The 71,041-nt window shown below is 40.4% G+C and overlaps 6 protein-coding genes and 1 long non-coding RNA gene across 8 annotated transcripts in view; 5 read left to right on the forward strand and 2 right to left on the reverse strand.

Moving 5' to 3' along the window:
• The first annotated feature begins 21,391 nt into the window (after window positions 1-21,391).
• Window positions 21,392-26,686, forward strand: LOC134884172 (regulator of G-protein signaling 20). Of its 2 annotated transcripts, none has more exons than XM_063912870.1 (5): window positions 21,392-21,563; window positions 22,489-22,649; window positions 24,554-24,637; window positions 24,721-24,955; window positions 25,775-26,686. In XM_063912870.1, exons 1-5 carry the CDS (start codon window positions 21,462-21,464, stop codon window positions 25,961-25,963), a joined length of 771 nt encoding a protein of 256 aa, XP_063768940.1. In that variant the 5' UTR covers window positions 21,392-21,461; the 3' UTR covers window positions 25,964-26,686. The 2 variants fall into 2 exon arrangements, with proteins under 2 accessions (XP_063768940.1, XP_063768942.1); XM_063912872.1 differs by lacking the exon at window positions 21,392-21,563 and adding an exon at window positions 22,086-22,139.
• On the reverse strand, window positions 26,094-29,901 carry lypla1 (lysophospholipase 1). The gene is made up of 9 exons (XM_063912873.1): window positions 29,542-29,901; window positions 29,348-29,379; window positions 29,178-29,243; window positions 28,971-29,018; window positions 28,821-28,891; window positions 28,652-28,725; window positions 27,912-28,013; window positions 27,538-27,714; window positions 26,094-27,457 (listed from the first exon to the last, which is right to left on the reverse strand). Exons 1-9 carry the CDS (start codon window positions 29,608-29,610, stop codon window positions 27,398-27,400), a joined length of 699 nt encoding a protein of 232 aa, XP_063768943.1. The 5' UTR covers window positions 29,611-29,901; the 3' UTR covers window positions 26,094-27,397.
• A 435-nt stretch (window positions 29,902-30,336) lies between these two features.
• mrpl15 (mitochondrial ribosomal protein L15) lies at window positions 30,337-32,593 on the forward strand. Its single transcript, XM_063912211.1, has 5 exons — window positions 30,337-30,529; window positions 30,701-30,858; window positions 31,188-31,353; window positions 31,907-32,030; window positions 32,123-32,593. The coding sequence occupies exons 1-5, from the start codon at window positions 30,425-30,427 to the stop codon at window positions 32,458-32,460; spliced, it is 891 nt and encodes a 296-aa protein (XP_063768281.1). The 5' UTR covers window positions 30,337-30,424; the 3' UTR covers window positions 32,461-32,593.
• A 5,973-nt stretch (window positions 32,594-38,566) lies between these two features.
• sox32 (SRY-box transcription factor 32) lies at window positions 38,567-39,822 on the forward strand. Its single transcript, XM_063873905.1, has 2 exons — window positions 38,567-38,873; window positions 39,146-39,822. The coding sequence occupies exons 1-2, from the start codon at window positions 38,567-38,569 to the stop codon at window positions 39,820-39,822; spliced, it is 984 nt and encodes a 327-aa protein (XP_063729975.1).
• Window positions 39,823-40,803: 981 nt separating this feature from the next.
• Window positions 40,804-42,066, reverse strand: LOC134883899 (uncharacterized). The gene is made up of 3 exons (XR_010168351.1): window positions 41,947-42,066; window positions 41,155-41,254; window positions 40,804-41,002 (listed from the first exon to the last, which is right to left on the reverse strand). It is a non-coding gene; the product is annotated as an uncharacterized LOC134883899 (long non-coding RNA).
• A 14,227-nt stretch (window positions 42,067-56,293) lies between these two features.
• On the forward strand, window positions 56,294-58,347 carry sox17 (SRY-box transcription factor 17). The gene is made up of 2 exons (XM_063912223.1): window positions 56,294-56,751; window positions 57,111-58,347. Exons 1-2 carry the CDS (start codon window positions 56,454-56,456, stop codon window positions 57,992-57,994), a joined length of 1,182 nt encoding a protein of 393 aa, XP_063768293.1. The 5' UTR covers window positions 56,294-56,453; the 3' UTR covers window positions 57,995-58,347.
• A 12,653-nt stretch (window positions 58,348-71,000) lies between these two features.
• The window catches only part of LOC134858129 (oxygen-regulated protein 1), an 8,176-nt gene continuing 8,135 nt past the window's right edge, over window positions 71,001-71,041 (forward strand). Inside the window, exon 1 of the mRNA XM_063874034.1 lies at window positions 71,001-71,041. This exon is cut by the window's right edge and continues 27 nt beyond it. The gene's annotated coding sequence lies outside the window, so the exon portion shown is untranslated.

Consider the following 71,041-nt stretch of genomic DNA (forward strand, 5'->3'; position numbering starts at 1 on the left):
ATATAACCAGAGCTGTCAAACACGTTCAAATTCCTTCACTAACTTTAATCTTGGTTCATAATGAAAAGGGGTCAGTTTACTTTTCATACACCTTTAGGGAAATATGCCCAAATTCCATACTTGTGCACCCCTTTGCTGTTCCCACTGCTCCAACACACATAATAAATGACAGGTCAGACGTGCATGCAGCTCAGATGTATCGTAATATATTTAGAATGCATGCTTGCATCAGAGCAGCTCCCTCCCTCGTCTGCAGCAGGGTGCACACACTCACTTACACCAGACAGATGGAGGTATGTGGTCTGCTGGGCGGGGAGTGAATCACTTTCTCAGTTTCCATGACATCCATAGGCAGTACTCTGACCGGAGTGAGCTGTGAACTTTAGAAATGATTGAAACAATTCCCAATTCCAATCTAAAATAACTTTTAGGGAGCTGTAAGAAGAAATAGTCCAGTAGCTGCAGTCTATCTGAGCTAACTAAGATTCATAACTCAAAACTAATATTAAAATGAGATTAGAAGGGATTATTATTGCTACGCTTACTAATTACTGCTTTATAATGTGCCTGCTTAATAATGAACGCTTTATTACACAGGCTTTAAAAGCATATGTGTTTCTTGGCGATGGATCGTAGTTCATCACAAAATGAATCACCCCGTCAGAGAAATCAACGGCATAAATCCCCCCGATGCCGAGCTGTGAGGCTGCAGGCTGTTTTTCCAATCTGCACTCAATAACAGAGGCCACGGCCGGAGTGGCACTGATTTGACTTTACATTTTATTATAAAGGCACTGAGGCTAATGCTGCTGTGCATTACAGCCACGACATCGAGCTATCAGCCTGAAAAGCTTTTGTGTTTCCACGGTATGAATACGGTTTAATTGACTTCCCCGCTGATGCACTGAAGCTTTGGCCGCATTATCAGGAACACTGAAATAATAACAGCTTGAGCCATTGTGCGGCTGAAGACGCTAATGGACTCATCTTATTATATCAGTAAGGAAATTAATCAGGTTTTTCCAAAATTTCCAGAGATTTTTAACAATTTGGAAAAAGACAGATTGTTGCCGGGATAAAAGACCTTTAAAATGATCCCTAGTCATTTTTTGTAAACTACATTATTTTAGTTTTCAGTGAAATGTTTCAACAGTTGGATGGATTCCCAACGACATTTAGAAAAGATATCCATGGTGCTAGGAGATCATTTTTTACATAATCTCAAAATTGGAGCTATTCTTCAGCTTGGATACCGTACCATAGAACTACAGGGAATTATTTTACACACAAACTGTTTGTCCTCTGGGTGTGCTACCATCAATACATCAAGTTAAAAGCACATAATGAGGCAAAGCTAATGGGCCTTTTCCCCATACGGATCATTTAAGTTTACTCCTGAACATTACCGTTTCAAAGTGTAACTCCAGTCATTCTTTTCTAATCCATTAGCTGCTTCTAGGAAAATAGACAGGCAAATAAGGATACATATATAAGGCGGAGGGGGATGTTAAAGGCAATGGAAGTGCATTTCTATTAAGTCCGGTCAGTAGCACCTAAATTATCAGAACATAAAGACAGGGAGTTCTCACTCGGTGTGTAGCTATGGATTCATACTCTGTTGTACAACCACTAGAAACAGGGCAGAGCTCATTTGTTTCATATGGAAAGAAACATGCGATCTATCTGGTTTGAAATGCAGTATAAATGATTATTTTAAAGGGGCCCTATGATGCCTTTTGGGCTTTCCATTTCCTGTAGTGTGTTTATAGGGTTTTATGCATGTAAATGGTCTGCAAAGGCTAAAATCCCAAAGTTTCCTCCAGAGGGAGTTTGTCTTCCACACACTTCCCCCCACGGACTGAAACACCTCCATTGGACTACTTAGTTTACTTCTGTAACATAATGACATCACAACGTGACACTCACACTTCTATTGGCTAGCGCTCCAATACATTGAACGTTACAGCCTAAGGGGTCGGGAATTTCTAAGTGGTTGACCAACAGAGCCGGCCAGCTAACCAATCAGAGCAGACTGGGCTCTGGTTTCAGACAGAGGGTGAAAAGAGGCGCTGCAGCACAGGCAGTATGAGAAACATAAAGAGCTTTTTGAACCTTAAAGCATGGAGACATGTCAAAATATGAACAGGAAAATTAGCACAATAGGGCTCCTTTAGCCGGGATCAGCACATGGACATGTTTAAGTCAGAAACCAATTAAAAAAGGACCCCCAGCTACAGCTTAATGAGTTGTTCAAATAGCCCGCACAGTGTGGTGCTGTTAAGTTTGACCATGAACCCCAAATTGGTTTGATCCTCAAAGCTGTGCAAATGGCAGGCTCATTAATACACTGCAATGATGTATGCAGCTGCTCAGCAGGAACGATACAATTAAAAATACAACATTAACTAGTAGTCACAGGCATGTGTTCATGTCTGTAACCAATAAACGTATTTAAAAAGTTTCTATATGCATGTTTTTCTGTTTCCCAAATGATCCCTGAAGCGACATCCGTCCTCATTAGCTTTAGGATGAGTTTGCACTGGGACACATCAGCAGGGCTGTACAACCTGCTGTCTTTTTAAACACCGTCAGAACAAAACCCAATTTGAGCCCAATTTCTGTCATGTGTAAACCTCCTACATCCTCATAATCCTGTATCTGTGCTCTGTATATGATATTGATAAATCAGACTGACTGCTTCCCACTGTAAGATATATAAAGGACAATATAATGTGAAGTGCACATCTACAGAGTGACTTTCTCCCGAGCTCACGGCTTGTCCGTCCAAGTGAACCAGTAAAGACACTTAAAAGTCATAGGTGTGCCGTTTGACTGAGAAACTGACAATTAGAAGCTCAATATTTATTTTTCCATTGTTCACTCTGGTCTGCTTTGTGCAGTATATGATGGTTTATATCGAAGGTGTGTTTCTGAGCAAAGTGCTGGATAAAGGATGCATTTGAATGAGCATGAGATTACACAACAGGTATTGGACAGAGAATAGAAAAACTGTGTTTAAAATGGATGTCATGGGGGATGATGGTTTTAAGGAAACTTGCAGAAACAAGAAACAGCAGCGCTGCGCTGTTAAATTATTCATGCCGCGTACCGAATGCTGCGAATGTATGGGAAAGTGGGAAAGAATGATGGATATGTTGGAATGGCAAGATCCAATATTAACCTGGCATGGATATTCGATGCATGCATTACAATAGGAGTGACAGGATTTCATTGAATTTGCTTCTACTTTCGATGCTAAACCCAAAACACATTCATCACTACTCAGACTGTATTCGTCACACAGGAATCAGTGTATAGAGAAAAAATCATGGAGGATATTCACATCCATGTTTAAACTGAGAGGGAGGTCACATGGTCAACATATACAATATATTTATTACGTGTCAATGTAAAGCAAACTGCTGCGGAAGACTGCAAGATTTGGTTTAAAGTAAAAGAGTAAGACCTTGAGTTGGCTCTGATTCTGAGAACATTAATGCCTTTTTAAAAGTTTAAAGAAAGTCTTTTTTAATTCATATATTGCACCAAGTAGAGCCAGACTGATTTTACATGAAGAAATACTTATTTGTGTTTCAATATTTGTACATTTAGAGGTTAAACTAGTTGATCAAAGATGTTTTACTCTGCAAGAATAAGAGATTTTCAGGGCGCTGCATGAAGTTAAATATATAATAATTCACAACTTTTAACAATCATAATTCCACTACCTGATTATCCTTCTGTTCTGGATCTCTAATGCCCCTGATTACCTGAGGGATTAAAGAGAAGCAGCAGCAGAACAATGTGACGGCTCCAGAGCTTAAGAGCAGCTCACCGCAGCCCCACAATAACTGATCTCAGGAGGGGAGGAGGAGTGTGAAAGATCCTTCCCCTGTGAAATCTTCTTTGAAGTTACAACAAAAGGAAGAGGTGGAGGCCTGCGGGGAATGCCCACACAGTCCCACACAATCTTTTACTCTACTTGTTATCTGAGAGTACAGAGAAGGTGAGACTGTGACTTTTTCTTCTTCACCAAACAATAACCTGGTCACTGTGTGACTTCATGACCCCTGTAACTTTTTCAACTAGTTTTGTTCCTGACCGTAAGCCTTGAAGGTCCCCTACTATACTTTTTTTCAACAATATAAAGTATTATAGGTCTCAGATATATATCCAGATGCCATATACCCCTCTGTTTCAGCCCTGTTCCAAAAGTGCTGATTCTGTGTCTGTAGCTTTTAATGCTGATGAGCTGCTGCTGGCCACGCCCCTCTAGGAGATGACACAAAGGTGCTGTAGGAGGAGATTCAGGTGATAAAGTGGGCGGGTGTTACCTTGGTTGGTTATTGGCTAATGGTTGCACAACCAAAAAAACATTGTGACATCAGCAAGTCGTCGGAATGTCATTTTCAGATTTGATATAAATGGGTCAGGACAAAAAGAGAGAGAATCTATTTCCTGAAACTTTCCAAATCTCTTAACACAGAGGGGATACATATTGATGTATAAAGACATGCTGAAGTGGATTTTGCATAATTGGTGACCTATTAATTGTGTCACTATTGATGGTGAATGTCATAAACCTGGCTTTCACTCACATGATGGCTTGTTTGGAGGCTTTGGAGAGCACATTTTCAGCACACTCCGTTTCTGAGGGCCCAGCTGTGCCGACAATTACATCTAAACACGGATTGGACACATCAGCTGCATCTGCTGCTGAGCAGTGAGGAGTTTTGGCTCCAATAGTCCTGGCCTTTATCCGCAATGAGAGCCAGAGAGTGCTTCTGGGAGAATAATGATAGCATAGTGTGCTACTGCGAACAAGAGACCGAATGCATGTGAGAATGTGAATACGGTGGCTCATGATTAGACGTCAGAGGCAGAGGTTAAATGAGATCACTGAAGTGATGAAGGACATTGAAACCTGCGCATTTAGATTTAACTGATGATGAAAGTCAGATTGTGCGAGGGCATGATTGAATGCATATTTTTAAGGTTAGTGCCAAAAGTGCATAAATGCTTGAATTTAGTTACATAGGGTGAAAAGTATTGAAAAGGACTGATAGTGATGCTGGATAGTTTTGGAATTGAGATCAGTTTTGTCATGCGGTTTAGCTTTAGAGCGTATTCCCATTTGGTCCCGAACAGCAAATTAAGAGCGGATTTGTTGAGTTAATCCATCATCATGAACAAGCCCTAAATCACATTTTCCAAGGTTGCATCCTCCCAATGGTGGAATTAACCTGTTTCTAAATGAGCTGTACTGCTGAGAGGCATGACGAAACACTTTACTTACTGCTGTCTCTGAATTCTATATCTCTGTGTCTTTAAAAAACCGAATAGAAAATACTATAATCCAATTAAAGCACTAGAAAATGATCTCCAGCAGTATATACAGGTAAAGGGAGGGAAGGAAATATTGATTTATTCATATTTCATTATACAATCCAACAGGGGAGTGTGGGAGATACAATACAATGTGGTTACATAAATGCAGGTTTTTAGTTAGCACAAGTGCCTTTTGCAGAAATGTAAAACCAATCATTTTTACCCCTTCTCATTTTTGGATCATCTGAAATGACTCCAATGCCCAGAAAAAAAAAGTCGGTATGTATTGATAGAGGAAGAAATTCTTCTCATTTAAAATGAATGTCATGTTTGTTCATGTCCATGTTGAATCTATTCCACTGGGCTTTAAGTTACACGCTAACAGCCATGTATATAAAATATGCATGTACGTATATACAGTATGGTGTGTTAGGAAGTGCCAATACACTAGTAAAGAGGCCCGGCATCAATCCTTGAGCTATGAATATTATCAGATCCCAACTCAGTGAAGTGGTAGGAGGCTGAGCAGAGTGCCAGGTGCAGCCAATTTAGCTCTCCTTTTTTCTATATTTTTTGATGAAGGAACCTGAGCACTGATGACAGAAAGACGTGTAATCACACCTGAAAGCATGAGACAACTAAACTGTTGCACTGACAGCGCAGATTTGATATTGGCATGTTATTTTATGTGTATGAGTTGAGTATAGAGTCACAGGTGTACACCAAAGGCCTGGTTTCCTTCATAAAGCTTTACTGGCAATTCATTTATATTCAACACAACATTGAATGACTTATCAAGTAAATTATAGCTTTGGCTTTACAATGTCAGCCTGATTAATGTTTCAGTTCAACATTGGCATCAGATTAATTCATGTTAATTCTTTTTTTCGGAAAGCGTGACGTCACACAAATGTCCCTTTCTGTTCTTTAGTTATATTTAAAATGGGTTGATGTAAATTCAAAGAAAAACTCCTAAAAAACTAAATATCCTTCGGTACAGTCCCAATGATACACTTTAAATATTAATTTTTTAATTACAAATTAGAGCTTTACTTCTCTCCTCTGGAACTGCTTTTACAACACAACAAGCTCACAAACTCAGTACTTTGTCCCCATTTCCCTATAATTAGCTCTAAATTACATTAATAGGTTGTTTTGGTCTGTTGCATTTTAAACCCCAGCTGCCTCGTTGAGGTGTCAGGAAATAAAATAACCCTCTTCATTTTAACTGGTGGAGACACACAAGTTAGTTCTGTTAAATTATAACATCTTTTTTGTGTAAAACAATGGAATCCATGTGCACAATCATTTTGATGCACTATTGATTTTAAACACCAGATTGAAGCCGAACGTTATGCAGGGAAGGATCAAAGCAAATCACCCAGATTTTCATTCGGCAGACAGGGCCAGATGGGCCGGCTTATTCTAAGATATATGAGGATTTTATCTGACTTTTAACACTCTGACAAAATTGTTTTCCAAGTAAAAGTGAGGGAATTTTGACATTATGGACATACAGACTATTTCTGCTGTTTACTTCTTGGAACACATGAGACCGTACTGTGTAAGTGGTCACCTTAAGTAACATGTACTTCAGCTGAACGGAGACAACAGATGTGCCACTGATTTCTCGCTGAGGTGTTCACACATCCACCAGCAGGCGTGACATGATTGCAACTATTTATAATGCTGACGAACAAACCCAAAGAGCACATCCCACACAGCAACACATGCAATTAAACGGGGGCCAGAGGTGGCCTAGAGACAGCAGGCATTACTCTCACTAATAAGCCCTGTCAGAGTGGGAACAGCACACATCCGTCAGCATTAACAGAGCCGTCTACCTTAAATGTCTAAAACACGCAGGGCAAACCTGTTGACACTAAGGGGGAAATAAATGGATGTTCAAAATAAAAGTTTCTCACAGTAACTGCTGATTAAAAGGCTGTTGATTTTCAGTCAAACACTTGAGATGGTGAGTACAGAAACATTGAATTGATTCGTCTTAACGTCACTGTCAAAATGGACTCATATTTTACAACAATGGACATAGAAAGGTAAATCTAAATACCTTGGACTATTTCTTTGTTGATTAGGGTAAAAACAAAGGCAATATGATAAAGTAGTAATAAAAGTGTTTATGTGGTCAATGTGAACCAACGCCACAAACACATGTCCTTAAATATCATCACGCATTTTTATCAATTATTAATAATGCTCTTTTTTAAACCGGTTATGGGAACTTTGTGAGATAAGTAATTGTTGGTCAAATAAATGAATAAACAGTCATTGTAAAAGTGTACAACTACGCATTGTGTATAGTGTGTTATAAAGCATTTATTACGAAGATTAAAAGGCTTATAAGATACTAGAAGTTTTATAAAGTGTTTCTGAAGATCTAATGATGTTAAGAATATAAAACAATGACAGAACACGACTTCAAAAGCAACGTACTTAACCTCGTCTATACATGATATGTGCATTATGCAAACACATGTATACAAAAAGACTGCTACATTTACATCTGAATCCTTAATCCTCCCTTTCATCAACCATCCTGTATCTTAATTTCCCACTTACATGATCAAACATAAACTGTTTGCAGCTCGTTGAGGATCACAGGAAATGTCAGAGATCTTTTCATATGGAGATTTTCTTCAATCATCTATTCAAATTTCCAATACGCTGCACTTAAGACTTCAAAACAAAAGAGCAGAAGGAAACTTTTTCTGCTGTAAATATTATCTGAATCATGGTTATACTTTATACTAAGCATCAAGGGTCAGCTAATACACCATGCATGCATGATGTATTAGCTGACATTTTGATGGATATTGAGTTGTAAATATCAGCTTCAGACTCAGACTGTCTTGTCCTGTCGATAATGGTGCTTATATCTTTCTTTCTCAGGCATGCTTTAGTGGTTGGATCTATAAATGCAATCAATCAACCATGGGGGGAACAGCTGATATTTACATCCCTGCACCAGCAGGTTGGTGTCAGGGGTGAACACATGGAGATTCAAAAATAAAATGCATGATTTATCAGTAACAAAGCTTTAATTTAGCGTCAACCCGATTGCTTTGGGGCCAGAGACTGATCTTTAGGCTAAAAAAAAGTGATAAGCAGCAAGTGCCATGGTACTAATGGTCAATATCCTGTCAGACCGTTTGCTAATGGCCGCTGTATCCTTCATGCAGAGAACTGACATGCTCTGAACTACACGTCTGAGGCAATTAAAGGTCTATTATTTCATCCAAAGTGTCTGCCAGAAATACATGTCAGCGCCTCAGGAAGACACATTATGGGCACATATGGGTTCAGATAAGCGTGAGTCACCATCTTATTTCATGTCATTTTCCAAAAAGGTAGAGAAGTTCATGAAAGCAACATGATTCCTTTAATAAACGTTATCGTGCCGAAGTGTTTCGGAGTGGTGTGTCAGTCACAATCATATATTTTCAGCCTCCCCTCAGGGAACGAAGAACTCAGCATTGTGTGATCGAAGGTGCGCCATCTCAGGATCTTTATTAACCTTCTGGCTCAACTCCAATGGAAAGTCTTGGGGGGATTAAAAAACTATTAGAGATAAGGAATCTAATTTCCAGGTTGGGCTGATATATATGGTCCGATTTTATGTTTTAAAGTTTTTGCCACAAACTACTGAGTACACATCACACTGTCTTTCAAATAGTTACCAAGGAAAACATCCAAACAAACGCACCAAACTAGGTAAAACAGTAAAATAAAACATTGATATATCGCAGCTGTTTTTCAGGAAAAATATAGCATGAGAGCTCTAATGTCACTTACGGACAAAATTACAGCCCCGCCCAATTTCCGGCCAAAATAATGCATTCCAGAGAAGCGGGAAATAATAGTTGTTAGTAGTTAAAGACTTCATGTCTTTAAGCTGCTCAGTCATATATTTCACCTCAAACAAAGTCAAAGTCAAACTAAATGATTCCCATAGTTCTGTCTCCTTCCATATCACAATAATAAAGACTGCAGCAGAAAAAATGCCATATCTTTGACCCAGTTTCCACTTTGGCTATCAATGATGGTTTTGCAGGTGCCTGCGTTTGTGCAGAGGAGGATTCGTTTGTTATTTATCTAGAACATTTACTGTAAGTGGTGGTTTCATGGCTGCTCTGTGCTCAGACATAATGCTGTGATCCACTGAACAAGTGACCCCACAATATAACATTAGGTGTGTGAAGCATATATTAAATCCCTGGAGCAGCTGCGTAAACTCAATTTCAGATTTCTAGAGGCAGCTAAATGTCATTTGGATGGTTTTTTTTGTTGCTCCCCTTAATGTGTCGCCCACCAAACATGCCACAGCCTGCAGCTGAAGTGTCAAAGCTGCATGATAAAACGGTCATGTGTTGTGAGTACCAGCCGATCAAATCATGTTCCTTGCACCAGCACCGAACTTGGCACAAAAGAGAGGATTAACGCCTTTCTCATTGATGTGTCACTATCTGTTCGTTCATATTATCGTTGTGCCACACAAATTCACCGGAAATTATCCCAGATAAGTAGCTGAATGTTGATAGATTATTTGTTCCAAGAGTTCTGGCAGGATATCATATTTTTTAGGAAACAATAATTCAGAAAACGGAGAGACTCTGAAGCGAGGAATTTAGAAATCATTTTTCCTTCATTTCACATTGTAGCTCTTTTATCCTGGGTACAGAAACTGTGGTGTTGAAGGTTTATGTGCATGTAGTCTTTATTAAATCTTTGGAAATGTAGTCTTGAAAACTTTGCATGTAGAAAACTCATTCAACACACTGTAGGGACACCTTGCATGCAAGATGTGAAAGAGAATAGAAACATATTGGGATGAAAATTCATTTGTTGCTTTCCTCAAAAGAACATCTCTCTCCTGAATCGGCACAAAAATGATCATATAAACAAAAAAATGCATGAAAATCCAATCAGAAAGAGGAGTGTGTCCATAGTTGTACAATGCTGCTTTGATTTGGAGTCTTTGGGTCACATGACATGAAGGATATTGAAAAGTATGAGACTTTAAGAAAAGGAACTGCTATCTTTTTACAACAATACTCAAAGAGAATTAAGAAATACACTGAAATCCTACAAAATGAGGAGTGTCCTACTTTTTGAGTGTAGTAATACAATGCTGCATGGATTTAGAGTCATAAGGTCACATGATATGCACAGTATTGAAAAAAACCTGCTGATCTTTTATATACTTTAAATATATTAAAACAAAGAGCTATTTGTGTTTTCATTGTTTCAAAATCAATGCGTGTCTCCATGGCCAGACTGAAAAGCCCCAAAAAGTATAATTTCCCACAATCTAAAGTTAGGCTCTGAGCGCTGCAACTCAAATCAAGACGTTTTTGTAGGATTGATTTTCTGTCTTGTATGGTCAGTGCAAAAACCTAATTATTCAAATATATTATTCAGAGCCTGGCTGATTTTCTCAGTGATTGTAAATGGTTTCCCCGGACAAATACCTCAATCATCAGAGCATTATTTTTTGGTTTCAGACCCGAAATTCATCAAAAAAGCACAACCTCCAAAACTGATTTACTGTAATACTAAATAAAATTGCTTTTTTTGTTTACATTCTGCTTTTATATTTGCTGCTCAGAGGTGGAGGGCAGCAGATTGTACTTACCGTTTACCTTTCCCATCCCTTAAGGCCAGAGCATGCTCTGGAACGCTACTGGGCTAATACTGTTCCAGGACACAACAAGGGAAAACCATCACGAATTATGCCATGTCCGCCCATTTGGAAGTGATTGAAGATGACATCCTAGGTGTTCTTGCCCTTTCCCTCGCACAGCGGAGAGGAGAAACAAATGGCTGCAGGAGTGCAGGAGGAACACTTTAAACTGATCAGATAACTGCACTTATCAGCAAGCAACCTGAGGTCCGTTCGATGCCTTATTTCCCATGAGACTTCAGGAGTTATTGAAAGGTTAATCAGAATAATTTTTGTCTTAAATGATGAAGAAGAAAGGATGCTTTGATGATAATGACCCAATTACACATAATCCGGCAACCTTTGATAGGGGGTCTTTTAAAGAAAAGGATTTCAAATCAACCACACGGATGGTATATTTTGAATCATAGCTACAAAAACAACTGTGTTCATCAGAGCTTTTTTTGTTCAAAACATCTGTGTGCTTCTAATGGAAAGACGCACGATAGCTGAGAGACAACAGCAGTAAAGAAAACCTGTAAGATAGTCTTTCTACCCATTGTTTGTAGGCAGTGTGAGCCTACTGTATATGGTTAATGTCAGGCTCATACTATATGTATATTTACTGCCTCTACTGGGAAATATTTAAATGCTTTACGGTTCAAAAATGTCTTTATTCTTCCCATACCGCCTGTGCTGCAGCACCTCTTTTCAGCCTCTGTCTGAAACCAGAGCCCAGTCTGCTCTGATTGGTTAGCTGGCCGCCTCTGTTTTGATTGGTTAATCAGAATCAGGTTTGTTGCCAAGTAGGTTACCCATACAAGGAATTTGTCGTGTTTACATGTAGAAAAAATAATACAGGCTCAGAGATGTCCAACCCCGTAGCCTATAACTTACAAGGGTTAGAGCGCTAGCCAATCAAAGCACGCGTGTTATGTTATCATGCCAATTTGTTGTGGAAGTCAACAAAGGCCTACAATTGAGGCGTTTCAGGCAGGGGGGGAGAGAAATTCCCTCTGTGGTGAACTGATTTGTGCTTCTGCTGATCATTTACATGCACAAAAACGTGCATGGGAAACCCTCCAAAAAAACATGATAGGGTCCCTTTAAGTAAAATGACTTTGTGATTAACATTTTTTCTACCTCCAATTCACACGTGTCAGCAGGTGGAGAATATCTGAATGTCCATGTGCTATAGTTCCATCAAACAGAAGCATACAGGGAAGCGCCCACATGTTTTTGGTGTGTTCACTGGGTGAGAAGCTACCACTGGAGTTAATGGTCCAGAAAGTATGGATTCCTCATCCATTGTATAATAAATCAGGGGAACTCAGTGACAGTTGACTCATATCTGCAGCTTCAATTCAAACATGCTACATTAAACGGGAAACAACTGGTCGTCCAGCTCTACAGGACTGAACACAAAGTCATTGCTTCGTGAACTAATTCATTACATTTGGAAAACGCTACAGGCTTAATAAATTGGGAGCCTTTTTTTTCTGTTCAAGGTGGTTAATATTTTAGAAGGTCCTCCCCACCCCTCACAGCACACTCTGTTCCTCCGTCACATCAGGGAGGCGAGCATGTGTGAAATCTCTCCTAAAACTCCTCTCTTCTTTCTGTGCCATTGCCTACTCTCCAATATGGATCTAAACTGGTTTTTCTCACAAGCTAAAAACATAATTAAACTGGACCCCTGCTGCTTCATCAATTTGCCATGAGGGATCATTTGCATAGTGGAATAATTTGTAGATTTGAAACTTGCTTTTTAAGCTTTTCATTAAGGGGGGATTAAATCAAATCTGCAAGAATGACATGACACAACATAACATTACACTCTCATAAATTGTCACATTGAAGTTGGCTGCATATACCTTGCAATTTCCACCTTCTCTGTTATCACTTTCCAACATGTAATCCCGACATGACTGCAATTATGTTTCAGTTCATGTAAATTGTCCCAGGCGACCCTTCCTGCATGTTCAACTTGATTGAAAGACAAGGCTTTAGGATTGATTTAAATCACAAACAGAGCCTGCATAGGTGGGAATGGAGGATAATATTGATATGACTCAGAGAGGAAATGATGTGGGACAAAACACAACCCATCAGTCAAGAGAGACGCCTGATCTAGACCATCAAAGCAAAGCTCATCAAACGGATTCAGCTGACAGAAAGGACTCCGAATCACAACGACAACAGAAGATCAAAGATAGCCAGCCTGATTACACATTTAGGATATCAAAGATGGAATTCGAGTGCCATTAGAGATATTTCCATGCTAATAAAATAAAACGTGGGAAACCCAATTTCCTGTTGTGTTTATATTCCATTTTTGTCTTTGTGCTTCCTTTTGTATTAACTTGATTGGTCTCTTCATATTGCATTCGACTGTTTTGTAATATAAAGTTGGGACAGGGATTTAATGGGATTTTACAAATGAAATATAGTATTATTTTTCCTCTGCTCTGCTTGTGATATCTTGACTGAGACTCATATGAAAGGGATTTTTGATTGACACTGTCAATATGAATTATGAATGTTACTCCATTATTCCGCTTTGTGTTTCCTCAAACTCACACACACACACACACACACACACACACACACACACACACACACACACACACACACACACACACACACACACACACACACACACACACACACACACACACACACACACACACACCCACACCCACACACACACACAGTATAATTGCCTTACAGTATCTCCTGAGCTGCTGTATAAACGCATGGTAGAGTAGATGTAGTTATGAAAATCCCATTAAAGTTAGGACTATTCTCCTAATCTTTTTTTTATGGTCCATATTAAACCCATAGCAGTAAAACCAGTGAGTGGATATAATCATTTCAACAGTCCAACCCTAAGGTCCACCCTGGCTGTTGCAGTAGGCTACTGTTTGACAGTGTGCACAGTACACTGTCTCATCAGATCTGCTCTGACAGCTTCTCACACTTTCCCAGGTGAGCTGAATTTATTATAGGCTGGATTTGGCTCAACATTCAGATTTTGTTACTATTTGCCCATGATGGCATACTAGCAAAGACACACACATTTTTGATAAGAAACACACAACCGACATTTTGTGTCCGTTTTCAAGCTAAATGTTTGGAATGGAACGTGCAGTATGATGAACAACACTAGAGATATAAGATTTTCAGTTTAAAATAAAAGTAAGATCACCTTTTCAAATCCCAGAGGGGAAATTATGGGATTGGTACCCTGGCAGTACCCATGAGGCACTCTGGCACCTCTCCATTTACAAATCAAAACACCATATTTTTTTGTCCGATTGGGATTTGAACTGGCAAGCCTTCAGTTTCCAAGCCAAGTCCCTACAGCTACTGCCTTGTAACTTCCTTCTCTACGGCATCAGCTAAACCTCTCTCAATGGACTCCAAATGGTTAAAAATGCAGCCGCCCGACTCCTCACTACCGACCAGATCATGGCACCACATCGCCCCAATCCTCAAAGAACTTGACTGGCTTCCACATCGAAACAGACACAACATAATCACGGAAGTAGGAACAAAAGTTACTCAATTTAAGAATCTCATCTTTTCACTGTATAGCAATTATTTCATGTTCTCACCCTGAATAATAAAAAGGTTAAAGTTTTAGTTGAAGAAGTACAGGTAGAGAGAGTATATAACGGAGAGGAGAGTGCTCCAAATGTGTGCCTAATTTATGAATATACATCCAGGGAATTAGGCATTATCTCTAATTGTACAAAATCATAAAACGTGTCGGTTTGAAGACCAAATACTGCTTATGGAACTTATGTGGTAACTGCCCTGACACAAGTGCACATATAGCATCCAAGGTGACACTTAATCCTATTATTTGTATATTTTTACACAAGACTGAGGCGTTTCTTGGGGCAGAATGTTTTATATTAGTCACACTTTGCATACTGTCACCACGAGAAACAACTCAGTGGGCAGAAATCTTGGCTGCTTCACCTCCTCTGTTTCACAAAGAGCTCACTTTACATTTATACATCTCCTTGAAGCGTTTAACTCATGTTATAAAAGGTGTTGTGTGTCATGCAAGGAACATACAGTATATTAGACCTTTACATTCATGTTCACAGCTTTGTGTTTGAACAGGAAAAAAACATCTCGTCTCATAGCAAGATTGTGTAAGTGTCTTTTCTTCTCAACACCTCAAATAATAGAAGGATAAGTAGCATCCTACTGGGGCTTCTGCACTCCATAGATATTAACCACTTGTTCATGATGCATTTCATAATCATTTGGCCGCTATGAATAGAGCTAATTGAAAGGCCCAAGGCCAAGACAGGATTAATAACCGCCTTGACTGCCTTCCAAACAAAAAAGAAGAAGGATTGTAATATTTCATTGAACCAAGTAATTTGACTCCACTGTATTTATTTCTTTCACAGCTCAGACTGAGCTAAAGGTCATTGATTTGACCTTAAAGGACTCCTGCATACACAGGGCTGCCCAAACAACAATCCAACTCAAAAGCAGCTCAAAGAAAACTTCTCTTTAACTGCTTTAGTGTGACTAGATTGTCTTTAAGGAACATTTTAGATATTCCCTGATTAAATAAAGCCTAACCACCAAAGCAAGTCATCGCTTTTTCTGTGGAGAAGTTACACAAACTGTCACTGAGGGATTGGGATTATTCCGTAAATACAAATATGGAGATTCAAACAGTTGGAAACCGCCACAACCAAGATCTTGTATGACATTTGACTCCCAAGGTTCTGCATCCAGCGGAGTACAATCATGCCTGAAGAAATGAAACAGCCTATTTCTGCAATTAGAATCAAAAACCCCCAAAAACACTTTTTAATATGAATCACCTTGAGTCCCTGTGGAGCATAAAACAATCAAAACAAACAACTCAATAATTAAGACTTCTGGATGCTGTATGTTCTTTTTGTTGAAACACTGCAGCACAACTTTTTCCACTCCACCACCTTCACCCAGACTCCCTGCCTGCCCTCTTTAGAATAATTAATTAACCCATTTGCCCTCTTGAGTAAAATTAATGGAGCTTAACTGATTCAAACAACAGAAGAGAGCCAAATCCTCTTCAGGGAGCTTTAAAAGTGACAAATAATTTCTCCATTTGTGCCATTTTGTAATGAAAACTATTCACTGCTACTTAAAGAGACTTGATAAGCGCTGAAGAGAAATAAATCACATTTTTTACAGAGGTTATATATTTATTTTCTATCATAGAACCTTAAAGATATTGTGATATTCTGTTTAATGACCTGTTCCATATGTGTGTGTGTGTGTGTGTGTGTGTGTGTGTGTGTGTGTGTGTGTGTGTGTGTGTGTGTGTGTGTGTGTGTGTGCGCAATGATCTGCAACCCATAGACCTCCTGCTCCGTGTGTCATAGACAGACCGCTGAAAACAAAACGGAAAATGCCAATAGTGTTAGCTGTGAATTACCTTCTGTGCTGTGGGCGCTCAAGATGACGCAATGAGTCAGCTCTCCAGGAGGCAGAATGAAAAATCACATAGTGTTCGGGAGCTGGAAGAACTGTCTTTGCTGGCAGCATAGAGGAAAGGTGCACACTCTAGTGCCCTGAAGCCAAAATCACAGAAAAAACTTAGAGTTAAAAATTCAACTCCAGCCTGACTGACCTTTACCGTAGCTACTACAAGAACTTTTAACTGGTTATATAACCGTCTCAATGTGAAACTGATGCCTTTATATTGCCTGTTTCTATATTTGAATTCAAAGCTGGTCATAATGTTTTGCACAGTGTTTAAATCATGTATTATTGTTCACAGTTGTTTCCGAGCCTTTACTGGTACAAAACTCAATATATTATATCAAGTATCACATTGTTTTGAGATCATATTTGCCTGTTTTGTTTTCCACCAACAACTGTTCTCATAAAGCCCCAATGATATGTTGCTTCCAGGCCTATGTGGGTGAGCTGTGCTAGCATAGTGAGCACATGGGGATAGCATGCTAACCTGCTAACAGTGTGTGTTATTAAGTCAATACTTTACTTAATAATATGTCCCATGCAACATCATTTTAGTTTTTTAGCTCTTTAATCATCTGTGTTTGGTGCATTTACCTGGTCATGTGTCCAAACAGCCAAACAGGATGTGGGAGCTTCCAAAGGGCTTTATAGGAGAGGGATCTCAGACTGTACCAAAAATAAACAGAAAATAGGGGTTGTTTTGGAGCATAGTCGTCAGGAACAGTCCCTAAACAATCAATTTTGTTAATGTTTACAAGTTGGTTCAGCTTATGTGAAGACCTGCGGGAGGCTTGCTGCTTGATATCCATTAGCCACCAAGAGCCTAGCTTAGCTCTTCAAAATGTAATAAATGATCATATTAAATGGCAAATGAACAAATGTAAACAACAAGTAGACAGTCAGACACCTATAACAGTAATAATAAGGCTGTAAATCAAAATTAAATAGATTTCTATGCAAAGAAATGTACAAAAAGCGAAAGAAAACACATTGTGTTAGCTGCTATATTGCATACTGTGCACAATTACAGCATCAGCATCTTATAGCTGCAGTATTCAGGCTCAATGGCAATGCTTTTTGTCATAAAGAAATTGACCTAGAGGCATACAATGAAGGCAGTAGGCTACTTCACACCAATTGTCTACTGCTCTATCCCTTTGTAGTGCAGAGTAAAGCTAACCATATTGCTGCTAGGGAAATAAAAGTTATTCTTGACACTTCTGATATAGCTGGTTGTTTCATATCTACAATCTCTCTCCTGTGATCGAATACGATGGAGCCTTGAAATATGAGACCAACTGGCATGACGGAGGTCTTTTTTTAAAGCCCTAATGCAGCAGTATATCTGAAAGCAATCACCTCTCTTGGTCCATTAATTGTCGAGGCACATGTACCATTTATCCCATCCTTCATTTTATTCCTGAGAGACCTCTAATTAGCCGCAACATTTCCCAAGTTGCTGTCTGCAGAAGTGAAACAGTGGAAGTGGAATTAATGGAAGGAGAGGAACATTAAACCTTTACAGTCTTCCAGGCAGAAGCAGCCTGCATGGCTGGGCTGAAACACACCAAATGTACAGTAGGTGACAGTTGTTAAAGTCAGACTCCACCTTTCACTGATTTTAGTTTCCCAGGTAAATGAAGAAAAACACCCAGAAGCCATTCTTTTTCTGATGTATTTTTCTAAGGGTTTGCCTTCAACCCCCCTGTGACTACTGTCTGGCAGTGAATGAAGCGTGAACATGAAGTACCTCCATCGTGGGAACTTCATTATCCACTCTGTGCTTCTCATTACAGCCTCTTCCCCTGGGACTGCAGAATCATTGACTGCAGAGCTATACTGTCTGCATTGGATTCGAATTTGCATAGTTTCAGGTGTTCCTTTTATTCAACCCTGAGTGTATATCGTCGGCAAAAAGCAGTGAAAAGCAAGATTCCACACAATGGATTGAATTTGAGATTGGTCTGGTATCTAGGAAGCATTATGTAAATACTTGGCACAGAATAAAGTAAGGAAACATACATTTTTAATTCAAGACCTTAATGAAAAATAAAAGTTTAATGTGAATCCTAGAGAGGTAATATTCATCATCAGATTCCACCTCCCTGCTGCAAAGAATTGCACGGATGATGTTGACTCGGAGCGCCTGTCACACCTTATTGCTTTCCACAACAAACCGAAACAAACAACTCTCTGACAATGACAGCTGGAACAAATACTGGAGACATCCAAGGAGGGCCTTAGGGAAAACAAATGATCACATTTCTGAGGTTGTCATTTTTTCAAATTGAAAGCTGAACGATGACACCAAATATTTCTCATAGTTAAGTTAGTAAATATATAAGATATATTTGTAGGTCCTTTTAGATAATGGCATATGGCTGGACTTTAAGGATTTAAGGATCAGTTCAGAGATCAGATTCGAAAACTAGCCAGAGAAAAAATCTTTGTCTACTTCAAAATAATGTTTAATGCCAGAAACACATTTTGCAGTACTGTTTAGCTGTAAAACTAAAACGATTTGACTTGAGTCTGGCTGTTTTAAAAGACACTACCATAGTGATTATTCCGCAGGAGCAGGCAGCTGTTGCCAGTGCCTAGGAAACGACTATGGTACACTACCTGCTCAACAGCAGTCAGATAAGTATGAGAGCTTACTGAGCACAAGCAGAGCTAAAAGAGAGTTAATAACTGTCATACATGCACTAGATGGAAATGAAAACAACTCTCAAAGAATGTTAGTGTTCTTCTTAACTGCTTTGATGTACAACAAACAAAAAAGATTGCGAATTCAAAAACAATTTCCCACCATGCATGTGATTGTGGATTTGTCATTCTTCTCTTCACATGGCCATTTGTCTCAAGGGTCAGCCTGATCAAATTGGTTTGGAATAGAAAATCTTTAACTCGAGTGAAATCTGTCGACAGTGGATCTGATTTACCTGAGGCCATATCCAGGTGTCTCTCCTTCTTGAAATGATGTTATACTGAGGAGCCTGCAGGTCGATTCTGTCTCTCCTCACACTCAGACAGCAGCAGGCTAGAAGAAAAGAGAGGCATTTAATAAGCCAGATAAGAAAATTGAGAATGGAGTCAGTGGAAACCTCTGTGGCTCTGAGATAAACCTCTGCAGTGTGTAACTCTACTTCACAGTACAGAGCAAAACAAATACACTTCAGAGCTTCAACTAATTATAAGACTTTTAAAAACTCCCAAAGCAGCTATAATGACTTCTAAATCATGCTTTGGACTTTTAAAATGGGAAACATAATAACCAGAGAGAATGTACTGCACATTTGAGCGGTACCTCAAGGGATACGAGGTGGGTGATTTACTAAACGTGTTTTGGAAGGCTGCATTTATCTTTTCCACAAGGCTGCCACCATATTGGATTTAAGAGTATACAGTAGAGATAGGAATGCTGACAGTTTATAGGTGCTTACACACGTGTGATAAGATGAACAAATTCACACGTGTGCTTATATATTCCAGCAGTAGATCGCAGTAAGCCGTCTGATCAGGGAGCAGGTTCCATTTAAGAGGCAATTCCACTACAGCTACAAGATGCATGATTTATTGCAAGGTTTAGAGACAGAGACTTCTGTATATTGAATTAGTTTTATAACTGTGTCATGCATACAAAGTGGAGGGATGGATATTCCTCCCCTGCAATCACCATTTACCATATTTCCAATGTCCTATTTTCAACTTCAGTGGCAGTGGATAATCTCACTCCACTTTATGTGCCGTGCCATGGAATAGGGGAAGTAAAATAATGCATTGAATTTGATTAGTTTTCCTCTTCCAATGACTGTCTGAGGTATACAGTGCATGTGACCACACAGCTGTGAGCTATATACATGTTATATATCATTTAATCTATATAATTTCTCAGAGTTTGATGAACTGAGGATTATTATGTATTAAAACAAGGAAATTCCACATGACAGGTGATTTAAGGCTGATTCTGCTGATCGGGCTTAATATATTCAATGTGTTTCTGATGATAAAAGAGTTCAAATCCGATGCCCAAAATGTAAAAATACTCTTTAGTAAAAAGAATTCCTGCAGAAAGAAAAGCACAAAATAAGTAATGATGATAAAGTTATGGTTCTGCAAAAAAAAAACTACATATAATAGAATACTTGTACTTTTGTATCTAAGGTTTGGGCTCCTCCAAGGTCATTAGATTATATAAAATAAGATATGTGTGGCATTTTCTGCAATCTTTGCTTAAAAAAAGGAATCCTTTTAACAATATTAACCATTCAACCAGTTCAATTAAGTATGAAGTTCATTTTTTCACTCTAAAATGTAGAAATATCGAACAGCATGAAATGTAAATAATCCAAATAAAGTACAATACATAGGTACAGAACAATGTAAGTTAGTTTGACACTGTTAATGAGGTTCGTTTGCACTAACGCCAGTGAAACGTCTGATTTGTTTAAATCATAGACTGAATATAAAGGTTCACATGAAACAATGATGTCCCCTGGTGGAGACATGCGGCACTGCGCCTCCTATGTGCTTCAGCAAAGGTGAAGTTGCAGATGTGTAAATTGTGGCTGTCCAGATGTTTAATTGAATTCTTCCGTATCTTTGCGCCCAGAACGTATTCCTATCTGCACATACCCGCCGGCACAAAAGGAATGCATCTCAAATCGGACAGCTGCGCAGTCTGGAGAAAATTACATTGCAGTATTTATTTATTTATTTATGATCGCTCATGGGATTTTAACGGGGCTCATATTCAACTCAAATCATCGCAGTATCAGAGTTTAATACACATCAGGAATCAAACACATGGAATCTTAATACCATCTGTGGATGTAAATTGTGTGGCAGCCTCAGTCTTGCAGAAGCCATTGCTGTTAACAGTGGGCGCACACTGTGTTCTGCCGTTAACGCACCGGGCGCAGAACATTATTTTCACACTTGCAGGAAACGCATGCGCGCAGAAGAGAAACCAACCGGTTTGTATCAAGTCGAGGCTGACGGATGTGATCGAGCCAAAAAAAATCTCCTGCATTCTGGCATTCATGGTGACACAGTGAGTAGACATTTAGATTCAACTTTTGGAATGATTATAAGCCTTTGCATTGGTGCATGTTTTAATGAAATACATCGGATGAATGCCAGGATGCAGTTGAGCTGGAGCATCTTTATGTGAATATTCCTGCCTCCTTTTCCATTTGTGCATGTTGTGGTGTGTACTTTAATAATAATAATAATAATAATAACAACGATGTTTGAACATAATGTAGATCTGTTGCTTTCTGCCGGGCCAGAAAACCATCCGACTGTTAATTATCAGCTTTTCTCATCAAATAATGTCATTATGTTTCTATAAATGGCTGCACACTGCTTGCTTTAGGGGGATTGCTTCGAATCGAACATCATGCATGAGTGTGTGTGAGTGTGTGTGTGTGTGTGTGTGTGTGTGTGTGTGTGTGCATCCTCCCGAGGATGCGACTGATGGATGCGATTGTTGCGGTCCAACAGTAACGCCTTGTCGCTATCATTACTGCTCATCCCTCACAGACTGGGAGCGAGGAGGGCAGAGAAAGATGGCTATTGCTCATGAGAATTTGGTTTTTTGTTGCATTCAGCATGAACCATCAAACCGGTAGGAAATCTCGAGCTTACCATTGCGATATCTGCACCTAAACGCACCATACGCCTCATTTCTTGATCGGGAAATGTCGATTTATTGAAGATGCGTTGCACAGAAGTTGACCCCACTCGTCATGATCATGAAGTGTTCGTGCGTTCACATGTGAGCTCTTTCGTTTACAGCAATAACTGGCGTTTCATTGGTTATTTAATCAGGTTTAAGACAGATTCAGGCCTCCTGTCATATCGTAATCTCTTGTGATGTCTTGGATGTTTGTGTGCGTAATGCGCCAGCTTGCTGCGGTAAAAAAAAAAAAAAAAAAAAGCCTCACTGTGGTCTCCATGTCTTCTTGTCTTCGCAGTCCATGGGCTCGGAGCGGGTGGAGATGCGTAAGAGACAGATGCAGGTTCATCAGGAAGCAGCTGCCAGTGTCCTCCAAGCGCGCCACAGAATGGGAAACACCCCCACCAACGCCTCAAACGCCTGCTGCTTCTGCTGGTGCTGCTGCTGTAGCTGCTCCTGGTAAAGACACTGCTTCACACAGCTGTACATTGGAGATATGTGGTGAATGGCAAAGGAGGGAAAAGGGCCCATTTACTGTATGTTGTGCAGCCTTTAATAATACATGTTCCCCCACACAGACATTAACTGGACATAGTATGTTGAAAAAGGCTGTCCTTATAAAAAATGAAAAACAACAATACCCTTTTTCTTACATTCTGCAGTTGCTGTCTTGAGCAATTCTAAGTCGTGTTTCAAAGACAAATGAATAGACAACAATTTGATAGTTGATTATTGATAACTGATTAATTAAACACTGGCTTTATGAAACAGAATGTCTATAATTACTACGTCTCTATTTTAAACTGTATTATTGTAAATAAATATTTTTGAGATTTGGACAAAACCAGACATTTGGATTTGTTTTTACTTTAAGCAGGCATTTTGAGACAAAGTTATCAATCAATGAATTAAACAAAAATAATTAATTGATCGTAGCATAGTTTATAAAACACAATATAATGGTCAGGCTAACTGGTATAATAAAAGGCCATTCATCTTTTCTTGAAGTGTTAATCATTGAAGATATAAATGTATCTCTTCCTGGCTAGTCAATTCAAAACGTTTGCAAACAGATCTTAACTTTGTATGTTGTTGTTTTTTAAGTCCATTGGAAAATCACATGAGACCTGTGACACACTGAATGTAACTGGACACAGCAGCAAACGGCATCGTTTTACTAAGATGTCCCTCCTGGACTCATTAAACAGCTCAGTAGTGGTTACGACTTCCTCCATCTTCCCACCCATTCAATAACACCATCCCACACCACCATCCCAGAAAAACAGAAACACAGTGGTCCTGTGACCCACGCTGGATCTCATTGGACGGAGGCCTCAGGGGTTATAACGTGTTTTGGAAATATCCAACTTGTAATTCCTCTGAGGACAGCCAACCTGTTGTGTGCCGTGTTAATTCCCTCCACTGGGTACGAGTAATGTATCTCAATTCCATATGATTGTTGCACAGCTACAAACACATTCCCACAGCGGACTCTCGTCTGAGCCAATTAGTGTAAAGCCAGATGCTACATGTGATGGGAATATTTTAATTACACATAGGTGATCCCTACGGGACGATGTGGACGGTTCATCAATTTACTATTTACACAAAGGTTCCCAGCAGAGCTTCCTGAGTCTACTGTAGGTGTTCTTTTATTGGAAATGTCGCACAGGCAAAACGCAGTCACCCGAGAAAATCGGTCTAAAGTAAATACATGTACTATTTGATACATGCCAATTAATTCTTCCTGGCAACCGCAGCGATAACTCCCGGCCAAGAAATAGTCCAGCATAATAAAGTGCGAAGAAAAAATGTTATTTTTACTTTAGTTTTTGTATGGATTAAGCAAATACAATATTTGGTGATAACTTTCTGAGGTCTGAAGTTGATGATAGGCATGTTTTGATACCTTTAGACAAAGCCTGGCTAGCTGTAACCCCTATTATGCTATAGGCTAAGCTAACTTTCTGCTGCCTTGGCCTTTATATTTGACGTACAGATGTGAGAGTTCTATCAATCAAACTTTTGGCGGGAAAATAATTGTAGGTATTCCAAATGGCAATCTTTCCCCATGAGGAGAATGTAATGTTACATTTTACATATTTCAGGTGTGCGTCAAACGTCGCAGCAGCACTTCCTGTTTCCATCTGATAGTGAGATCATTTACAAAACCTGTGTCCAGTCACATAGCGTGCACAATGAACAGCTAGAAATAGCCTACTGAGATTTGACGGGTATGTTTTCACAGAACTATATTATTTTTAGTAAGCTGGGCTGACATTAAAGGACTCCCAATGTTGGCTGCAGTATCACAACTGGATGACAAGCTATTTATGGCCTTATTTTCTGCTTTTTTCTTCCAGTTTGACTGTTAGGAGTGAGGACGAGACAATACAGAGGTCCACTTTTGAGCGCAGGACAGAGGGAACCAACAGTTGTGAAGAAAGGTAATGGTTGAACACTCTGACCCTTCTGTGTGTGAGAGAATTAAATGACAGCGAACCAATAAATCTATCGCTTTATGTTTAAGCCCGAAGCCTACTCTGGAAGACGCTCGCTCCTGGCCCATGTCGTTTGAAAAGGTGATGAAGAGTGCAGCGGGCCGCGGCTGCTTCAGGCAGTTCCTGCGGACGGAGTTCAGCGAGGAGAACATGATGTTCTGGCTCGCCTGCGAGGAGCTCAAAAAGGAGACCAACAAGACTGTGGTGGAGGAGAAAGTGCGTCAAATATACGAGGACTTCATCTCAATCCTGTCCCCGAAAGAGGTGCGTTTGTACAACGATTTTAGTGCTGAAGTGATTTAAGTTAGTGGAACAACAGAAAATAAATCAACTAATGAAGGAATCTTACATGTTCTGATTTTGATGACAAACATTTTGGGGGTTTTGAACAGTTAGTCGAGGACAAATAGCTCATTTAGAGACATTATCTAAAGTAACTGTTATTTTCTTGATTAACAACCTTGCGTTAATTTGTTTTGTTCATACAATGTCAAACATTTGAAAATAAAACTCCTCTTAGTACTTCCCAGAACACAAGACAAGTTTATCAAATCACTTATTTGTCTATTATATTTGGACATTTTGGGAAATATCGCTTATTGGACACGTTTTTTTTGTTGCTCTGGACATATAACTAAATACATTTCTGTAGCAGTATAGAGATCATACAGGGGAGTTTTCAAGCAGTACACATATTTAACTCCAAGAAACGTCTTTTACAGTTCAAAGCGCGTTTGGCATGAGTGTTCGTAGAGTTAAATGGCCAGTAAAACCCAATCTGTGTTTCCCCTTTTCAACGTGGCACCAAGCACAGTCAGTCAGGTGTATTTAATTTGCTGTTCTGGAGGACACAGGCTTCTCTGCCTTGTTGGCGAAATAATAAACATGTTATTGCTCATAAATGCTAGGGACTGATGCAATAGCAAAGGGCTGAATTTTTAAGGAGCAAGGCAGAACTTGGTGTACACACCTGGAATTTTCTGTCAACTGACAGATAAAATCAGGTCAATACACTCTTTGAGCACTAAATGCTGTAATCACACGGATCAGTGCTTCACTCTTTTACCTGCTCATCTTCTCCAGGTCAGCTTGGATTCCCGTGTTCGGGACGTGATAAACCGCAACATGCTGGAGCCCACCTCGCACACGTTCGACGACGCGCAGCAGCAGATCTACACGCTGATGCAGAGAGACTCATACCCTCGCTACATGAACTCTACTGCGTACACAGATCTGCTGAAGAGCCTAGAGGAGCCTCCCCCCGAGCCATAGTCCCACCACTGACACACACTTAGCTTTTCAAAATGGCGCATGCGTCCCACCCGAAGGAGTTCTGTGTTCCTGCTGGAGTACCGCTATTTAGAGAAAGACAGACAGGAAAATGACCACTTCTTAAAACCGGTTGTCACCCAGCTGTTAAGTGCGGTTTATTTACCCATGATTAGTTTACCAAAATACTCGGAGCAAACAAGAACAAACGGTTCAGCATCAGTTACTTGTTAGAAAAACATATCTATATTTTTATATATTCCCTAGCTTGACATTGCACTTTTCTACCTTGTTTAATGAGGGAAAGCATGCATCTGTGAGCACTGCATTTGTATTTAGGTATATTGTGAGCCTTAATGCATATCCAGTTCTTATAGGAACTAATAGGTTGTATTTAACAGTAACTTAAGAAGAAGGAAAGTGCCTTGGAATAAGATCTTCTACACTAGCACCTTGGTCTAACGTGGATGGTGCGACAATGACTTCATATGTTGGTGCTTTCAGCTCTTCTCAAAGAAAAGAAGTTTATACAAGTCGATGAGCTGAGAACCGGAAATAGATCTTGTCTGTGTGTTTCAATACTGTGATACTAGTCATATTATATTTAATTTAAACAAACTGAAATACATGACCCTGACCACTGATATATTTGTGTATTTTAAAAGAAATGTGTGCAAAATAGATATTTTAATTCTCACAAATTAAATAAAGCACAATCGTATGTTGTTTGTTGCTGTTGGGTTTTTTCAACATGTGGTAGTACAAATTACAGGAAATAATTCCTAAGTGGATTGCATATTAGGCTGCTTTAAAAAACCTTATTTGAAATATACTATATATATATAATATTCATATATTTTTATAAAAAAATTACAGGTCTAATTTTTCCAATTAGAATGAACTATTGATTATTGTCTTGTATAGTTGTTTAGCTTTAAGACGTCAAAGTTGATGACTTTAAATGGCTTGCTTTGTCCAACAACAAATCCCAAAACACAAATGCAATACTCAAATTCTTTAGCTAGTAAATGTGTTATATTTCTTTATCGACTAATAACTTGTTTCAGCACTACTACACAAAAGCTCCATTAATAAAAAAAGAGCATTTAACAATAAGCCATTTATTGTGAGATATTAGGAATTAAACCATAAAGTATAGCCCTAGTTATTCCAATACATGTGTTTCCTGGAGGAAATGGCTTGTCTTAATGGCAGATAGCTTTACAATCAAGCAACTAATGTTACTCTAACACTTAGGGTTGTGTGTGGCACCAGGTCAGGATACAGCATTGTTTTTCCTTATGAGCCTCTCCGAGATTAACCGGCAGCCCCAGTCCGGCTCTATGAGTAGCAGCGTGGTTTATTGTCAAGTAGAAAGTGGTTCACCGAGTCCCGCTGGAGTCAAACCCAAAGGACTCTGGCAGTGCAGCTCCGAGATCATTCATCGCTGATGGGTGGAAGCTGCTTCTCTATGAATCGTTTCACATCCACCATTTCCTGCACACATACAGAAGAAAATTAATATATTGAACAAAGATCGGAGCCTCGTAGTACAATGTGGCTTTCCCCACACTGACCTCTGGACAGGCGCTGTGAGGTAGACCCCGATACGACTTGAAAGTGATGTTGGCTGGATTGACGAGGCTCTTCATCTTCTCTGCTGTCTGGCTGCCAAATATAAAGGGAACCACGGGGTCGGCGTCCCCGTGGCATTGTAGGACGTGCATGTCCTTGTTAGCACAACTGGCAGAAGCCTGTGAAAAGAAGAGATGAGGATTATTGTTATTAACTTATTTGGGGGCATTTTACCAAAATGACCTTGTCTAAATTAGGCATAAATACAGCAGCAACATTATTATTATTTATTGTTTTGCGCTTCGTGTGAACCGACCAAAAGCTTCTGTTTGTGTGTTTACTGAATCACTGGAAAACTCAACTAAATAAATCTTACCTGAGGGAAGGACTTGCGCAGAGGGAGCCAGCAGCTTAGAGCGATCACTCCAGCTAGCTTCTGCTGAGTCGTCAAAGCAGTGTAGAGAGACAATGCACCACCCTGGATAGAAAGAAATAACACTTCTTGAGTTGTGTGTCGCTTGTGAATTGGCATCATAACAGGAAAGGAGGAAGAACATTTATAGGTTCCTCTAGCACAAAAAAAATAGACCCTTGTGTAATGCTCCGTGATTTAGATAGCTTTCTAATCTAGTTCTAGTGGGGCAGCGGGGGCTTAGTCTGTAAGGACTTGGGTCCAAAAGAAATATGGAGTGTGCTGGTAGCTGGAGATTTGCCAGTTCTCCTCCTGAGCCACTGCCGAGGAACCCTTGAGCAAGGCACCGAACCATGAAAGTCATAATCTGACTACCCACATCCCTAAATATTTATAATTAGTACGACCCCTTTAAATCTTTACATTTTGAGTTTCTTCAGTCCAAAGTAGCACATTCTTTATATCTGGTTTATTTAATAAACTGTGCAAGGCCTGTTTATGGACTATGTAATATGTGAATATATATTTTAAGACTCTGCACCTTAAGTATGTGCAATAAATAACAAAAGATAAGTGCGATTATGTGAGAATATCTTCTGAATGTTTTGTATCGAATACGTTATATGCATAAGCAGTGAATCATTAAGTGGTATTATACAAAACAGTGTTATGTAACGCATCATCTCCGTATTCTCCACACTTACCTGTGAAAATCCACCCAGGAGAATTCTGTGTGAAGGTATTCCATTCTTCACTTCTTGGTCTATCAAGGCTTTAACTGTGGATAAATTAATGAAAAACACTTGCTTCAAACCGGCATCACATCCGCACCTTTGTGCAACAAAATAGCAGAAATGGAACTGAAAGACTTACTGTTCTCTGACGCTCTCTTAATACCAGCCTCATCTTCATTTGCATCTGGGTTCAATCCGTAGATATCAAACCTACACATGAGAGAAAACATGTGAGGCTCATTGTGTATGAGAGGATGGCACAAATATGTTCAAATACTCTGACACTTACCAGGAAGGCATGGACATTCTCATGTTCAAGGACACAGGCATGGTGGGACTGTAAACAATAGTGAAGATGAACAGTTTGGCTTAACTGCATAACATGACAAATATATATCTTAATATATATTACACATGGTGATTTTTCCATAATGTACAATAGTGGATGATAAGACATTCAAGATTGTGCAGTGTTTTAAATGCTGTATAAACTTACGCATGTGGACAGATGTATTTCACATGTGGTAACCTGATGCCGGCAAAACCTTCTGCCCAGCCATGTCTGTCATGTGGAAAAACATTAAACTAGTAAACTTGTGTCTTTATCAGAGACAAACAATAATAGTGTTGCACCAACAGAGTTTAAAAAAGGCATTCTTCACATACCCTGTATCACCAAGTCCATGCAGGAATATCACCTGTAAAAAAAATCAGGCAGGGGTTAGGATAAGTTAATGCATGTCAGAACGTGAGAGCATTTTTTTTATTGGTAACCAGTTGAGAATGTATCGGAGCCCATAGTTACTCAAGTCTGAACTTCAACTAGCATAGCGATAGCAAATGCTCCCTGGTTCACTCACCGCCGCAGTAGCTTTTCGGGCAGCAGGCACAATGGCAGGTAAAGGCGCTGACATGCTATTGCCGCACATACAGCGCTGAGGCAGCTGATATGAAGGGACAAGTTAGCTACCGTAAGCTAATAACGATATCCCCTCCTGTCAATCTGTGTAGAGCTTTCTCCGTCTCTCTGTGTCAAACAGCAAAATGTTTCGAGACAAATCTCGAACGACGATGGAAGTCAAGGTACCGTCGCCTAATATTTCTACTGGCAATCGTAAATGTCTTTTAAGAAGTTCAATTTAGTTGAAAATAATACACCGCCGATTCACACTAACCACCACCTGCACTGACATGCGTTGTAGACCCGCCCCTTCCACTCCTTGATTGGCTGTCAGCAGCGATTCCTTGCAGATTCAAAGCACCGATTAGTTCGTAGAAATGTCAATCAATGCTACTTAAATAAAGGTTAATTCGCATAGAAATAACAACAAACCACAACTAGCCAACTCAGAAATAAATACAGTTCAATAAGATTATAAAACAATATAAGTATCGTATTTGAATAATATTATATATGCATTAAACATGTAACGTTAGCAAACACGGCGTGAACTTTGACCAAATGATTTGGTCTAAAATATCTTGTTTTATTTGTTCTATTTACCGATTAAACTTGAAAATTAAACTTTTTTTCTTCCTTTTTTTCTTCTTTTATGTTACCAATATGTATTAGTGACATTCACCAAACCATAAAATGCCAATACCAGCACAACAGTTTATGTAGTACATGACGGTCGCCCTTTTATTTTGAAATTTTACCAACGTGAAGTGCATCCGCTCAAGTCAGTCACATGACCTATATGTCCTTGGTTTGGCAACTAGTGACATGTGAGGAAAAGAAACATGTCTTTCCCTAAAAAACCTGGTGGTAAAGCTTTAGATATTTTGCAGAGTCTCCCGCGGATAACCTTAGCAAACTTGCGGCCTGAGCCAGGATCCATAAAGGCGGTACGTTGTAATGTTCCATCACTATGTATGCTATATTTTGCAGCTACTCTAGCTAACATAGCTAGTTAGCCGGTTGTTTCAGTGGAGACGAATGCTAATATGTCAGTTGTTTTGATTGGATGATACATGTGTTAGCTATCTGAAATCCTTGCATCTGTTATTTTATTGTAGGATAAACGTCTGGGCAGAGGACAGCATGGTGGCAACAGAAGCGGCCGAGGACATAAAGGACAGCGACAGAGAGGCCATCTGCCTCGGCTGGGATTTGAAGGGGGTCACACTCCTTTTTATCTCTCCATCCCAAAATATGGCTACAATGAAGGACACAGGTAAACAAGTTACCATCAAGTTACTCATAGATTATACGTCATTTACATGCTTACATACTTCATACACTAGATGACTGTCTATGGAAATAAAATACAAACGTTTATCATAGTAATGCAAACGCTTATAACATATATTCATACCCCCAGATCCTACACATGTCCAGAATAAATGTGGTATAAATGTTGGTGCTGGAGCTGCCCAATGCTGCAATTATACAGAATGTGATGCTGAAATATTTTAGTACTATGTTTGTGTTATTTTTGACAAGATTCTGATGATCTCAAATCATTTTAACCAATAACTGCTATATTTGTGTGCTCTTCCACAGTCTGCGTCCTCAGTACCAACCTTTGTCATTGAAACGGCTGCAGTACCTGATTGATCTGGGACGTGTGGACCCCACCCAGCCCATAGACCTGACCCAGCTGGTGAATGGCAGAGCAGTGACAGTCCAGCCTCTGAAGAGGGACTACGGAGTCCAGCTTGTTGATGAGGTAATTATTTGCTCCAAGCATTAATACAAAGACATATAGGCAGCTGTTCTCTCTTCTCCAATGTTTACAAAACACATACCAGTTACAGAAGTCTCTTCAGGTCATAGTGTCAATGGGAGAGGCAAAATGAGAGAATTCCCAGGGCAACTTCTAATTTTCACGTCACAGGGCATCCTGCACACCCGGCTTTTTTCAACTTTAACTGGCAATAGTATTCCCATCTGTTTCTTTTGATAGTTGCCAATGAAAGTTTCAGCAAGTGTCCTGTTTACATGGCTGTTTCAGCTGACAGCTGATAATCTGCCAACACTGATGCAGTACCATATGTAGTGTAAAGTCAAATTCTGTGAGTTGATTGGAAATTGCGTAAACAACCACTGCGATGTAAGTTGTAAAAGGGTGCAAAGTGTGGCTCTGGATCATCTTGCGCCAGTAGGTGGCACCATATAACAGTAGTGTCAATGTCACAGATCAAGATGTTGTTTTCGCCCCATGTCTCGTTCCCACTGTTCTGCTAGAAGTGCCACATATTCATTTGTTTTTTCTGTTCCAGGGCGCTGATATTTTCGCTGCAAAAATCAACATTGAAGTTCAGAGAGCGTCTGAAGGAGTTATAGCTGCTATTGAGAGGAACGGAGGGGTCATAACCACTGGTTTCTTTGATCCTATAAGTCTTGGTAACTACTTAATAATAAGTCTCTTCCATCCACAATATAACAGGAACATAATTTAGATAAAAAGCCTAAAAATATATTCTATTTTCCTGCAGGTATTCTCATCAAGCCCATACCGTTCTTCTTGCGTGGGCAGCCCATTCCAAAGCGAATGTTTCCAGGGGAGGATATGGTTCCCTATTACACAGCTGCCGAAAACAGAGGTTACTTGGCAGACCCAAAGAAAATCCAGCAGGCCCGGCTAGCCCTGGCACAGAAGTATGGATACATTTTGCCAGACATTTCAAAGGATGAACTGTATCACATGCTGTCCATGAGGAAGGATGTTCGACAGATCTTCTTTGGCCTTGCTCCAGGCTGGGTCGTTAACATGCCGGAGAAGAAGATTCTGAAACCAACTGATGAGAAACTGCTGAAGTATTACAGCTCATAGGTGCTAGGAGATGTAAAATAAATGTATGTACAGTATCTCATGGGGGAAATCAGAAAATGACTGCGGTTTAGATGTCGGAAATGTATTAGAAAACAAGTTTGTTTCCATTTTCTATTAAAAAATGTGGAAAAGATTAAGAAGTGTTGTCTTTCAATTCAATCTTGAAAACTATACTTCAAATGATCTTTGTTTAGTCATCTCATTAGAAGGAGTTCATTTTTTGACATGACTACCTTAATGAGTATTTTCTGACGTCCAAAGGCCTTGTGTCAACGCACAACTGGCTCGTGCAGCATGATGGAAGGAACGTGAACTGTAACAGGTGAGGGGGAAATAAGGAAAACAAGATAACTCAAAGAATGAAAACAGGAAACAGATGCCTGGTGATGTGTGTTACTTGCGAAATGGGTTGCCTCGGCCCTAGAAGGGGAGTTTGAAATTAGTCATATGCAGCTGTATCCTGGTGTGGACGTTCAAAAGACCCCTCTCCATCCTCTTGGAATACAATCACAGGCAAACACATATACAACTTTTCCCCCCGTTATGCTTTAAAGACATAAAAATGCCATGGAGAAATGTGTATACTTTGATATCACTGTAATTGAATCTTGATGTGGTATTTACTACTTAAGTGCATCACCCACCTTCACACTTTCACTGTTTACAGTCGTTTAAAATGAAAGCGAGGTTATTGTGATGCAGAATCTCATTAAGATTTGAAGATATTACAATCAACACTTAAGGGCAATTTACACCCTGCCTGTACCAGAATATACTCGGAGGTTTTGTGGCTGGATAATTGTTCCCTTGTGTTTAAACTCCATTACGCTCATGTTTATTTTTTGAAGTCAAAATGGCACAGTCGCTATATATAACTTGGTATTTTACGCAGATATTGTCTTAAGGGACGCTGCCATAGAATTTCTGCTGGTTTAAAAACACTTTATCAAAGGAAGCATATGTTTGTGTGTGTGTGTGTGCAAGACCACAAGCATTGTGTTTCTATACAAAGTCCACTCTGCCAGGGCAGGCAGCTCTCAATTATGCAAGAATAAAAGTGACAAAAAAATAGAAACTGAGTTCATTCTAACGAATTTATTTCAAAGCATTATTTCTTACAGTATTTGTACATTTTATCATTTGTTACCATTAGACAGAAAGGTTAACCTTTAATGACTTTGCCTCTGGTTCCCTGAGTGTTTTCCTGAATCTCAAGTATCCAATAAACTACACAAGTAGTGCATACATACACACAGCCGGCCCTGTCAGGAAAACCAGCCCAAATCCTTACAGCATAATACTTTAAATAAATCACGACACAGGAAAGAAAACAGCACAATCATTGTTTATGGCAGAACTACAGCGCTTATCTTCAAAGCAGCAGATCCTTTTGAATTTCTATCAGGTCTCAGACGAGCAAAAAGAGAGAAAAAGAGTGAGCACAAACATCGACTCTGTGAGTGTGGCTGCTGAGAGTCTGCACAAAAGAATGAAGGAATCAAATCAAGTATTTCTCTATCAATTACAAGCAAGCAGTGATTCACTTTGGCTCAACAGATTTGCCTGTCTGTTTTAAGAGCAGGCATTTTATCTCTGGTTTTCTGCCTTAATAATCTAATGTCTGAGTCTAACCAGTTCACACTTTTTAATTAAACATCCAGGCATTGCTGCTGGAGCTGAGCAGATTGTTTTGGTTATCTGATGGCTCGAATGAGCCATTTAAGACAGACAGATATCATGTCTCACAGGTCTCAGTCTAGTTCCAGTTAATAATTAGGGGTAATTACAGGCGTCTTTTCTTCTGTCTGCTGAGACGAGACGTGTGGATCAGGTGTTGGATCAAGATCAGATTTACACATAGGGGGAAATGTGGGTCCAAAAAGGTTGACATAAAAAAATGGCCTGCTGTGGCACTTACATTCAAAGCCTGGCTGTCTGGACAATAAAACAACTGTAAGACTCTTTCAATTCCTTAGATAAGACTCTTATCAGCAGAATACAATTCCTAATTTACAAAGAATAGTGCTGTCTCACAGTACAGAGTGGAGCTTTGCCTCATTAGCCAGTCTGCATGATCGACAGATGCAATACAATTAGAAACCAGTGTGACTACAATTCAAGAGCCAGACTTAAGACTTGATGGAGGTTTTCTTCCAAAAATGTGGAACTGTATATCAAGAGTAAGTGCCCAATATTAGTCATTCATATACTTAAATAATACTTTTAAGTGTCTGGGGTTAATGATTATTTTCACTACTGATTAGTCTGTCGATTGCCTTTGAGAAGAATGTTAATGAAATGCCCATCAAAACTTCAAAAAGCTAATACTTGTCTCTTTAATCCTTGAATATATTAACATTAGAGAAGGCACCTCCTTAGAATTTAAACTAATTCCCTTTCTCACACTAAATCAAGTAGCTTTCACGTATTCTTATTTCTTTTTCTGTCCTCTAACTTACAATTCTATCCATGTTCTTCCAGTCATGTTGGAACATGCCTGTGTGACCTCTTGTATTGACAACCAGAACGCAAATATAAGGGCCGTGAAAACAGGGGAAAGTAGAAAAACCCCTGTGAACATTGATCAGTGGTTGATAAATTAATCTTCAGTCCTTTAATGTCAGATGGATAGAACCCTAAAATGCAAACCCTCGGTACCCAGGTTTGCACACTGCCTATTGCCCAACCTGGGCCTGCAGGTTTGAGTGTGTGTTTGAAGTCTGTCTGAGCCCGGGCTGTTATCTCTTCTCAGAGGTGGGGGCATCATTGTGTTCTGCTAATGAGGCTACATTAAGCCTGTCTACTCCAGGGGGGCACGTAATCCTCTCAGCTGGGCTGACGTAGGGCCGGGCAGGGCGCTGTTTACACGGGGAGTGTGGAGGCTAGCACTCAGCAACCCAAGCTCAGTCTACTGTTGAATCTGCTCAAACACCTGATTAAGGAGTAGAGGTGGAGGTGGGAGCAGGGGGTGAGGGGGGGACACGCCACTGCATAGAATGGTGTCTGAGTCTTGACACAGTGTATCTTGATGCTGGCCTGCTGTGCCCATACAATACAAAACAATGCAGTACCGTCCCTCGCTGCGAAGATCGTGGTCATTTTATTCCCTTCACACCTCCACAGCTATGAAACAATGCAGCTCTTTATGAATGAGCCACTGTAAGGAAAGTCGGTGGGATGGCACTAAAGTGGCTGAGGCATACAGTGCTTCATTATCATAGGTCAAGACACAGGCCTCAGGCTTTCACTCCTTCATTTCTTCTGTGGATGGATGTCTTCGGGGTCATCAAATCCTCAAATATCCATAATAAGACAAGAGTTTAGCAGCAGTTGTGGCATCTTCATTGAAAAAAAAGGCTCCAATCCAAACTGGTTGAATATACTCCATAGATAGCAAAGCACCCTTTTCAGTAACACATTTCCGATGAAGAAGTGCTCCAAATCCAGCCAACCCTGAGCATCATCCAGAGTTGCCAAGCATTCACAAGGGGCCTTTGTGAATCCAGCTGATTTTTTCGAGAGCTCTTCACCTGTGCCACCTTGGCCAGCACTGATCCAAAGTGTAGAAGGAGAGGAGTGTCCCATATATGAGCTCTGTGCAATACAATGGCACATTGTGATCAGAAAGACACTGAGAACAATCCCCATTCAGAAAGTACCGTGCCCATCATGCTTGTTTGGCTATGAGACAATGCTAGATACCACACTGTCACTTTATAGATTAGGATTCATCAACAGAGCCAGAATAAAGGACACATGATACGATTTTCTGTCATTTACAATACACAATAATGTAGTTCTATGAACGGTTCGGGAGTAAATCAATACAACACAAAAACACGATTAGCATCCAAACTCTAAATTCAGACATTAACCACTAAAACTAAACAATGTTTAGCCGACTCAGTTCATGGTCTCAGTCGAAACTAACGTTATTGTATTCACGCTGCGTCGTTCAAGCGACTTGATTAAATCCATTAGTGCTTTTCACAGCGTGTTGGAGAGTGCGTGCCGTTTAACGCCGCGGATGTGGATTCCACTTCTAATTCTGACAACCTGAAAAGAAAAGCGACCCCCCCTCACAATAACAAACCATACACAACCATGGCTTATTTGAATAAATAATTCCGTTTTAAATACACATTGAAAATCTCAATTTCATAGGTTTTAAATTGATTTCCTGAGATATTTAATATTATCGTCAAAGCCACAGGCCACTTTATCTGTTTCGGCTGATACAAAGTGGCTTAAGTCCAGTTGTCAAAGGGAGATGAGGAGCACATTTCCTTTAATCACTGGTGTTGTTGAACAATGTCACAGTATTATCTTTTTTTTTTAAATGAAGATAACAAAATCCAGTAGGCCTGCATGGTTAAAGTCCAAGATGCTCCTAATAAGAATATAAAATAAACATTTGCACGCGTTTCAGTGTGCCTTTACTTTACTTTTACTAATTTTAGTGGACACTTTCTGCAGGTTTCTTACAGAAAAAAAAGAAGCAAACACGCCCTGCATTTTCTTGTGTATTACCCCATTGTTCTAATCCATAATACACAGTATTTACAATTTAAATAGACCACATAAGTGACTCGTCTGCCGGGACAAAGCAGGGCAGGTGCAGGTATAACTGTGGGTCGGTGTATTGCAGATTTAACGTCGCCGCTGTCACCATAATGGTGTCTATTGTCTGTTTAATGTTAGTTGCCAGAGACACATATTCATTGAAACCACACATAAGGACCGAGCACCTGTAATGGCACCCTGTTGTATTCAAGTGGGATCACATGCACGCCTTAAGAGTTTCTAGAGAGATCACTAACGATGGATACACATAATTATCATTATTTATTTTGTCTTATTATATACAATTTTCTGTGCTTTTTCTGCAATACTATAAGTGTGCCTGTACTCATTTTTATTTTTAGATGTCAAGGACTTTTTGCATGGCTCGTGCTTTGTGTCACAAAAAGATAAAGCTCGTGTTTTTCCATTAATGCTAACAAATAATTTGGTTATTCTAATATCAAAGATGTTTTTTTTCAAATGTCCCTAGAAATACATATATGTAGAAATGTATATTATAGCATTCCAATAATATACATAACTGAAAGAGAAACACCGCAGCCACCCTGCTCCAGTTTCTGTAAGTCTAAATGGAGTTTCCACTGTTTTCAATACACTCTGATTATGACGCCCAAGCTTCAGTCAGCCTATTTCGTTACATTCATTGTCATCTTTTAATTTATATTGCTAAATGCAACAACGTGCATGAAGGTATTTTTGAGTCCCTGAATGTGAGCTCATCACTCCCCTTTGTGCACACTTAGTTTTTGTATCAGGCAAATATTTGCGCACGGTAATCGTGCAATAAACACTGCTTGATCATGTTTGTTTCTGTCCTGTAAAATGTACTTTGATAGAGACAGTGGATGGCCGATAAGAGAGCCACAATGTAATTAGTAACCAGCCCAGCCTCCTGGAAACTTTGATGTTCACCTATACCCTGCTGCCTTTCAGGACCTATTGATTAGATTCCATTTCTCTCTGATAGCCAAAGGTGTCATTTGATTTCCCTAATATGGTTTTAAGTGAATCAAGGAACATTTCTTAGAGTGTTTGTCTAAGAACTGTTTTATTTACGTACACATCGAGTAGTCAAATATGTTGGTGATTAAAGACTAAACAAACTCATTCCTACTTTGACTTTCATCAGTTTACTATGACAATGTTATTATGTGTAACCACAAAGAGGGGGAAACGTTTTTCTCGGATCATGGGTTCAAGACTTCATTGATACGTGTAAATAGTCAATGGTCTGTTAAGCTTAATATGGGCATTAAGTGTCCTTTTTGTTATATAAAAGCAAGTTTGAGTTTTGTTACAGACTCGCGTCTCTTCCCCATCTGAAGTTTCGTGGGGTCGTTGATTGGGGCATCAGATTGGCCTATCACCGTCCCGAGAAAACACCTGAAATTCACACCTTAAATCCACTCCTCCTGGCCTCCTATTGGTGGAGCGCCCACATAAATCGGTCCTTCTGCATCAACAGGAGTATGACAGTGGCTTGCAGCAGAGCCAAAACACCATCACCACCCGTAGCATCAACATGCATTTCAGCCACGACCCCGCTGCATTCCAGTTTTGCGCAAAACGCGCCATGTTCGAGAGTGAGGACTCGGGCTCCGTCGACGGGGAGCTGATGATCGAGGAGCGCACCCCGAGTTCTGGGCCCTCCAGCCCGCTGTCAGTGAACTCGGACTCCAGCTGCGCCAGCCCCGAGGCCAAGTCTTCGTCTACGCAGCAGAGAGTCAGAAGGCCCCTGAACGCATTCATCATCTGGACCAAAGAGGAGCGCAGGCGGCTGGCACAGCTTAACCCAGACCTAGAGAATACGGATCTGAGCAAAATATTAGGTAAGAATAATAATAAACAACGTAAAAATGTTATCATAACACCCCAAAAGTTGCTTAAGTTAAATGGACTTTTGGAGAACAATTGTTACCTCTTAAAAATAATATATTTTTGTTTTGTTATTTGGCCTACTGCATCTCTCATATTATGAAAACCACTATAATCTTGCTTTAAATGGGTCTAAAAAAAGCTCAGTTGCATCAAATTTTTGCTCATACTTTTGATTATTTTCCCGATGAGTATACAGATCATTGACCCCGTTGTGTTCTTGCAGGAAAAACTTGGAAGGCCATGTCCCTGGTTGAGAAGCGTCCATACATGCAGGAAGCCGAGCGTCTGAGAGTCCAGCACACCGTCGACTATCCCAACTACAAGTACCGGCCCCGCAGGAGGAGGCAGCCGAAGAAGAGCTCCAAAGCCCAGGGTTTGGAGGTTCCTCACTCCTTGCTCTGCGGCTCAGGCTTCCCAGGGTCTTACAACCTCACCTACCTGCTCCAGAGCCAGCAGCAATCCTACTCGCCTGCTTTCCCAAACTCCCAAGCTAACTTCACCCCTTTGAACAGCAGTTATCCAAACTCTCGAGTTTATCCAGACACAGCAGCGGCAGACGTTTACCAGCATAAGTCTGGGGTGTACCCAAACCCTCCTGCGTACCCTGCAGAGCCTCAGCTTTATTTTGGAGGGCAGCACGGGCACATGCAGTATGGTTTCCCCCATGCTGCAGTTCAACATGTGGATCAGGGGGAGTCCAGCAGGGTGTACGGGGGCCTGTTGTCTGTGGGGCCCTCCCTAGAGTTCTACCTGGAGCAGGTTCAGCTGGACATGCTTTACGATCTGGACCGCAGCGAGTTCGAACAGTACCTGGGTCCAAACCCTCACAGGCCGGAGTCCGTGGATCCCAGCTGCTACCATCAGCAGAGCAGCCACCAAGAGGGATGCTCACTCTCATAAAACTATCAAAAATGTGTATTTATTTAAAGTATGCCACTGTATATAATTTGATAAAGACTGCTGGAAGTTTATATTGTGTTTATGACAAGTTAAATGTCTTCTGTACTGTCGTCCAGTGTAATTATATTGTACAATAAATAATTAATTCAACTTACAATGTCTATTTCCTTATTATATATGCAAATAAGCAGTGGCTAAGTGACATAATCAATTTAAAAATAATATAACTGCTTGAAACTCTACATTATTTGTAAACTATCTAATTCCAAAATCTTCATTTGAATTTTGAGTCTTCTCATCATAGAGTGTTTATCACAACAACAAAAAAAGCCAGGAAGGTTTTCCTTTAGTTACTCCTCTTGACTGGTAAACTGATATTAATGTCAGATGTCTGCACATGATTTTAAATAACAGTTATGCTAGCTGCAGAAGCCAATGCTGACCTTACATGTCTTTCTTGGCTCAGAGAGGGAAGCAGGGTGGGCGCCAGGGGCATAAACTTCCCAGCTTCCTGTTTCATTTTAAAACATTTCACAAAGGCTCTAAAAATATGCCCTAAAATCGCCATATCTCCAAACTTGTTCGACTTTGGCTGCCAAATGTTTACTCATTTGGGAAAATGTTTATTTTCCTGTCCTGTGTTTTCGGTGTCAGAGCCTCGAGGTTGAACTCAGTCCTGGACAGATATGAGTTTGTGGCCGTTCCAACAGGTCAGGTGTTGCAATGACAAAACCCGTCATGCACCCACACAGTAAATATAACAGACTTTCTGTTTTGTGTACATGTGTGGACAACTTTTTATAATCAGAAATATATTTATTCTATGGCAATATGTCATGTGTAAAATTATAACAATATAGCCTAAAGTAGGAAAGTATTGCTCACTTTGTCCTTTATTTAATTTTGACAACATTAAGATCAACAACAATATACATTTTACCATCAATGGTTTTTTATTTGTTGTGATGAAATTGCAACTAACATATCATCAAAGATATCACAACTTAAAAAGTGCTCCACCACACAAATGAGAAGACAGCTGGCAGCAGCTATTCGGAAATGAGTCAGTGATGGAAATGAAATCTGGAGGTGATGGGAGGAAATGGAAGGCTGAAGGAAGGATGGCCTTACTTGGAGGATCGGATTAGGAAAGTGAAGACCTGCCGCAATCCAACGCCACCTGAATAAACGGAAGAAATCTGACGTCAGTTCAATTCCCATGACAATATTACAAAACATGCTGCAATGTGAAATGCAGAAATGTGCTGCAAAGCAAAACATAAAATAACTATGATCATTTGAAAAATATGATAGGTTTATGGGCAATCAGACCTTGTTTTCCCTCCTTTGAGCAACTGGAACTGAGAGCTCTGGTTGTTTTTCTCAAACGTCGGCCCCTTAGCAACAATTAATGAGCAGTTGCAGGAACTTCCTGAAGGAAAAACAACGGAATGATATCAGTGTTGCAGGTGAAAATATCACCAACAATAAACAGAGATGAGAATGGCAGCTGGACAAATCAGATATCTTGGTCAAATATTTACAAAGCTGGGGTTTAACAGGCTTCTGGTTTATTAAATCTTATTCAACAATTGAGAGTAAAGTTGGAGGTTGAACTGGGAAAAAAACGGGGAAGAATGTGCATCGTGTCGTGATTTAGTTAGGTGGTTTTAAAACCTTTGAAATACATTATTTTATCATTTTACAGCTTTTTATTCTGCATTGCTAAATCATTTCTAGACTTAAGACGTTCCCCAGTTATTTTAAGTAAATAAGATGCAAAATTGATTTTTCGTTTGCATTTAGCATCCAAAAAAACATATCTCCATGGAAGGTTTTTTTGTCAGTATTCCAGAAATGGACACATAGGCCTACATGTTCGAGCTTATCACTGCTGAAGAATGTGAGGAACCTCAACATGTCAAACATGCTGTAATACAGATTCCTCAAACATAAAATACTTTCCCTGTTAGAGATTAAAAATGTAAATATGCCAAGTATGTGTGTCCAATATTGACAAGCCAAATAGCTGGAGTTTATATTAAACCAAGAATAGATTTGAGATCACTTACCTGGAACATTTTTGCGATTTTCTGAGCCATAATTAGTTTGTTCTTGTCTTACCTCCGGCACAAAGGTCGTCAAGTGTTTCCTTTGGGTGAATTCTGAGCTTCTGTCTGCAGATAATGCTCATCCGAATATTATCCAGCAGGGATTTCTGAGGAAACTGAAACAGGATGAGCTCTGAAGTGAGATGCTTGACTGTTTTCCTGAAGAAATATAGAAGTAAAGATAAGGTTTAGTTATTTGGAACTGGAAAGAGATTTGTCCATAAAACAAACATTTAGGCATGCCCTTGGGCTCATACAAACAGGAATGTCTGCTTGAATTAAACGTGTCTGATCACTTCATTACGTCAGTCTGCTCATCCTCTAATCAAGCCCTAATTGGGCCTATCAGATTACTATAACCTCATCAGGCCGGTCCTGCAGTGGAGTTTAAACAGCCCTTCACTTATATGTCTCACAGCTTTGCATCTTGTGTGATTTTAGATAGGATTCAGACATGTGCAGACTCAAGAAAAACTTCAATGAGTAATTCACTTTAATTAAAAACCCAAAGTTCTCTTACCTACCGTCATCTTTTAACAAACTGTCTTTTGCTTTGGAATTGTGTATGGGGTACTAAAAAAGAACAGAAAGATCTATTACCACAAACACTCAATAATTCAATATTAACAAATGTGGGTAAACTGACTTTTTCATAAAAAATACATCTATTTATTTGACATATTTAAAAAATAAAGCCCCAAATAGGAAGGACAATGTCTCGTTCTAGTTTGCACAGAGAAAATAAACAGCTTTATCGTGGTTATTATGGACTCAGCCAGTGTTGAGCCAAGATTCAGACAGACAGTGACCGGCAGACAGACAGATGATTACTGTAACAGGGTCCGACAGACACGCTGAAGAGAATGGAGCAGTTGGGTGTGTCCCTGTGACCTGCTGGGCAGATACAATACTCTATCAGAGTCTCTCAGCAAAGACGCTAACGCCTGTCAACAAACACTCAGGGGATCATTAACACAAACACAATCCTCAAACATGGCTGGAAGTATTTGTTTGTGTCTGGGTTTCTTTTAATATTTACCTTTAAAAATAATGTTTGTGTATATTGTACATTTATTATTTTGAAGTTCAGTTGCAAAAAAATATTAGAAGGTATTTTTACATCAAATACCTTCATTGGAATAAAATGTGGCGTGTTGTTCTGAGTCATTCCGTCCAGATTAGTGTGGAAATAACGTCACACCTTCTTCCTCAGTGTCCTCTGGTGATTTATGACTCAGTCTGCGGGTATGTCTAGTTTATCTGCAATATGTGTGTGTGTGTGTGTGTGTGTGTGTGTGTGTGTGTGTGTGTGTGTGTGTGTGTGTGTGTGTGTGTGTGTGTGTGTGTGTGTGTGTGTGTGTGTGTGTGTGTGTGTGTGTGTGTGTGTGTGTGTGTGGATACTGACTAATGATCATTGCAGATATAGAGCACAGACAAACCTTTCGACCTGATGTGATGATATTTTAACATGACGTTAAAGTACATTTCCTTTTATGTTTTCCTTACAATAACTTGACGTCACCCCCTTTCACTGGCATCAAAACTAGCCAGGAAATAAACAATTGTATTTCCTTCCGTTAATTTACTCTTTGTTAGCTTAGCTATTGCTACTTCCAAAATACATTTTCCCTAATAACAGATGCAAATGGATCCTTCAGGTAGATGTTAACACAACATTTTAGATCTGTGACTTTCAAATTTACCAGCTTAAAAACACACAAGTAGATTTTCCATTGCTAGCTATCTAATTAAGCTAACATTAGCCCTATTAGCTGAAGGCTAAGGGTTTTTTTCATATTATAAAAAATAATAAAAGCACATTCCTGTATATGTTGGTGTTTGCATCTGCTGCATGAGACTGCAGAGTGGTAAAGAACATGGTCATTATTCCACCAAAACACACTGTTATGCTGCAGCTATTTCAAGCTATCTCTATCTAATTTGAGCATAGGCATGTTCCTTACTACAAAGATTATTTTCAATACAATGACAAAACCACTGGCACTGTAGTCAAGTTAGAGCCCTGTCAGTGGGCACCTGTTAGCTTGTGTTGACGTGGCATCTTTAACACCTCTTCTAATTGACTTAGCAGGGTAAAATCCTAACAGCTCACCATGCTCATCAGCAGGTAATGCACTGTGTGCATGCAAGCAAGCTGGTAGCACCTGAATGCAAACCATTGTGTGCTAAGCTGCGGCTGTAACATCATTTTGGTTATAATGCTCTTATATGGTGGTTACAGTGGGGAAAAGCCAGAATTTAACATCTTGTCTTGACAAGCAGATAACAAGGGTAACACAGTTTATATGAGGGGTCATGATGGGGTTGGGAAAGGAGTACATAACTTACTTTTAACTTTAACTTTAAATGGGAATCATTTAGAAGTCTTCACAGGTTCCTTACTGTGTTACTGGTAAACGTGTCCTTGCACATATTAGGATAAGCAGGAAAAGCTTATTTAACACCCAGAAGCTGCTGAGATCAAGATAAATTAGAGTGAACGTACATACAGACATGATAGAAAAGTGTTTTTGATTTGAGGCCCTGACAGGTAACGCAGAGTAAACACTGTTTGGTTTGATTGGCAGGTTATTGTTGAGTCTGTGTGGGTGTTGAGGAAGGTTGGACCTTCTCTCAGGACGTAGCCTCACTTCCCTCCTTCAGAGGCTCTCAGGAGGAGAGCAGTGTGCCTTTTAACTTTTTATACTTGTGCTGTGTTTGTTAAGGCCACATTCCCTGAGCCTGGCTGCGACTTGTGTTATTCTTCCTGTGCTGTTTGCCCCACTCGCAGCTGGAAGGACAGGAAAAACGATCTGGAAAACTACTTCATGTATGTCATCGGTGATTACAGGACGGCAGCACCCGCCTGTGCCTGATATTGGCAGCCTCACGCCTTGGCTCGCGGGGCAGGCCTGAATCATGTTGTCCCATGGGGGGCGAAGTTGTGCACCCCTCCTCACTCAAGGCCTTGCTTTTGCTTCCATGCAAGGAACTCTGTGAGTTCATGCAGCCCTGTCAGCACTCTTCCTGTGGAGAAACTAGAGAGGAAGCTCCACCAGGCAGCCTGAGGTGGCCAGAGACCTCCACAACTTTCAATTTCTTGCTTTTATCTTTCCAGTTGAAACACAAATGACAAACTCTGCTTCACATAAGCGATCAACAAATGGGGGTGGAAAAATACAACAAATACTATATCACAATCAGGAGTCCAACTTCAAAAACCTTGAGTTTAGCTAACAAGACAATATACCCTTTGCTTCAGAGCAGCTTCTATGGATCACGAGGCAAATACAGGATAATAATGATAACAATATTGCAAAGAAATGACCAGAAGCAATATAAGACATTTGTTTAAATGTCAATTACATAGCTACAGTATGCTATTATATATAATACACGTCACAAGGCGAAAGCCCTGAGTGTATGATTTAACTATATTGTGATAAATATGACACACTATTTCATGAAATTTAGTGTAATAGGAAGCATAGGAACATTGAAATAAAGTCTACAAATCTTAATTAGAGTGAATGCATTTGGTTTTTTCCACCACTGCTATCAACAAAATAATGTTCATTATTGTTGATCAAATTAGTCATTAGATTATCCTTATTTATGGGATGCAAACATTCTCTCAGATCCCTTTTCTTTTCATTGCCTCCTCCTTCCTCTGCTGTTACTTTCCCAGGCAAAAGACCTGCAGGAGCAATCTGCGGGGATCAGGAATGACAAGGCAGTCCGGCCTCCCATTGTATGTGAGCGTTTACTCAGCATGGAAGAGCAAGGACAGTAAGGCTACAAGAATACAATAGGCTCATATTTATTTACTGCTTAGTGGCAGCCAGGGAGCACCCCACCCCCCCACCAATAGCTGATAGCAGCTTTACAGTAATAGACCTCTAATAAAGACCTCAGAGGGCAAGTAGAGGCCAGACTCTCTGGCTCTGTCCTCCGTGTCAAAAAGCAAAAAAGAATATATATATAAGAATTATCAATTGCAATGAACACATTTACCACTTCACTTCATTTAATTCAACGTAGTGAGAGTGTTAAAAGGAATTATGTAGTTTACGTCATACTACATAAGATTGCTGCCATTTCCACATCAAAAGCTTGTCTAATGCCAGTAAGTGTCAATACTTTGGAAAGTAGGCATAATTGTATCTTGTATTTTCTCATGGGAATTTCCTTTTTACCCACCTCCTTTATACATTTATAAATAGACTTTTAAAAGTTTCATTTTCCTGATTTGGCTTTACAATGATAAGAACAATCTCACAGGTTTAAGCAGACTCTACTAGTTTATTATGGAAACGTTAAAATGTGTGATTTTGAGACAGAGCTGCAAAAATCCAATGACTGTTCTATTAGGAGCAATTGGAAGAAGCAGTAAGGCGAAAGGTTTGTGTGTAATACTTTTGAGATCCAGTGGAGGGCTCTGTCTGTTGTATTGATTCATCATCCATCTGTTAAACACAGTAAAGCAGAACTTTTATTTAGTAATATCCAACGAGCAGCGTTTCCCTGCTAAATCCAATGCAGTACAATGAATACTGCACATAAATACCTGCAGTGTTTTGAAATGAAGGTCAAATCCCACAGTGGGTATCCTGCTGATCTGCTGTTGTCCAACACAACCTGACAGACGATTGACCATCAGCTACACTTGTTTCACTTGTTATTAATCTGACTGAAAAACGTCTGAAAATCAACCAACACAGCGGTGACTATCTGACCTACATGACCGTGTCTCAGGCTTCAAAAAATTAATTTTCCGAGAGGCATTATGAGAGCTAGATTTATTGGTTGTGGGTGTAATTGTGAGAGCAAGGCTGGAGTTGAGTGGCTTTGATGCCCCCGTCCTACCCCTCCTCCAATCCCGGAGTTTCAGAGATTAACTCAGACACTGGATTAAAATCTCAAAATAGAGAAATCCTTTTTAGATGAACCGATTGATTAAAAAGGGGAAAGTGTGCGGCAGTACTGAGCTGCTGATATTTTCCCGGGGAAACTCCACTTGAGCCAGTGAAACTCTGAAAGACTTCACATGTGATGAATTCCAACTACAACCAACTGTTTGCAGCCTGATATTTGATCCATATGAACTTTGATTCCTCTTGTTTATGGTGACACTATGTCTGCCACTTTGCATTCAACATGAATCTACAACAAGCAAAACAACTGGATATTTCTTTGTTAGTTAGTGTGAGGTTAGGGTGAGGGTTAAAATAAAACTGCAACGAGCAACAGAAGCATAACAAAGTGCACAAAAACAAAATCTATTTATTGTGCTAGCATGAAATAAAGGCCTGCTCGTGCATAGTTTGTGCTCGCTTTAACCTACCCAGTGATTTTGCAACTTCACTTTTCTGTGCAGGTTTTAAGCAAAGCAGCAGATCTATGTTTTTCTTCTTGCTGTACTGCAGCGACTGTTGTTAACAGACAAAAGCCTGATGCTTGATATCGTCATCATTGTGTGGGCCTGTTTGATTGCGGGAAGCAGGTGTATGTTAGTATGGGCTTTCAGACCAAATTTAGTCATCAACTCACTTCCCCCTAGACCCCAGGTTCCCTCTGCATTTCCCAGAAGAGCTCGGCCCTCCTCCCTCCCGCCAGCATTTGCATTCATGCATGAAACCATCGAACACCCCATACAGCTGCAGGTATTAAAGATTTGTTGCATATCCATATACATTTTATTTTTGTATGTCTTGTTTATGCTGCTCAGCTCTCTTTTACCCTCATCTCCCCTCTCCTTCCAGACCTAGGCTCTCTTCCTTCCTGCCCTCTCACAGCTTCCTGCTCCGGCTCTTATCACTCCAGAAAACATGACACGGTCTCAGCGCAGTCAAACCAACACTAACCTCTGTAGTCCCTTTATCCTTGGCCATCGCTGCCTTAAATGGAAGTTTTGTAACTCCTCTGGGCTCTAAGGTGCATGCAGGGGGTGATGGGATATCACAGAGCCCATGTCACCCACCTGGGCCAAATCTGTTAATGGGCTTATTTATTATAAACAATATAGCCTGTACTTCACAGCCTAGGGAGGAACAATTAATCTGAAGTGGCCAGGCGTGTTTTTATTTATGTATTTATTTATCTGAGAGGAAGCCGTGGGCACATTGGGACTTTATCAACTCATTCTCCTCCGAGGGGTTTTCCTCTGAGCTGAGGAAATTGTCTGCTTTGATTTACTCTGTGAATCTGGGCCTTTTAATACAGCGAGGTGAGGAGGGGATCGCATGAGGCCAAAGCTTTACCTCTGTTTGTGGTTTAAACATGCTGAATCATGCTCAAAATGACATCATTTAGATCTATTTTAGAAAAAGTGCACATTTTAATTCAAACTACTCTTACCTATTAAAATCTGCATCAGTTTAGCGTATTTTCTCAAGATGCCATCTAAAATGAAATAAATGCCTATAGGAGCCTCTTGTTTGGTAACATTATTTGCATCACTTGCATGTTTTGTTTATTGTTGTTCTATGACATCTCCGCCAGATACGGGTCTGCTGAGGCATGATAGAGCCTTTGTTATTGTGAGGCCACAAGGCCATCTGATAAGGCCCCATGCTCCACAGCCTGCAGCGATAACACATGTTTTGGATGGTATCGAGCCAAAAACGCCGAACCTGCCACCGCACAGAACGCAACAATTACTGCAAAGTTCAAAGTGCGCACCCTGGGCATTGATCAGAATATCTGGATGCCATATTTAAGTTGCGGGTAGCGTCCTCTTGGGTCTCCATTGTTTTACACACTGCAGCATGCGGTAATGGTCAAGCTTTTGTCCCGATGCAGCATGTAATGATATCAGGGGGGACTTTCCCCTGAGCTTCCTGATATGAGCTGTTCCCATGTCATCATAAAGGGATAATCAGGATTGATTGTGATTGTGATGGAGAGAAAAATACATTTTGATCAAAAATGTTTAACATGTCTTTAAACCTGACCTGATTTTATATTTTGGGACACATGGGGGACAACACTACACTGCTGGAAATGTGAAAGGTGTTTATTGCCTATTTACGCTTACAAATTAAGTCATATTAGCATACATGTTGGGTCATGTCTGGGTTCATCAAGTTTTAGCTCAATTGTTTGGTTTGTGGTCCAATATATCCCGCCGTAAGACAACAACTTATCTATCGTATAAATATGTATAAATGTAAAATTTCAATGAGTGAGATTTAGAGGTGCATTATGCTAAGCTTAGCTAGCTGCTATCTTTAGGTTGAGTGTTATTAAACTTATAATTGATCTAAGAAAGTGAAAATGCACTTAATTGCAAATGACCTTAAATGTATTCCTTTAAAATGAGCTGTAGGGGAGGCTTTGGGGCAGTACAACCCGAGGTAGGGAGTGACTAGATATTGATGATCCTGACCATTGTGTGTAAATGAACTGAGGAGATAATCTCCATCAGGTGAACTCAGACACTGCGAGGTTTAGTCAAACACAGGAACTCCTTGAAGTGTAAGATAGACAAGACATGTGAGATAATGTATTGATAAAATGCTCTCACGGCACACATTGTAGTTAAAACAGATGTGTTTAGTCTTCGCTCACTTTGCTCTATAAGAAAGAAGAAAAAAGGTGAAAGTACAATTGTCACACCTTGGGTTGATATTTTATCCCACCCCACAGTGTTGTCAACTTGACACCAATCCATCTGCCTCGTGTTTAATTAATTTGATGGGACAGGAACCATGAGCTACAAAGAAACTTGTGTGAAAATGTGTGAATCTGATTAAAGGTCGGCCCTTCCTATCAATGCTGCTTGTTTCTATACAGCGTTAGTGTAAAGGGAACAACGTAGGGAGGAAGCCCTCGCACACACAGTGCATTTCCTCCATAAAACCACAGCTGTGCGAAAACAACACATTCCTCAGCCATTTCTCTCACTTTAGCACAATACAGGACAACAGGGTCTGCAGAGCACTGTCTCTGATTCGCTGGATTGAGACTCATGTTAGTGCTTCTTAAAAGGTGTCCATGAAACTTTGCATTGACTGCATGATTACACAAAAGTGTAGCATCATAAAAAGGTAGTGTAAAAATCAGAGTTGATGTGGTAAAAATATTGTTAAGGAGCTATTAACCGCAGAGCATTAAAGGAGAAGTTGACGCATATGAGGAAGTTCCAGGTGTGAGTTTTGGAGTATTTGTTCTGTAATCTCCAGACATGACAATGCTTAATTTCATGGTGAAAAAAAATAATCACATGTTAAATCTTATGGTTGTATTTCCACAACAGCTAAGGATGACGTTTCACTCTTATCTTCCATCTTTGCAGCTCCCTTGCATACCGATATTGATCCAGATTCTTGCTAGGTGCGATGCCACTGATCACACACGCTGTTATTGATCGACATTGGTCAACCTGGGCCTACATGGCGTCCTGTTAGCACCCTCGGGGGTGTCTGCGTTTTGTTCTACGCTTTAGCGCCTCAAAAAGGCAAAGGCCACACATGAAAGGGTTCAGAGTGTTTGAGCGACTGAGGGATCAATTCACACCCTGATTGTCATATACAAAGGCTTCACTGTCTCATCCTTTCCAAAAAACTGTCTTGAGAGTTTGATCAGTAACTAACTCATCACAAAGGGCATCAAACACTGATTTTCCAGTCTAGATATTGCTCTGGTTTCCTCGAAATTTAAGTATTCTCTTTAACATGCATCATCATGCTGCAGGAAAACAGACTAAATGAATTGAGGGACTTCTTTGGGCGGAGGGGTCAAAGGCAAGTCAAGTTGCAGTAGTATTTGTGGATGGGGGCTGTCATGAAGACAAAAATGGCATTGGACATAATCTATTATTAGTTTTCTCACTAATACGTACGGTAGTTGTTATCGGAATAAGCTACCCCTTTGATTTAAAAAAGGTGTAGCATTCAGCTGAGGTTCTGATATGTTTTCATACTTGTTCATGTGTTTTGTCCTCTCCCAAAAGAACGCAAAAATGTATTTCAGGCTCATACTCATGTGTCAAGGACAAAAAGAAAAAAAAGGCCCAAAATAGACATGTCTTATCAGTTTGGGAATGGTCCGAGCACCAGTAGGAACAATGGCGTTGGGAGATGGGAGCTAAGGTTGACCCTAATAATGCGACTGGTCCTGTCAAGGAACCTGAAGAACAGGAAGCCCACCGTACCTCTGTCTTAATGGATAAAGTCATAAAAATGATAAACACGAGTCTGGATTAGCCTCCGCCAGGACAATGTGCTGGTCAGCGGCGGGGAGGATTCGGGTCGGGTCAGTCAAACTGAAGAGATGAAACAGTCTGCACTGCTGTGTGGCTGACCTCCCCGCTCATTTCACAGAGGAAACCTGGGTTTTCCCTTTCCCCGCTTACTAATGGCGATTCATTAGTCAATCAAGACGTTCTATTATTAGATATTTTCCTCCCAGTGGAGTTGGAATAAAGAAATTGGAGTACAAATGAGAGAAAGTCACCCCTTGTAGTAAACACTGGAGTTAAAGGAAAAGTCTGTCTATTAAAACAAACCTTAAAAAGCCTTAAACACACCAGATTAATGGCTGAAAAAACACAGAAAAAAGCCAAACCCAAGCTAAAGGAAGATCATCATTTTAAACAAACCCCCAGGTTAACTTCACCTAATTAAAAAAGTGAAAAATGTTATTATTATATATTATATTATATATATTATATTGCTACCAAAATGTACTTGCAGAAATCCATCACAGTTAACAGAATGAACTCCTGCTTGACCTGTGACTTATTCTACATAAAATTAAGTGGTATTTTAAAGGAAGACCGATTTTAAATGAATACCACTAATCTGTCTGTAAGCTAAAAGTGAGGGGACCCCTTTAAAAAGTGAGCTTAGCATTAAGACAGGTTGGTTCCTAATTGGTTCTTTATTTCTGAGCAGTCTGAAATAAGGATTTTCTTCTGTATGAACTTTAAAAATGCTACTCCTATTGTACATGCGAGGGCCTCTTCACACGTCTCAGGCCACTGACTCAAAGCCGAGCACACTATCCTTGACATTATTATTTTGTATTGCTGTATCCTTCGAGTCGCCTGACTGAAAGTACAGCACTATGGATGTTCTCAGGAAAGAGACTTTGATTATTTTACTTGTTGCTTCCGTTTTATTGTTGGCTGACCCCTGGCAGCGAGCGAACCCAGGGGTCACCACAACTTGTCGTGAAATGTTTCCAAACATCCTCATGTTAGCATGACTAAAGGCATATTTAAGATTTCTCTCGGACCGGGGGCTTCGGTTTAGACAGAGAATGAGGGCGAGACAAGAAGATAAGGCGGATGTGCTCATCTCTAAACTGAGCAGCAGAGACAAACAAGAAATAGTTTTATCATCAGAGCATCTTCATGAGGCGGGGGGCCGGATGGTATGCTGTGCTGGGGTACAGGGGGAGGATATCAAAATGTCCTCATTGGTCAAAGTGGAGTGAACTGGCACAATAAACACAAGTAGATTCCCACCTGATTCTCATCAGATCCCCGACAGATTAACGCCTCCAGAACAATGAGACGAGAGTGGAGACGACTTCCTCTGTCCCCACTCGTCTGCGGCGGACTACATCCCAGCAGCTCTACCCTTCTGCAGGCAGAGTTTGAGTGTGTGCTCTCGGATAGGAGAACTTTCCCAGCAATCTCCTGAGGGAGCGGGAAGACTGTACCACTAATAACATATTAAAACATCTGTGTATAAATGTGAGTTACAGGCAATGAAGCAATCAGTTTCTGTCACTTGCTAGAATTTCAAGTCCCCAATTTCAGTGACCAAAGAGAGACCTTAGGGAAAAACCTGATTAAACATAAACTCTCACATCCTGCTTGTGAGCATAAGTTAACCATTACTACACTCTCATATCTCATATCTCAACATGAGGTCATTTTCATGTCACTCAACATCACTCCATAATATCAAAAAAGCCATCTTTACAGAAGTCAACCATCAGACTCCTGTTCTTCAGAGTTTAACTGACAGCTCACACCAGCATTCAACTCGTTTTTAATACCTGAGTGAGGATATTAGTGTCAAAACTAAAAATGTTCTGTCTTCAAAAGGTGTGATTTCTATTTACAGTCAATAGAAAAGACGTTTCTCTCGTCCTTTCTTCTCCTGCACACCTGTTATGTGCGCCTTTCCTCTACTCATTCTCTCGTACTGACAAAGCCCCTTCCCCCATCCTGAAACACCTCCAGCTCTCTAAAGCAGGTGTTGGAGGAAGTCAGAGCCTAATCAGGTAATCTAAACAATCACTATCTCACTGTAGATAATCACAAATGTCTACACACTGAGTGTATGGCTTCTAATTTCCTTCCTTATAATACAGATGACTAAAGAACGATAACCAGGGTTTAGTGTACGGATGCAACTAACTATGATTTAAAAGAAAATAGACTTACAATTTTGTTTGTAAGACACCCACATTGGAGAAATCTATTTTTACCAGTACCAATTTAACACTTTATACCCTCGTTGTTTTGGTTTTCGGGCCCACGATTCACTGCTCCAATCGTCATTGGAAATGACAGCCGTTTTGAACAGGGAACTAAGCCAAAGACTAACCACTTTGTTCGTACCATGCTGAAAAAGCACTCACTTCTTCTGCATTTTACCATGGGGGTCTATTGAGATGGAAATGCTTTTGGAGCCAGCCTAAAATGGTCTTTTGGAAGAACCAATTTTATGGAACCTCCATGTTGAATTAATTTGCTGCTTTGTGTAAAAATGCAACTCTTTAAATAGAATCGACGGCACCTTAATAAGATAAGATGTCAATGTTGTACCCAAATGACATTGGTAAATGTGTGGTAGTTCTCTTCATGATAAACAGCTCAAATGAACAATAAATGATCTCTTAATTGATTACTCTAAAAATGTACCTGTGTAAGTGTCAGATTTAAGAACCCGGTATTAAACCCATCCATTTGCTGCTAATTAACAGAGTATTGTTTGAACTCTGAACACTTTGCCCTTCTGTGGCTTTGTCCAGCTCAGGCCTTTGCAGCTTGAGCGGCTCAGGGGATCAGTGCAGAGTGCTAACATATATATACCTTCCGTCCCTGTGATTTAAACTAACACCGCTGCCTCGCAGCGCGGCACAAAGGAGCCAGCAAACACATTGTGCAATTCCCAAGAAAGCCACCCACAGACATTAATACAGCGAGACTGGCGACCAGCAGCTTAACTGCGTTTCAGAACTCACTTGGAAGGCGGACAGTTTGTGCTGCTAAAGCCAAGGACAGGAAGTGCTTGCAGAGGGACAGGAAGTGCTCACCGCTGCAGTAGCCGAGGCTGGAACTGAGATAATGCCATTGTGTAAGCAAGCCAAGTGACCTCTCCCTGAGCGCAGAGTCCAGAGGCTGGCGTCGAGAGCCCTGGCCCCCACCCATCCCCAGACTCCCCAGGCACGGGGTGGGGGACTTAGTGAAGGGACAGGGGGAGGAATGGAGGGAGGATGAGGGGGGGGTGAGGCGTGTCCTCCACCCCCCACCACCACCGCCATCTCCCCTCCGCTCCTTTGGGTTGACTCTGAACCTCACCTTGCAGAGGAAATGGCTACGACTCCAGACTTTATGACTTCTCCCATCAAAAGCCAGGATTTCTCCCTCCCACACAGCGAGAGGGAGAGAAAGGTGGCCCGGGCACACTCATAACCCACGCCCATGTCACACAGAGACACACATGCAAACACACACACATACAGTCTCTCTTTCTCTACTCTCTTAGGATCAGAGGGGGAAAACCTTATCAGGTCATCCGCGGTAAAATAGACGATGACAGTATTATAGTCCAGATCCTGGACCTCCATCCAAAACAACCTCCCGCCAACCCCCAGAGGGTCACCCAGCGTGCTCTGGAGTCCCCGCACGGGGCCACAAAAAGGTTGCATAAGCATCTCTCATATTTCTGTCAACCCCTTTAGAAGTGTCACAGGGACCATAATCCACAACGAGATGGGAACGGGCCGAGAAAAGATGACAGGTTGAGGTCTGCTGGTTCTGATAAGAACCTGCATCAGACTGTAGGTGATGTTTGGGTTTGTGGCCACACACAGGTCTTCATTCTCTGCTTCATAGGTCTATTTGAGTTGCAACAGGTTGCTTTAACCTTTCCCCCGTGTCAACGTCCAAAACTAAGAAAACACATTCCTGTAACTTTATGATGTCTTTCATAGAGTTAATCAAGTTGAACTCATTTCACATATACACATATTGCATGAAATATGAAGTATGCTCAGTGAAGCAGTCCAAAAGTTTCACCCTAAACTCAAAGTAAGATGTCATCTTATGTAGGCTCAGTAACACGTATTTGCTCCGAAAGAATGCACTTTGTCCAGTTAAATATCTTTATATTAACCTTTTCAACTCAGAAAAATGTGATAAAGTAGACTAAACAATGAAGTTAATACGTTTCTAATAGAGTAAAATAATTTGATTGAGACCAGACATTTAGGAGAAATGCACCTTAAGGATTTGTGTGTGTTGTACAATAGCTGACCACATAAAAACTCATTTCTGATTATACCAGTCATCACATGGCACTATTCCAACCATGTCCCTGTATTCTCGTATCCCTGTAAAGACACAGATGTGTGTGTCTGTTTTTCTTCATACATGTGATACCGATTTAAATCAACTTAATCAGTCAGCTGTTTGTTTTGTTCATTAGCATCCCAGACTGACGTCTAGTTGGGGAAATACCGTGTATCAAAACTGACATTTGAGAGTCACAGTCGGAGACGAAAAGGCACCGGTTTCACATCAGTGTCTTCATCACTTAACAACTGTAATGGGTGTTTATTTTAGCTTTCTCTCCTCTTATTGATTTCACTATTGGGTTGTCTTAATCCTCTATAACCGTCTTTTGTCTGCGCCTCTCATTAAGCTGCAATCAAAGAATCAGTGCGTAAAAGTTGCGAATGAGACATTAAGTCCACGTGCAAACCAGATATGCAAAATGTTAACACAGTCAACCTACAATACACAGACTGACAACCACGTGTGTTGAGCTGGACCAAATAAACGTATTGTGGGTTTTTATCAGTCTCACCTGTTCCCTTTGTCCAATAAGTAAAACATACACGCATTTCCATGTTTTAAACCAGAAAAGGAAACTTAATTAAGGAGTTTGTAATTCGCTATAAAATGCATCTGACCTCTTATTGTATTCAACAGTTTTGTATTCTTTTGAAATCTCACTGCGTCTCTCCTTAAAGGGTCTCTGCGCCTCAAACAAGGGTCGGAGGCGGGCTGCTCGAACTTTTTTACACCTTTGTAGTGGGCACTCCCCCTCCATGGTGATTGGCTGCCTGTGAGTTTATAGCGCAGCAGCCTTCACATCCAGCGCTGAGTAATCGGTACAGTTCAGTCCATGCGTCTCCTGGAAGTAGTTTATGGATGTGACTTATTACTTTCCAACTACACACCCTTGCAAAGTTGTTTGTATCTTTCTGTAGGTTGTTTTCAGTTGTAGTGTGTTGCTGCCTGGTGGCTCTCCAAATCCTCCCATCTGGACAGAGATGAGTAGTCCCGATGCGGGTTACGCCAGCGACGATCAGACCCAGGCAAGGTGTACGATGTCAGTCATGATGCCTGGAATGGGACACTGCCAGTGGGCCGATCCCCTCAGTCCTCTCGGGGAAACCAAAGTCAAAAACGAGCCGTGCACATCCAGCTCCGGCAGCCAGAACCGCGGCAAGACCGAACCGCGGATCCGGCGGCCCATGAACGCGTTTATGGTATGGGCGAAGGATGAGCGCAAGAGACTGGCGCAGCAAAATCCGGACCTGCACAACGCAGAGCTGAGCAAAATGCTGGGTGAGTCATTTCTATTCCATCAAACTCATGATATGTTCCAGATATCTTCAAGTTATTATTGAATGATTATTATTCCTATTTGCTGATGTTATTTAGGATTTGTTATTTTAGTTTTAGTAAACTGTTATGGATATTTCACTCAAACAACAATTATTTCTCAATGAGTGCAGTGGTTGTTATGGCAGCAGGTGATGTCCCCATGTTATTAAAAGTGACTGCGTCTGAGTTAAGCTCCACATGTAACCTCAAAAACCTGTCCCTGCCCCCTGAAATGGCAACAAGCTATTTTTGTGTGCATGGCCAGACTGTACAGTATCTGCTGACATATCATTGATGTGCACTCTCCTCTTGACCTGCAGGGAAATCATGGAAAGCCCTTCCTGTCACAGAGAAGCAGCCCTTTGTGGAGGAGGCCGAGCGGCTGCGGGTTCAGCACATGCAGGACCACCCCAACTACAAGTACCGGCCTCGGCGGCGGAAGCAGGTGAAGAGGATTAAGAGGCTGGACTCTGGCTTTCTTGTCCACAGCGTGTCCGATCACCAGGGCCCGTCCATGTCCGGGGACGGCAGGTTGTGCGTGGAAAGTCTGGGCCTGGGCTACCACGAGCACGGCTTCCAGCTTCCTCCGCAGCAGCTCAGCCACTACCGTGATGCTCAGGCTCTTGGGGGCCCCTCTTATGAAAGCTACAGCCTCCCTACGCCAGACACCTCTCCCCTGGACGCTGTGGAGTCAGACCTCATGTTCTTCCCTTCACATTCACAAGAGGACTGCCACATGATGCCTGCATACGCTTACCACTCCCAGGCGGCAGAGTACCAGCCCCAGGACACTCACTCCAACCACCACAGCAACCCCAGCCAGCTCAGACACCACTCCTCAGCTCCAGAGCAGCCCCCTTCCTACATGGGATGCCCTAACCCTCTGGCCATGTACTACACCCAGCACTGTAGTCCCAGCCAGCCCAAACGGCACCCCGGTGGGGCAGGGCAGCTCTCCCCACCTCCTGACTCGCACCCTCACCCAGCAGACAGCGTAGAGCAGATGCAGCACTCCGAGCTGCTGGCCGAGGTGGACCGCAGCGAGTTCGAGCAGTATTTGAGTTCCTCTTCGGCACGCGGGGACATGCCAGGCTTGCCGTACGGGACACACGAGGCCGGCATGCAAGGACCTGAAAGCCTCATATCATCGGTGCTGTCAGACGCCAGCACAGCTGTGTATTACTGTAGCTACAACAACTCCTAACCTCCTGCCCGGCCTGTTACCCTGCTGCAAGGACACTCGATCTGACCTCAAATCTAAATTTGAACAAATATGTTTTTTATTTTACTTGTCACTACTAGCCTGTCCTTCTAGGCCCATGACTGATGGTTTCTTTTAAATGCCACAGAAAAACTGCTGTACTGTATCTGTGTAAGAATAAGCCATAGAACATTTCAAACACTGGTTTTAACTATTTTTTTCTTCCTCTTGCAGGGATATTAATTAATTTTGTGATAATAAGTATTGTACATTCAATATTTTAAAGTTTATGTATATACTGAAGGTGTTTTTATACTTTTTTTTGCACTTTTGACAAATAAATTTCGCAAATAGAATCCTCCTCTCTTGTATTTATTATTTTTCTACATTTAGGAAAACACTCAATGACACTTTCTTTCATACGTTTTCATATTTTCATTTGTTCATTTTAGGGTGAATTTTACTTTTAAATCAAAATTAGGATTTTATATTGAAGACAAAGATCAAATACATTTTTCAGACGTGTTTCCACTCACCAGAGCGTTGCCGTTCATTCAGTTTTGCCTCTGTGTTGCAAGGCACTACCTCTGTTGGTTTTTCCCACTTCCACATGGAGCATACATGGGCTCCCGGCGGCACCAGTTGCTCACCTGGAAGCAGGGCATCCGAGGGCCGCGACCCGGCTTCCTGGCCCGGACAGAATGGAGGTAATCTCAGTGTCTACGTTACACATGGCGCCTTGTTTTCGCAGCATGGGAGAGCAGTTTATGCTCCGGACATCCTGCCTGTGAATGATTTAGTATTTTCTGATTAATGGAAGAGGTCATTAAAATTCACCGTGCTGTACTACACCTTTTTTAACAATGGAGACACTCCACATGTTGTATTTTCACAGAAACATGACATACAATTCTTTACCATCCTCGAGCTATAACATCACAATGACATCAGGTTATTATTTCAATGCGTATACTGAAAGATATATTCATCCACTAACAACAGTCTTTTGCTTCGTCATACGTCAAATCTATCAGGTAAAAATCTTTAAGAGATCAGATCAAACCTTGACGATAATTCATGGTATTTATAGCTGAGGAAGAGTCCCGTTTTATAAATAGTTATTCCCTATTTTAAAAGGAAGAGGTTCTTCTCTCAGGGGTCAATCACCCTGACCTCTTGATCCATTTTTAGCACTTGAGAGGAAACGTGTTCCAGAGGTGTATATATTCATGTGCTTTGTTCGTGCTGATGTTTGAAATATTCTCTTAAGTAGGCGAAGTAGTGGTTCAACCTCAAGGTAAATATCTCTGGCTCTTCCCACGGTCGAATATAATGATGCCAGCTCTTGTTGAATCTAAATAAATACGTCCAAACAGCTAGCGTTCTTTGACTTCCACATACCATTCTGAGTGTTTTCAACAAGAGTGAGCTGTTGTTACGTGTTTACTTCCCTCGCACACAAACTTATTTCCCTTCAGGCCGTGCTGAGCAATCCGCTGTAATTGGTGTGAATGTGTTTAAATTCAGTCTGCAGCTGAGTGGCAGGTTTATCCTCCCTGTTGTTACAGCTAATGGGTGCATAACAACAGGCTCAGGCCACGATCCCTGAGGCATCAGCAGAGTGGGTGGGGGTCACCTGCGCAGACTTAGGGAGAGGCAGACCCCCCATGTCAGCCATGATATTATCTCCCCACGCTAACTGATCAGGGCTAATTGACGAGGAAGAGTTTACTGTTTATCTTGAAGAAACAGGAAGGTGTTGGATTCAAAAATGAAGTATGTGGGGGATTTTAACATCAGAAGTTAACTAGTGTGTGAGGAAAACTATAATAATTATTTACATTTTTATAATGGAAGGTGAGTATATAGGGACTTTAATTCAGCCTGAGGTTGTAGGTTTAATTTGTCACAAACACAACAAAAATATGTTAAATGAAATGCAGTCAGACTACTGTTAAGACAAATGTGGCAAACAATTGAATACAGAAATATAAAAAGGTACATATGACACAAAGCAAGTTTAACTGTGACATTATGCAAGAACCACATGCATAAATACCGTAATGACATAAAATTACAATTTATAAACTCATACATACAACACACAAACCTGTACACACGTACAACGTTTTGGAAGTTATTTCCACACCGATGAGGGAAATAAATGTGTAGTATTTATAATTGCATTATTTAAGCAGTAGCATGGAAATGTTTCCAGGTAAACAAACAGTCATAAACAGTCATACTGGAGACTACGGTGCAATACTCAGAAAATATGGCCTTTCATGTTGTTCCTATTGCTGCCGTATTGTGTGGGTGTGTGTTTGCGTGTGTGTGTCCTGGGGCCTCGCTGCCAGCAGTCTGCAGAGAGCCACCCAGAGATTACAGCAGGACGGCCGGCTACATTAACACCACAGCACTTAATCATGGCACTGCCCTAATCTCATCTCAGGTAGCTGCCTTTCGTACACACACACACACACACACACACACACACACACACACACACACACACACACACACACACACACACACACACACACACACACACACACACACACACACACACACACACACACACACACACACACACACACACACACACACACACACACACACACACACACACACACACACACACACACACACACACACACACACACACACACACACACACACTTCATCAGCCTCCTATTTGACCGACTCAGATGTTTTTATGAACTGGAACCAGGTGCAAATAATTATCGCTAATTGGTTTCTCTGTCTCCTAACTTTACACCATTCTAATTCATGGAGAGCAAATACTAAGCCATTTCAAAAGAACGATTTTTTATTTGATTGCACTTGAGAAGTGCTGGCCGACTAGAGCAACAATAAGAAGTCAAAATCAAAAAAGAATCCACAACTCTAATCAAATTAATTACTTAGCATCTTCTAAAGTATTGATTCATGTCTAGCATGTAAAGCTATATGTAGTCTACAATCCGCCCATTAACGGAGAGTAACTTATCTAATGATAGGTCAATTCATTCTTTATGATTAATAAAGCCATTCGTTATAATTTAAAAAACCCTGCCTTATAAGAAAGTGGTGCCCAATTCTGTTAATTAAACAGAAGGAATGTCACATTTTGTTTTCTCCTTCTCATGGATTGGATTCATGTTTTTTTATGATTGCAAACGCAAAATGAAAAAGGAATTTAAAGTCATGTTATCGAGCTTTGGGAACCTGTGAAGTTAATTCTTAACTATATTCACAAAGATAAATCATTGATTGAACATTTGTAAAAAAGTTCATCAATAGTGAAATACTGGTTTGTTGCAGCCAACCGGGAAAAGTAGGAAAACAAAGAACAAGCCTGAGGATTCAGTCATTCTATGCTGAAATGTCAACAAAGCTTGACTCAAGTTTCTTTGACAACAATGCACGTACAAAATCTGCATCTGTGTTCAAAGCGTGTTTGGTTTCATCATAAATGTCACCCAGTAACGCCCAAACACAAATAAAAATTGCTCTGTGCAAACTGATCAAGGTGAAGATTCCTTTGTCCAGTGTCAGAGACAGACACAGAGACACGGGCTGTGAGGGCACAAACTGATTAAGTCATTGATAGTAGATTGCAAATACAGCATGTGAGACAGCTGCAGGAGAGGGTGTGTCTCTTCTCTAAAGCAGGGCTGGTTGCTCATAATCCCAGGCATATGCTGTCCCTCTGTGGCCTGATGGCTTTTATGGTCTCTGCCAGTCACACCATGGTCCAGTTGTGTTCACACTATATATAGTGGATCCAGTCAATCTCCACTGCGCGCTGTGACTCAATAGTTTATTTTTCTTCTGATTCCAGCTCTGCTTCTGTCACACAATAGGTTATAAATAGTTGTCTCGGGTGTTGATATATTCAACAGGTACCACAACTTTTTATGCCCCATCTGATGTGTTATAATTGACAGGGACTATTCACAAATTGTTTTATTTTTAATTGATGGCTGCAATGGCTTGGTTACTTGAGGTGCAACATTTAAAATTGTATTTGAAATTTAATAAAAACATTGTTTATTAATGACTACAGCATTACATATTTAACTTAACTTTGAAGCTACTTAAGGGGGGAAAAAATGTAGGCAAATGGAAATAATTGAATCCCCATTTAATAAATGAGAAGGAAAGTGTAAACTTAGATGCTGACGATACAATTGAGTAGTATAAAAACAAAGAAAGGAGTGATTATAAAAGGGTTTCCTGGTGCCAGTAAATTCTTCAAGCTGGCAGGCACATTTGTTCAGTCAGGAATTGACTCAGCGCGCTGAATCGACTCCAGGCCTCTCCTGATCAGCTCGGAGCTCTCCGTTCTTTTGTTTGAATCCCCTTGTGGCGTTCAGTACAATTTTTAGCTCGTGTCAAGGCGAGTAGTGAGTATAAGATGACTACATCAGCAGTTTCCTCTCCACTGTGTTTTTCTTTGGGAGGCTGAAAGGTGTTGGCAGAAAGCAGCCGCACTTTGCTCACTTTAAGTCTTATGCCCTCTTAGTACAGGATTCCCTGTTGGCTTTGGTCCTTCCCTTCTGAGTAAATGCCTAGCCAAAGGAAAGTGAGCAATGTTGTTTATTACCAAAGAACACTGTGTACTCTGACTAACTAGACATCATAAATGACTAACTTAAGGGCATAGCTAACAACAAAACAGTCACAGCAGTTGTATAAATTATGGGGGGGGGGGGGACAAACCATTGTTTGAGTGTAAAGATGGTTTTGAATTGAAATTACAAAAACCTAACCACTATTTAAACCTTCTCTAACGCATGCACACCACTGAGAGCGTAGCAAAACTAGTTAAAAAGAAAAGTTGGAATACTAGGCTAAGCTAAAAGCAGAGGAAAAATGGTTGAAATGGATAGCTAGCATAGCAACGGACAAAATTGAAATAGCTAGCTCAATTAGCACGATGAAAAATGGCGACATAACTAAAATAGCCTGATAGAAGCAGTTGAAATGATAGTTAAAGTAATAGAAAACTATTTGAATATGTCAAGCTAAAAAAGATTGTTAAAATAGTTAGCTACATTTTTGAAATAGAATCTAATACATGATGAAGCAGGCTAGCTTAAAAACAGATACAAAGTTGAAAGAGTTAGCCTAAATTTAAAAGAGTAAAAGTTGAATTAGCTAGCTAAAGTAATGGATAAACACATGGAATTATTAGTTAAAGTCAAATGGGAAAAAGTGTGAAATAGATTGTATGGATGCTAAAATAATAGATTAAGGTGACAAAGCTAGCTGAAAACTAAATGTAGGCTAATGGGTAGCCTACACTTGAATTAGCTACTCAGCTGAAGAAGCGTAAAAGATAAGTGGTTGAAACAATGAATGATGAAAGAGGTCTAGCTACAATAATGAATAAATAGTTGACATGTGGTTAGCTAAAATAAATAGATAAATGGTTAAACTATTTTGGTGGGAATTACTTAAGTGTTTCAGCCCAAAAAGTTTGTGAACAAGTGATGTAAAGATAAGGCCCTAGATGACAAACAAACAAAAATGAATTGCATTTAATTTGAAGCTCTGCTGATGTGCAGTTCACGAGATAAATATGGACCATTGTCTCTTCATGTCTTTATTCTTTTTGTGGATCTTTGAATCTTCCACAGCGCACCTGTTTTCACTTCCTCGTTCCGATCACTTCTGTTTGCTCCATCCATGAAAGATTGGCTGGGAACATCCTCTGTCCGAGAGGAAACCATGCTCTGTGAAATTCACACCACTCACACCATTTTGGGAATCACCGGTTGGACTTCCTAAAAAATGAAAATACATAAAAATATGGTCTACATAAAGGGTGGAGAGGGAAGAGTGTCATGACCCAGGTCAACTGCTCTTTGTTGTCTCTTTGTATTTTGTATGTGCGTTCTGTGTGTGTGTGTGTGTGTGTGTGTGTGTGTGTGTGTGTGTGTGTGTGTGAGCAGCTGACACATTGTTTTCCTCATTCAATGAACTTGACAACTATAGTTGCGGTTTTTTAAACTAAATAATGACCCCCATATTTGTTTTAATTGTCTGTGATTATTGGAATTAAAATTGAGATATCTGTCTGTTTTTAATATTTAGTTGCTCACAGTTCTTTCCACCTTTGGATCAAGATCCCATGTTCTTTGATACGGGGTCATGGGACATTTTTAAGACAATGAAAAAGCATAACATCTTAAATGTACCTGATTTACCTGACACATTTGAAGTGTAATTATTTACGTGTTTCGGATTCACAAATTAAGTCAGAAAATGTGTTTTAACATTTCTGTTTAAAAGAACTTAGCCGGGACAAATGTCTAGACAATGTTTGGTATTTTTCTTTTTCAATAACACAATCAGTCTGAAAGCTGTCTCTTACACAGGAAGTGTATTTGTACTCATGTTATTGGATTATGAGCTTCAAACAAATATGAAACACGTTACCACTGAAATAGCAAACAGTCCACTTCCAGTTCCCCAAAAGCTGACTGTGTGTTCCTCCCACCGCAGCTCCTGTCTCCTCTCTGCAGCCTGTCCCGTCTGGTCTATACAACCTGTAACCTGTTACACTCGCAAAAAATGTTAATTTCTAAAAATGAAATTCTAATTTAATGTCCTCTTAAGTTCAAAGTTGCTGGAATGGTTGTGTTTCCCCGATACAAACGATTGGTTGTACTCTCAGTTGATTCCACCAGGGGTCAGCTGTGCACAGGACTACAGGAAGCTCACTGTGAAGCTCAACTTTTAGCAGGTGTGGGTCTGTAAAAAAGGAACATTTAAAAGGTTATGCATAATGTGGTAACTTTAAGAAAATACAATAACATTATCTGTTTAACTTGATGTAAAGTGTTATTAAAATAGTTTGTATCTCTTTACACAATCAATAAAACCATTGACTTTTTGTTTTTGTTTGGCAGGTGCAAAACATTTAGCAGTTATATTACTGAATAATTAGTGTGTAATATCATAGGGTAATTTATGAGCTCTTACATGTTAATTTTCTGATTAAATATCAGATTATAATCCATCACATTTGTAACAACTCTGATTTATTCACTATCATTTTTGGGGGCTTTTTGCCTTTAATTGGATAGGACAGTGGAGAGTGGGAGAGAGAGTCGGGGTAGGATCTGGAAAGGACCACGGGTCGGGAATCGAACCCAGGTCACCGGCGTGCGGTGCAAGACCCCAGCCAGTTGCGCCACGGCCAGGGCCTTCACTATCATGTTTGATAGTGAATTTCTTTCTTGCATTATTACATGGTCATGTGAAATGATGTTGCTTTTCTGGAATGCATTATTGACCTCTCATTGGAATCTCACATGGTAACCCTTTCACGGTAAAAGCCCTGATTACTTAACCTTCATTTGCGTAGCTACTCAGTTGCTTCAGTGTGAGGGAAGGTGAGGGCATGTGATCCTGCTGTGAGGCTGTATGGATCCAGGTGAGGTGATTTGGCTCAGTAATCCCTAACGGAACTCCTGCTGTGGTCACGCACAGCGGGGTATTTCAAGCTCCAGCTCTGCGTTTATTATCAGTATTACCCGTGGGGAAACAAGTCACTAAAACGTTTTGTTATGGTCTGCTGTAAGTCCTCATAACCATGACAACCATCACAATTACATATTAGCTCATAATACAAATATCATAATGGGAAATAATGTGTCAGCAAGCAATCAAATAAGGATCGTTCCAGCAAAAAGCAGTTTGCAAAAAATGTAGTAAAAACACAAACCTAATCCAAAATTAAATATCAATAATTATTTTGAAATAAATAATAATAATTTTCTACCACTTCAAATGAAGGAGAAGGCCTATACATTTTAATTTTTTAAAACAATCTTACAAAACAGTCAGGCTAACATCATAATAGGGGTCAGGAGCATAATAAGGTCTATCGTTTGCATTATAAACTAGGACGTAGAACCACTGATAAAATAATGGTGCCATAAAAATGATTTAATTTCCTATAACACTATAATACCTTACTTTTGTTTTTCCTGCAGAGATCCTTTCCATAGTTAATACTTTGGTTTGTGCGTGTGTGTGTTCAGTATCAGGGGAGGCATGTGTACGCGGGCTGCTTCTAAATTATTATCTGATGACAATTATTGCTTGATCTGCTGTGAGGACCGTAGGCAATATTTCTAACTGTGTGAGGTCTTCAGAATTAATAAACAACACTTCTTTAATTAGTAATACAAAGGGGCTAGTTGATAGAATTGTGGATACAAGTCCTCTTAAAATATTTTGTATTGTATATAGTAGAAGTGTTGTAATAAATACTGATGATCTTTACCATGTTCCCTAACAGCTGGTCATTTATTTCTGTCCTTTGTGGGCAAATCTGAGTGATTACCAAATTAAAAGTCTGGCAATAAGACATGAAAACTGAAACAATTTGAAGGGGCTACAGGCAGATGTTCCCTCAGCTGTGACAAATATTGCAGCTTAGACAGCTCATGGGAAGACAGCCCCAATAACTACCACCAAGGAAACTAAAGAAGAGAAACAGGATGTAGAAGGAGTAAAGAACGGACAGATAAATTCTTAATGCAGCAATATCTGAAACGCAAATATAAATGCAGCTCTTGCACGGAAACAGGAAACAATTTGAGACCTAAAGACATTAATATTTTAACGGAATGAAAGCGTCCAGGTCTTCCTCAACCTAATGCCCATTTTTCTCAGACATTCAACTCAGAGCTTCAAGCTACGTAGAATATCTGATTCGGCCGTAACTGTAGATCAATCAGTGTTCTTTTTTAGGAAAAGTATAAACAGAGAATTTCCTTAAGACAACTATGACATGGGTACTTCCACCCCTGCAGAATTCCCTTCCATTATATCCATACAATAGACTGCATCTCCATTAAAATTGATGAAGGCTCTAACCTGTGTGTGAACCCTGGTCTTTAACAGCCCACAGAGACAAGTCAAACGGTGGGCGACTCACATTCACTACATCCTCTTGTTGTCGGTTTGAGTAAGAGTCAAGGCCAGCTCAATATCTCTTTATCTTGGCTCTGTGTCACACAGCCAGTGTATATATGTAGAAGAAGACAGAGGGGAAAAAGGAGTACGTGCACTTTCCTCGTATAAATGTCCATGGGTAAATGTGTGTATATGAATGTTCATTGTAGGGACTCTATGTGAGCTGATCGCCGCGTCTGGAAAGTCCATTTGTGTGCTGGTCAGGATGCCAGTGTCTCACACAGGGAGGCCGTCTGTCTCGCCCTCTCCACTGCACTCATGACTGACCCTTAATCAGAGGAAGGTTGTCTGATGCGAGCACAGACGGATAAATCACTCCTCACCCCCGGCTGCTATCTGGGACGCGCGTAGCCAGGTTGTCCCGTCAGCGGACTGGCCCTCCGCCCGGGGCCCTCCAAAGCTAACAGCCATGTGGTATGGAACACTTTTGGTGAGGAGGAGGACCCTGCCTTCCACTGCCCTCTGGAGAATAATAGTCCAGATTCTGTGCATATCAGTATTTACATTGCTGAGAGGCTTTGCTGCTGATATTCTGTTTCCTCATAATCTGCAGACCATCAAAAGACATATTGTTTTCTAATCTGCCATTGTCTTTCTTCTTTGTTTCATTTGTTTAGGCATAATTCGTTTTTCTGTACACATTCTCTTGCTCGAGTAGCCTTCACGATATTGGGAATGTACTGTGTTTTTTAGCACAATCTAAAAATGATCCTTTAGTCTCCATATTAAGATCGGAGAAATCAATGTTATCAATCAAAGTACATAAGAAAATATATTCAAAGATCTTCAAAAGGTCAAATAGGTAATCATGCAAATTGGACCCATTTATTGGGTAAAAACCAGAGCAGACACTATTGACATATAAATGTCTTAAGAAATAGAAACAGTCTAAACTGTAAATTGAAGAGCAATAACATCAGGGACCTCATGCTACAAGCTGTAGGTGTGTCAGAATTGCTTCGTACATAATGTTCTATGAAACATAAAATGATTAATTGAACTCATTTAATCTAAAGGAGATGGATTCTGCCTCTGCTGCTTAAAAAATACACAACTTTGCAGCCGTTTCATGCTGTTTATAAAAAGGTATGGATATAGTCATTACAGAGAGTTAATACATGTTGCTCACTTTCTTTAAGATGTATGTGTATCTATCGCTCCGTGTTCTTCTTTCAAAGATTGCCAAGGAATACTATGTTTAAAAAAAAAGAAGCATGAAGTACCCCAAAAAGGTACTGCCTCAAAAAGGTGTGGTTCACTTTCCACCACTGTCAATACATTTTTTCCATGTTTGCAATTGAACAATTAAAGCTGATGCTGATAAGAAAGGAAAATAATCTAAAAACAATCGCCAAGCCTCTGATCGGAATTGTTCGGAATTGTGGCGAGTTTGAGAGCCGCCTAATGAAATAATTGTCATATTAGTGAATGAGTGGGGGTGCGGAGTGATTTACTGCACAGAGGAGCGTGCTTATCTCTCCCTCTGTCCCATGCAGGAAACACTGGGATGTCACCAGGCAGATTAAAAGCTTGGCACAGCTGATGCGGAGCGCTCAAAATGGACGGGGTGGGGACCTCCTGACTGCTGTGTGAAGGGGTTTTGGAGGGGAGGGGACAGGCGGTGGTGTGACCTTACAGTTTGAGTCCTGTTTGGCAAGGATTCATTCAAAATCTGGGAATTCCAGTGGAAGTTAATGTCAGATGAATGGAATTTTGAATAGTAAGCATACCTTTCCCCCAACGCCTGCCAACATTTTATTAGGCTGCCCTCTAAAGGGAAATGGAGTTTATCAAACGTATTGTGTGTGTTGAAAAATTCAGAAAGAATAGGAATTTCAGTGCATGTACGGTAAAGGAGATATTATTTGCAGGATCAGCTGCCTGGCTTTTAATTAAAGTGAATGTTTAAAACTGCTGTTGTTCGCCGTGCAGCTGTATCTCTTATAATTGAATTCCTGACAGCTGAAATGCTTGGAATCTTAAGCAGTTATTACAATGGCTCCTATGCAACCTTTTATTTCAGACAAGAGGCTCTAAACGTAGCATTTCATCAAAGCAAACTGCTGTATTTTCTTTATATTCATTATATTTCTGCTTTAAACAGAAGCACTCTTTGCCTCTCGAATTGAGGCAATATATGCCCACTGCAGAGAGGTGTTTGATGGGAACACACGCAGACAGATCTGGAGTAGCAGCTGCATAGAGGACGCTGGGCCAAATATAGAAAGGGGACAAGGGCCAAAACATATCACACATTTTTTCCCATTAACAGCATAGGTTTGAATCTAACTTGGCGCCAATTAGTTGCAGTATAGGCGCAAGGACTTAAAAATAGAGCGTGTGGCAGGGGTGGCAATACACCCGGAACGCAGAGACAGATATCTCTGTCATGGCGGCGTGTGATTTCACGTGTAATCATGTGAAGGAAAAATAACAGTATTCATATCACCAGCTGGTTCGTTATAACACCGTGGCGTGAAAGGTTATGTGACAAATGGAGCTTCAGACATTTGCTGCTATTACCTGCCGTGCTGCTTTGAGAGCGAGGCCTCAGCCCAAACTATTTTCAGACTGATGCGAGTATGTTTGGCAGGATCTGTGCCGCTGTATCAGCGCGACCAGACGATTTCACCCGCTTGGTTTCGACATTTGCTTTTCTCTTATCTCTGAGGGCTGGAATGAGGGGCATGCAGGCTTCAGGCCTACCTGTTTACTCTGAGGGCTTCCTCCATTGTCCCCCCTCCCCCCAGCTTCCTTTGAAGGATTTTTCACATTTTTGTGCTCGTTGTTGTTTTGGGAATAGGTCATGGTCTAGGCACATAGGAGCCTCCTGTGGCATTCCAGAATCCCTGTCCGTCGGGCTCGGCAGGGATTCTTTCCTACAGCACATATTGTCTCTCTCGTACACACCTGGGGTATTTTTACAACATTAAACTAAAGTGTCATCACTTTGTCCTTTTATACTGAGCTGCAACGCGATCACTTTTATATATTCCTTTGATTCCTTCACTTCAGCCCCAGGTTTACTGTGGAATGAAGTCATCCCTTGTCAGCTAATCCCTTTCCCTACAGAAATAGATTCAGTTCAGTCCAGTTTTGGTGGCTGTTACGCAACTCCTAATAGTTCATGGTTAAGCATATACATGAGCGGCTAATGCCCTCAGTAATAAACTTCAACCTAGTCTACTGGACCCCACTACGCTGCTTAGCATAATTTTAATTCTAGAACTATTTTTTTACACGTGTATTTCTGTATGGACTATAAAGGCTGCCACACGTGTTTGCTAATAAGGGAATGTATTTCTAAAGGTGTTACTTCAAACTAACACGCCTTGTACAGATCACGCAGGGTCAAAGACAGAACCATTCCAAGATGTAACCTCACGATTGATACTCTGTGAATTGGTAACTCGATGGATGTTTGTTCCTTTTATTGGAAACAAATGCTTCCCTGTATGGTCCTGCGAATGGAGAGCTCTTTAATCCTTATTATCTAAAGAAGCCCTCAATGAGATTACTACCCTGCACGAATATTACAACCGGACACCATTTTACCATCTGCTGCCACTGGTGGAGAAAACCCTGCTCTCCAAACACAAAAACATAGCAATAAGATTTGTTAGAATATATTACAACTGATATATCTCCTTAACTTAATATAGTTTCACTTGAATTTCCTTTCAACTGGTATATTTTCAACTTTTATCTAATTCTAAAAGGAACATTCCCTTTGTTTTAGCAAAATGTACAATATACCTTTATAAAGTTGTGTTTCAGGCCTGTTCAACATATGAAACAGACTGTACTATTAATAAGTCTCAGGTCCTCACACCACCTCTCTGCCCTGCTATGACAGCTCGACATGCACCTGTGTCACACACCTTTCTGAAGAGGATTTACAAGCAATGCACTTGCAGGGGGGATTAACTTTCGCAAAGATTAAGCAAATTACCCAGGATGGTGTCTCCAGAAATAAACTGTTGCTGTGCAGTTAGCTTAACAGCAGTCAGCATGTTGAGCACGGAAAAGCATTTCATGGATTCTTTCAAAACG

Source organism: Eleginops maclovinus, chromosome 21, assembly GCF_036324505.1.
Source record: "Eleginops maclovinus isolate JMC-PN-2008 ecotype Puerto Natales chromosome 21, JC_Emac_rtc_rv5, whole genome shotgun sequence".
Classification (NCBI taxonomy): Eukaryota; Metazoa; Chordata; class Actinopteri; order Perciformes; family Eleginopidae; genus Eleginops; species Eleginops maclovinus.

What these genes read in the sequence shown, in the direction of transcription:
- LOC134884172 (XM_063912870.1), top strand. Translation starts at nt 21,462, where the DNA reads ATGCGCGCAGAAGAGAAACCAACCGGTTTGTATCAAGTCGAGGCTGAC. An exon ending in ACCAACAGTTGTGAAGAAAG is followed by an intron (nt 24,638 to 24,720) that starts GTAATGGTTGAA and finishes TTTATGTTTAAG; the next exon opens with CCCGAAGCCTACTCTGGAAG. An exon ending in CAATCCTGTCCCCGAAAGAG is followed by an intron (nt 24,956 to 25,774) that starts GTGCGTTTGTAC and finishes CATCTTCTCCAG; the next exon opens with GTCAGCTTGGATTCCCGTGT.
- lypla1 (XM_063912873.1), bottom strand. Translation starts at nt 29,610, where the DNA reads ATGTGCGGCAATAGCATGTCAGCGCCTTTACCTGCCATTGTGCCTGCT. An exon ending in CATGGACTTGGTGATACAGG is followed by an intron (nt 29,244 to 29,347) that starts GTATGTGAAGAA and finishes TCCACATGACAG; the next exon opens with ACATGGCTGGGCAGAAGGTT. An exon ending in TCCTGGGTGGATTTTCACAG is followed by an intron (nt 28,014 to 28,651) that starts GTAAGTGTGGAG and finishes CTTTCTATCCAG; the next exon opens with GGTGGTGCATTGTCTCTCTA.
- mrpl15 (XM_063912211.1), top strand. Translation starts at nt 30,425, where the DNA reads ATGTCTTTCCCTAAAAAACCTGGTGGTAAAGCTTTAGATATTTTGCAG. An exon ending in GAGTCCAGCTTGTTGATGAG is followed by an intron (nt 31,354 to 31,906) that starts GTAATTATTTGC and finishes TTTCTGTTCCAG; the next exon opens with GGCGCTGATATTTTCGCTGC. An exon ending in CTTTGATCCTATAAGTCTTG is followed by an intron (nt 32,031 to 32,122) that starts GTAACTACTTAA and finishes ATTTTCCTGCAG; the next exon opens with GTATTCTCATCAAGCCCATA.
- sox32 (XM_063873905.1), top strand. Translation starts at nt 38,567, where the DNA reads ATGCATTTCAGCCACGACCCCGCTGCATTCCAGTTTTGCGCAAAACGC. An exon ending in GGATCTGAGCAAAATATTAG is followed by an intron (nt 38,874 to 39,145) that starts GTAAGAATAATA and finishes GTGTTCTTGCAG; the next exon opens with GAAAAACTTGGAAGGCCATG.
- sox17 (XM_063912223.1), top strand. Translation starts at nt 56,454, where the DNA reads ATGAGTAGTCCCGATGCGGGTTACGCCAGCGACGATCAGACCCAGGCA. An exon ending in AGAGCTGAGCAAAATGCTGG is followed by an intron (nt 56,752 to 57,110) that starts GTGAGTCATTTC and finishes CTTGACCTGCAG; the next exon opens with GGAAATCATGGAAAGCCCTT.